At 32.7% G+C, this 62,865-nt stretch overlaps 1 protein-coding gene and 1 long non-coding RNA gene across 2 annotated transcripts; both read right to left on the bottom strand.

Moving 5' to 3' along the window:
* Positions 1-3,868: 3,868 nt before the first annotated feature.
* On the bottom strand, positions 3,869-61,232 carry LOC134724459 (multiple epidermal growth factor-like domains protein 10). Its single transcript, XM_063587479.1, has 14 exons — positions 61,161-61,232; positions 59,364-59,472; positions 57,443-57,655; positions 15,872-16,087; positions 14,069-14,269; positions 13,312-13,485; positions 12,620-12,817; positions 11,034-11,168; positions 10,140-10,277; positions 9,626-9,769; positions 8,353-8,490; positions 7,613-7,753; positions 6,200-6,230; positions 3,869-4,970 (listed from the first exon to the last, which is right to left on the bottom strand). The coding sequence occupies exons 2-14, from the start codon at positions 59,416-59,418 to the stop codon at positions 4,841-4,843; spliced, it is 1,914 nt and encodes a 637-aa protein (XP_063443549.1). The 5' UTR covers positions 59,419-59,472; positions 61,161-61,232; the 3' UTR covers positions 3,869-4,840.
* Positions 37,381-46,143, bottom strand: LOC134724467 (uncharacterized). Its single transcript, XR_010108431.1, has 2 exons — positions 45,967-46,143; positions 37,381-37,584 (listed from the first exon to the last, which is right to left on the bottom strand). It is a non-coding gene; the product is annotated as an uncharacterized LOC134724467 (long non-coding RNA).
* Positions 61,233-62,865: the final 1,633 nt, after the last annotated feature.

Genomic DNA, 62,865 nt, shown 5'->3' with positions numbered 1-62,865 from the left:
ATTGAGTTCAATAGATATATTAAAGTGTGTCTTGCTGTGTTGTGATGTTACACACTTATTTCATGAAATGATACAGGTTGTCGCCTGTTAAAACGCTTAAACACGCTACAATTATTTGCACCTGTTTTAAGTCAAAACATGTTGTTTGGTGGTTGTCGTTTGTTGATGAGGTTTATTTATGTTTCTAGTTTGTTTATCGTTTATTATAAAAATTAGACTGTTGTTTTCCTTTTTATTTATACTGGTCATTTTTCAGTTCTCTATAGGTTCATTCGGTGTGAGCAACGGCTCCGTTGTGAAGGCCGTATACGTACGTTGACATTGAATGGTTAACCTTTGCATACTGTTACTTGGATTGAGAAATGTCGCATAGGCCCTCACACCACATCTTCTTATATCTATATATCTAGGAATAGGTCATGTTTGGTGTTTACTAGACAGACTACGTAGATAGTAAACCACAATTTAAGATGTGGTAAAAATGTTGTTAGTTAGTTATACATAGATAGAGCGTATAAATCTACCCATTCTTGATGGTCTCAAAAAAATTTACGAAATGATATTTTTATCGTTCCTCTCAATAACTCTGTTGAAGCAGTTTCTGCGCAAAAAACTCATTCCGTATATATAGTCCGTATAGCATGTATAGTGTGCACATGAACATATCAATAAATGCAAAGGGTTATTAAGAGGGTATGTTACTATTGAGAAATCGAAAAATTGAAAATTGAGAAATTTAAATCATCCTGTTTGTTATAGATTTAACTGCGAAATGTTCAATAGTTATCAAAGGTACACGGATTAAAATTAAGTACGTAAGACGCGCTTTTCGTCTACATATTGTAGAAATATCAAGGTGTTAAGCATGTTTGAATAACAAAATAACTGCAGATGTCGTTTGTGTGTTACGCATTTTTTGTGGTTTGACAAGGTGTCATTTTATGTTAGACTTATGATTTTGAATTTTCCTTTGCCTGTCTTTCGCCTGTCTTTCTTAATATATTAACATTAATAACCTATATTTTTTTTCTTTAGAAATATGATTTGTTCAACAAATCTCCCAGGTAAAAACATCCGTAGTATTGTATGTATGTTCCAGACCATACGAGTATTTGGACCGTACGCGTACAGTCCAGACCGTATACGTATACTCGTACGGTCCGACCATACGCGTACGGTCGGACCGTATGAATATACGCGTACGGTCCAGTACGAGCAGACCATACATGTTCAACTTCTTGGATCATATGGGCTAAATTTAAACAAACCTTTATCGCAATCTTCATTTTTAGTTTTAGTCCTCCCACATTATGCTTACTTCCGATATCTTCAAATTGTCAGTGATCATAATTCAATTAATGTATTACTGATCAACATGCTAAATACAAGAGATTAACATATTCAATTAGCATGACTTTTTGGAATAGGTAATTGTTTATTCTTTAGTTTTCTATGATGTGTCATGTGTACTATTGTTTTTCTATTTGTCTTTTTCATTTTTAGCCATGGCGTTGTCAGTTTGTTTTAGATTTACGAGTTTGACTGTCCCTTTGGTATCTTTCGTCCCTCTTTTAAAATGTAAAGTTTTTATTTCAATTACAATTGAACTTTTTATATTAATTTGAGAGTTAAGTTATATTGATCTGTTATACGCATTTGTATCTAATAAACTTAAACAACTTTTTTTTCTTTAAGTCAGACCGTACGCGTACGGTCCGACCGTATGAGTATTTTGACAAAGTACGCATACGGTCCAGACCGTACGCGTACGGTTCAAATACTGATACGGTCTGGAACATGTATACACCTTCACCTACTATCTGATTAGGTACTTAATGTCGTACCATAATTTGAAAGACTGGTTTACATACACTACAAACCATTCAAGTCTGAAATGGCCTATATCTGTACTCGACTGTACTGATTTTTACTCGACCAGTCTGAATTGGTCTTACTTTTACTTGACATTACTCGACCCCAGTCTGAACCATGCTTGACTGTACTGAATTGTACTTGACCAATAACTTTGCCGTTGAAAATAGTCTGACCTATTACTCGACCAGTCTGAAACAGTCTTAACCCATTCTTGACATGTACTCGACCTTTTTTTCCAGTCTAAACCATACTTAACCAAAGGACTGAACAGTACTCGACCAGTCTGAACCATATTAGACCAAAAAACCTCTACTTTTTTACTGTTAAAATAAATTTCTTTTTAACTGACAGCCAACGATTTTTTTTAACCTTATATTAAAAATATATCTTTGATTATATTAAGGATGAACAAAAATATATTATATATAACTTATATCAAAATGGGATGAAATTAAAAAAATAAATAAATTTTTTTTCTGATTAGTGGTGAAATAATAAGTATAACCTCTGCTTGGGGGCAAACTCATAAATAAGACCACACCTGGTCAGAGGTATTCAATTCTTAATAACATAGATTCAAAATTGCAACATCCTGTTTCAGTTAAATAACAATGCCTTTCAAATTTCATGTATGTACTAGATAAGTAATACACGAATTTAAGAAAATAGGGCTTTCTTTTTACCTGTAAAACACACATGTACTGAGGTAATGAGAACATATTAAAAGTGATTTATGTATGCCATGTTTACTTGACAAAAATTACTTAAATTAATTGAAATAAATGTTTACTGTTACTTTGGAATACATTTCCTTTTTTAAAAAGGTTATCAAGGATTACTATGGAAATTCTATTATCATGATTACATTAAATTCTTGGTTAAATAAAACAAATCTATTAAGCTCATATTTTCTTCAATTTATTAAGTGTTTTTAAATACTACTTTATATATATATTAATTAAAAACAAAAATTTACTGCATTATTAATTAAACTCAACTAAATCTATACTAGTCTTAAGTTAATGGTGAAAATAGTCCAGTTACCATAAAATAATTCCGAAACATTCATAAAATTTTGAATAAATATTGGAAATATTAGTCATTTGTTTGTCACAATTCATATATTTAGATTAGTTGATCAGGTTTTTTATTTATATTCTAATAGTTATCAAAAGTACCAGTATTATAATTGTATACGCCAGACACACGTTTCGTCTACATAAGACTCATCAGTGACGCTCAGATCATAACAGTTAAAAAGCCAAACAAATACAAAGTTGAAGAGAAATAAGTTGTGCCAAATACGGCTAATGTACACTTTATAAAAATGACCATATAATTGATATGCATGTTAACACCGAAGTGCTGACTACTGGGCTGGTGATACCCTCGGGAACGAAACGTCCACCAGCAGTGGCATCGACCCAGTGGTGTAAATAGTTATCAAAAGTACCAGGATTATAATTTTATACGCCAGACGCGCGTTTCATCAGTGACGCTCAGATCAAAACAGTTAAAAAGCCAAACAAATACAAATTTGAAAAGCATTGAGGACCCAAAATTTCAAAACGTTGAGCCAAATATCGCTTAAAGTTGATATATATCATTACGTAAGTGATGATTAATATTGTGTTGAAGTTACATTATGATTGATTATTGTGAATTTTAATTTCTACACTGTATTGAATACATTTATAATTTAAAGTTGTTGTTCAAATTTCATTTTTATTAATAAAAATCCTAAATTGATAAAATTCAGTTTGTAGATGTAAAGGTTATGTCTAGGTTTGTTAAGACTTGGTCGAGTATGGTTCAGACTAGGTCAAATATTGTTCAGACTAGATCAAGTACGGTTCAGACTAGGTCGCGTACACATTCAGACTGTTAAGTATGGTTCAGACTACAGTCAAGTATTATCAAGTAAATCTTAGACGAATTCAGACAGGTCGAGTAAACATCAGTCCAGTCGAGTACAGATATAGGCCATTTCAGACTTTCAGTGGTTTGAAGTGATATCGAAGCATCAAGGAAAAGCACTTTAAAAATATTTTTCCCTTTCGGAGCATCTAAAATCTTTCCAATTTTTTTGGAGGATTTTATGTTCCCCAGTTTTTTGTCTTCTATGTAATGTGTTGTGTTTTTCATTTGTCGGGTTTTTTTCCTTGACTCTATCATTTTACTATTGACTTTGTCTCGAGTTTGAATGTGCCTTTATTATCTTCCACCTCACGTTTACCTTAATTAGCCTCCCCTCTTTTTATATATGTTTGTCAAATATATCATGCTGATTTAAAAAGTGATTTATAACAATTAGGGACAAAAAAATGGTCCAGCAAAAAGGAAACACATATATTTGAATCGAAATAGTTAGGAATAATATAATTCTAAAACTTATACGACATATTTAACAAGTTCCTTACATAACTTAGAAAACACAAACGAGGTTTGAAAGCAAAATAAAATGTAGAATTCAGACACTTTCATCAACACACATCTATACTTACACACATATATATACATAGTATTTATCAAATGTCTGCAAAAATAGTCAGTAATAGTTGTTACGGAACGATGCATCATATAACAATGATACACAACACTACAAAATATTATATAAAATAAGCAAGTCTTGATAGTTATCAAATGTACCAGTCTTATTATTTACGATGCCAGACGCGCGTTTCGTCTACATAAGACTCAAAAGTGACGCTACGATCAAAATTGTTATCAAGCTAAACACAAAGACAAAGTTGAATAGCAATGAGAGATACAATATCACAAAAATGTTTTTTTTTGTGATGTTATATTCTTTTATACTTTCTCCATATGTCTATCAATACACCAATCATTATCCCATTGATGATTCAATCTCATACATCACATCGTGTAGATCACTAACTGTACTGAACATGCTCAATATCCATTAGTTTTCCCCCTGTTAGATGACGTTATATCAGTTTATGTCTCAGTGATTGTCATATGCTGTGTTTATCTGGCATATCTGGTCATATTCATTTGCTCCCGTCTCCATTCTGAGATCCTGATAAGTAGATACATTTTCCATTCTAACATCGTCATAATGTTGTGGATCTTTACTAAAAAATAAAGCTCAAAAGTTTTTTTAAAGTCTTCATATTGTAAAAAATATTGAATAATAGTTATCAAAGGTACCAGGATTTTAATTTAGTTTCGTCTAAATAGTAGATATCGGAAGATGTGATATGAGTGACAATGAGACAACTCCTCATCAGTTACGCTAATATCAAAATAGTTATGAAGCCAAACAAGTACAAAGTTGAAGAGCAATGATGATCCGAAATTCCAAAAAGTTGTGCCAAATACGACTAAGTAATACATGAAACGCATTTAAACTATTGATATATGCGTTATTCAATAAACTTATACACAAAAACGTATGGAACGCAATAGCTTGAAAAGCAAACATAATTTGTTATCGAAACTAAATTTTGATTATTTTTCGCAGGCTTCCCATTTATTGATTTTGAATTTTGTCATTTAATTAGATGTAGATAGAACAAACCAGCTATGTCATTTGCCGATTAAGCATTTCATAAAACAAGGTTTAAATTCGAAACAACATACACATTGATGAAATATACTTTTATTCTGTACATCTATGTTCTAATGTTTTTATTAACTGATTAATTTGATAAGAGGTTTTTTTCCAAACTTACACTAGAATTTGAGTATTATTACGGGGCACACCAGTCAGATTACAAATCAAATATCTACTGATTATATAGCAATGGCCTAAAAGTTTAGAAAATAACAATGACTACTGTATGTTGCCTTATAGTTTAAAAATGCATCTAACTATTACGAAATGTAACAGTTGAAAGCATATGAAGCGACACAAAATAAGATCATGCTGAAGTTAAGAGACAATCCGTTTTCACCTGAATTGTATCTTTCTTGTTTCAGACATTTTATCATTCAGAGAATAAACAAAACATATGTTATTAAGTTATTAATAACAAACATACCTCTGTGTTTTATTAAGTTATTAATAACAAACATACCTCTGTGTTTTATTAAGTTATTAATAACAAACCTCTGTGTTTTATTAAGTTATTAATAACAAACATACCTCTGTGTTTTATTAAGTTATTAATAACAAACATACCTCTGTGTTTTATTAAATTATTAATAACAAACAAACCTCTGTGTTTTCTTTGACACATTATTAAGTTATTAATAACAAACATACCTCTGTGTTTTCTTTGACACATTATTAAGTTATTAATAACAAACATACCTCTGTGTTTTCTTTTACACATTATTAAGTTATTAATAACAAACATACCTCTGTGTTTTCTTTGACACATTATCTTTGCCTGTCAACATAGAAGATAAAATTGTACTATTTGTAAGCATGTATAGTAGTATGTTAAACAGTATGAAATGCAAAACATGTATATACTTCAAAGAACGGAAGAGCAAAATAGAGCTTAGATTTAGTCAATCTGAGCTTTCTGTTTAACATTCCTTCCTCTATCCAAATGGACAAAATATTGGACTTAGTCTAATGGTTTATGATGATTATCAAACATTGAAATAGACCAAATTGTCACTGTCCCAAAGAAGAAGAACTTCTGGTTTACAGTAGAGTCAGAAATTAATAATGTATTGGTGTCATTCGGATCGAATGTAATATATTTCTGAACAAATAACGAGGATTTATGGTTTATGTATACGGTTAGTGATATTAACACATGTAAAAGCTAAATAACACAAGAACCAGGCTAACACTCAAGCAATACAAGTGCTCGCATTTTCTCGATATAAGACTCATTGATGACACTTGAATCAACACGTTTCAAGACCCTCAATAACGAAGTAATGCTATATTACAGTCTTAATGTCTACCGATATATATAAATTGGTCGTTTCAATGGTATTACTGCATTTGTCATTTCGGGGCGACTCCTTTTTTTGCTATGCAGTATAGGTTTGCAGATGATTCGTCATTGGAATAATCTTAAATCTTTGCATTCTTATATTGACAGAGGAATTATTCAGCAACCGAAAGTAAACTTTTGTGTTGTTTATTCTTTAGTTTCTATGTTGTGTCGTGTGTACTATTGTTTTTCTGTTCGTCGTTTTCATTTTTAGCCATGGCGTTGTCAGTTTGTTTTAGATTTATGAGTTCGACCATCCCTTTAATATCTTTGGTCCCTCTGTTTTTCCAACTATATAAAGTATTAACGATTCACATGACAACTTAATTATGTTTCTGCCTCATTGACTAAATTGCTTCATTCCAGCAGCGCCTGCATACGGAGTATATATATCTCAATTGATGTGATATTTTCGGGCTTGTGTTTCCTATCATGATTTCTTTTATAAAGGATTGCTACTCACAAGGAAGCTATGAAATCTACAGTTCCAACTGGTGAACTTGAAATCATCCTTTCGTTAATTTTACGGACGCCATCCCGAGTTGGTTGACCAACACAGATGATATGGGATATGATCCTTATGTTGTAACTACAATACCCTTTCCCTTTTCACGAATGTGACCTACCGAATTAGACTATCAGATCACCCCAAGTTATTGGTTGGGTTCGTGTAGCTTAGTCTTTAGTTTTCTATGTTGTGTCTTTTATACTATTTTTTGACTGTTTTTATTTTTAGCCATGGCGTTGTCAGTTTATGTTATCTATGAATTTGACTCTCCCTCTGTTATCTTTCGTCCCTTTTTTGCAACATTGCTTACCTTGCCTTTTCTTTGATTGTCGTTTTTTCCTAATTACAAAACACACCGCAACTGTTATGAGTATTCCTAAAAGAACACCTCCAATAAAAAGTCCAATCCGGAGAGCGACGTCAATAACCCTTTCTGCTGTTTTTACAGAAACTGCAATAAAAAGGATAAAATACATAAGTTCATTTATTATGATTATTTTATACTAAAAAAAAGTATGAACAAATTGTTTTACATTTTCACAGATCACAGTAAACGAAAAGTTCACAACCATGTTCATTTCATGATTTTATTAAGCTTGATCATGACTTCATTTATATATTTGTAATCGTTTTATAAATTTTTAACAACATTTAATTTATGTTGTATATATTTCACTGTGTATCAAAAGGGGACGAATATACCAAAGGGACAGTCAAACTCATAAATCTAAAACAAACTGACAACGCCAAGGCTAAAAATGAAAAACAATTGTACAAATGTCAACATAAATATTAGCAACGTGAAATCATTTTTAAGTTTTGTGTTAACTTCAGACGAGTGGCTCCTTAATGTCTTTTAGTTTTTGGTTTTCGCTTTGCTAAATAAATATTCCTCGGAGTTCGGTACTTTTATTACTTTGCATTTCTCTTGTGTAACGATTAATCATATGAAAAAAAACTTCTTCCGCAGTCGCCAATGCTCAGTTGTAGTTATATGGTTACTAATATTTCACATTAAAACACACATGGAACGTTTAAACAAAATCTAACCTTGCATACAATTAGTTCCATGCACTCCACGAATACATCCATCTATGCAATATCCTGTTCTATGATCACAAGGTGCATGTAAGCAAAATGATGAGCATATTTGAAGACAGTTACTACCATATAAACCATCCCTGCATGCTGTTCAAAAAGGTGTTTATTAAAGAAGAACATGTCATACAAACATTTATTTATAAAATATGAAGAAAATTCAATTTTAAACCAAAAAAAAATTCTGAAATTATCTAATGATTATGAATCTAATTTATCCCTTGTGTTCTTCAAAGATATATTCAATAGACATTTTGAGCAAAACATTGTCGACATTTTTTTTTCAACATGCTTTTTGACATGTTGATATTTTTAAGAGTTCATCGTACTTAATCATTTATAATGTAACACAATAAAGTTAAAAATCTAAAGTATGAAAACGAACTGTGTTCCGAAACTTTTAACTACAATTGAATTGTTCAAATATCTCAATTGCAAGCAATTCACCACATTAAACATTCAACATGTCGGAATCAATATATGTATAAATATATATATAAATATTAAATTATTTCAGCTTTGACAATAATTTTTGACAATATTGGCCATGAATGCAACACCTTAAACATGTTACATTCAGCAGTAAACGACGCATATTGACAACATTGATTAATATTTCATTGGTGATATTGAAAGCAACTTTTTGTACTCTCGTCTCTATTGTAGTCAGTATGTATTAGAGGAACTTGGTATAACCAAAGATAACCTCCGACATTCAGCAGGAAAACATATACAATCCTAGTTGATTAATATTGAACCAAAATTAATTTTGCGAAGAGCTAGAATTTTCATGCAATTGGTAAACTTTAAAATAAATAATCTGTCGATCTGTAATTTATTTATAAGTCAAATTCCAGATTGTAAAGTTTAGAGTAGGAATTCGGATAACAGATAAGGTTTGCATGCCAGAAAATGCTATCTCTGCCAAAGCGCCTTGTTTTTCTCCATATAGATTTCATCCATATCCATGAGTTGTTTAATGTGCTACCAAAACTTATCTTCATTCTCAATTTCAGCGATAAGATTATCAGTGGGAACTATTGTTGCTTTATTGTTAAAGTACAGACTATTTGTCGGAACCTGGATGTTTTGGAGAATCACTGTATTTTAGCTGAATTGAACACATTAATTATTACTTATTTTAGATTTAGTGTTGATTTTATACTTGTTAATTATCACATCTGAACCTTTCATATGTATATTCTTTATAAAACACTTTACGTACTTGTATTACAGTACTTATCGTACACATATCCAGGTTTACATGCAGTTGAGTTATCACATATACCATTAACATAATCACACATATGTGATATACATCCTTCACAAAACTCTGAACAGTTTTTCCCAAATTTACCTAACGGACATTCTGAAAAAAATAAAATTGAACACGTCTTTGAAATAAGGTAAAAGGTAATGAACAATATTACTGTACTATATCTTTAATATCAGTTCATATTTTGTCATCTTATTTGAAAGAAAAGGTACATAGTTTGTTTTAAATACTAAAACAGTTTTAGGAAGAAACAGACATATTATCTGACTAACATTTTCACTAACTGCATTCTTTTACCCACTCAATCCATCAGTTACAAATACAAAAACGATTTACGTCTTTCCTTTCAATGATTTCTTTAAATTGCTTTATGTATACCTATGATATTATAACTTTGCAACTTAAATCATTTATACAGTACGTCAATGGTAAATATGTAAAAAGGAACAGGAAAATAACTAACTTTGTGTACAATTAGAATCCAGCCAACCATCATTGCATCCTCCCATGCATTCTCCGGTCATTTTGTTACATTGAGGATTTACACAGTTTGCTGAACATGTCTCAAGACAATTTTTACCATATTTACCATTCTGACATGCTATAAAAAAAAGAAATATGACTGTTTCATCAGATTGATTCAATAGTTCTAACAGAAACAAATAACCCAACAGTTCACACGATTTTCTAATAATTGCACACATTAACTTCGTTAGACTTTAAAGTTTAAGTGATCAGTGAGAATCAAAAAAGTATCGATTGAAGTGCAAATATTACATTTTTCTAATCTGCATTTTTTTCAAGAAGACTTAAAAATGAAAGAGGACACTTCGACGACGACGACAATGAGGACGTTTACGTTGTGGATGATGATGAAGATCAATTATTGCGTGACTAAAACTGTAACTCAACATATTAGTTTTCTCGTTTGAATTGTTTTACATTATCTTATCGGGGCCTTTTATAGCTGACTATGCAGTATGAGCTTTGCTCATTGTTGAAAGCCGTTTACCTATAGTTGTTAATGTTTGTGTCTTTGGGGATAGTTGTATCATTAGCAATAGTACCACATCTTATTTTTATATTTATATTATGCATATAAGAACATGACACTCCAATTCGACTAGCACTTACTCTTACTCATAAATACTGCGTCTAACGAACTGAAGCATCTATTAACATTTTTTTTCAAGTTTCTGTTTCACCAGGCTGGGATTAATTTCATGACCCGTGCATGCTTTTGCAAGACTGATGGAGAGTTTTAAAAAAAATAAGCATCATCCGACTGATCAACAATTTATGACAAAGCAGATAAGAACAATGTCTCTTGCATATTAATTGTTTTGAACGTTTATACCTTGGTCACAATTATTACCAATCCATCCGTTTAGACAACCAAATATACAGTTACCAGCTTCAAGTTCACAAGGTCCGTAACAGTTAGTCGGACACAGTTTACTACATACAGGACCATAATACGAAGGAGGACAACCTAAAACAGAGGGATTGATGGTTAAAATAATATCGCTTTGTTCCTGAATAAATGAACTCATCAACTGCCAACAAAAAATGCTAAAAGAAACCATTCAAACTTGTCGAACATGGTTAGTTAATACAATACATGCAAAAATGACTGCCCGAACTTTCCCCCTAACGTGTTTGAAAATTGTCGAAAAAGTAGAAACATCAACTGCGAAAATAACGCTTTATAAGAAACACAATATGTAGAGATCTTAGTCTACAAAGGGGGGATTCGGCGAAGTTTAAAGTTGATATATCGATTAGTTTAATATTATTCATGTGCGATTCTAATAGGAAATATGTGTAACATTTTAATATAGTGGTTCTGGTGTGTCGTGGTTCTCCTCTTATATTTGATGTGTTCACCTCAGTTTTTGTTTGTAACCCCAATTTGTTTTTTCTCAATCGATTTATGAAAATTCGAACAGCAGTACACTACTGTTGGCATTATCTATAAAGTAAAATAAATTATTTTCAAGACAATAAGTAATTTTTTAGGAATGTGAATTCACTGTTAAACATCACGTCTATAAAAAGTACAGAATAGTTTATGAATTACAATCAATGTTTTCCTGATGGCAAACACAAAAAACGTTTGCATATCTGTATAATTTAGAAAAGAATCATTTATCGGTGTTTAATACGAGGTTCGTCGGTAATGGTTTGTTCATAATTTGTTACCAGACTTGTTACTAAGCATGCTATACGCATAAAGGTCTAATGGGCCTTGATACCGAGTGGTTTAAATATTGTCGTATCAAACCACTGGGATAGAGAGTTGGGTTCCTGCATGTTTGAGATGTAGTGGACTTCAGTTCTAAATGAATATGAATATCAGTTTTCCTATCGAAAGCAGATGTTTCTCTTTGGATATTTCCCGCATCATCCGACAATAAACAAACTGATTACCACAAAATAGGACAATAGTGCTTAAGGTGATTGTCACAAAAATCAATCAATCAGTTCATCATTATTTTGTATATTTCTAACTACCAATGACGCTCTAATAGAATTAATTAAAGGGCAATTTTTGATTTCATTAATCTTAAAGCATTGTGACAACATTTTGGTCCAATTCTATTCCATTTTAACGCTTTTCGTTTTATTCTGTACTGTTTGCTCTTTACAGCTATAAGAGTGTTACATGAACTACAGCCCTTGTTATCATTCTATTTGTTAGAATGTGTTCCTGAAGATATAAAGGTTTCATTTTCATCATAGTTTGAAAGTATTATCCAAACATTAATCAAATAGCTATATGCTGTTTATATTTACCTTTTTGTACATTAAGCCACTTTGTTATATATTTGATAACGCAAATACTTACATTCTTTCCTAGAGGTCATTAGCATAAAACGCTTCACCTTTTACATATAATGATTTATATTCTTGTTTGTCTTTTGATTTAAATAAAACACTCACCAATAACTCCAATTTCACAAACGTCAAGTTCTGAAGATGTACCCTGAACTGGAGGTACATAAGTCAAGTATCTGAAAACGGCACTAACATTGATTCTTGTAGGCAAAACTATTTCTTCGTATAAAACAGTACCAGTTTTCCAAGAATTGCTTGTATTTGAAGCATAAACAATATGACTTCCGACCTTCGAAGTATTTTCTGAAATTGATAACATCAAACAGTGGAAACTATCAAAAACGTTGATTCTGGAAAAATGTGTGCCCGTAAATATTGGATTTAGTGGTTTCACAAACTGAAAGTCAGCATACACGTTTATAGAATATGTTTACTTAGCTGAAGATTGGAACTTGGGGTTTTTATATGTATATTGATTTTAAATCTATATTCTCTACAAATCCATAGTATGTATGCGTTTTAATGTGTATGTTCATTTTTATGAGTTCAAATGAAGCTTCCATACTATTGTTTCTGATTATCTTAATCTGTACCACACAATGTTTAATTATTAAAAAGGTATTTGATGTTTCATTAGTACATAGTAGTAATATGGGTAAGACTAAACCAAGAAATGATTAAATATTTAACTCCAATTGTAGCCATTCACCATCAAATATATAAACTAAAATCTTAGATTTTAAATATGTATAGACAACTCATTAGTGAAATTAAATATATACAGTTAACTTACTTACCACCAAACCATATATGCACACCTGTTACAATGCTTTCGTATTTGAGGTCAACTTGAAATGTTATGGTAGGACCTTTTGTTTTTGCACATGAGATTTTACTTCCATCTTTTGCAAGACTACCTGGGTATCTACTATTTGGATTTATAAGGACTGAACTGTCATATGCCAGGTTATCTGCAATAAAAAAAACATGTTCCTAATGATTATTCATAGTATATGCATATGAAAGTTTTAATATTTTCCGACATGTGGATGAGAACGTTTGCACGGTCGACAGATACTCGCTTAATACGAGTCGTGAAAAAGGCTAAACTGAAGGTGACTTGAAGGGGCAAAGGGATAATAAGGCATAATCATTTTCAATTTCGAAGCAGGAATTCCATCACATAAATGTTTAATCAACTTACACTTTCCGCGGTCTATATTAAGATATAAGTCGGATATAGTTCTAAATAGTAGGATCCGTAAATTTAGTGAGGATTTCATATTTTCTTTCATGTCATTTTCCGAGGTCAAAACTGTCCTCAAGTGTGAAGGGTTCAAAGCATGATAAACTAATATACTATCCATTTGTCTTGCTTCTCAATCTCTTTCATTTTTTTCTTATGGAAGTATAATACTAATTCAACCATCCCAACTAAAATACAGTACATGTATCGCCATACCAAATATGGTTGACTTTGTTTCGGGAGGTAACCAATTATCTCAGTCAGAAGTGTTATGGAATTTCCCAATACTTATAATAACATTTTCTTACACTTGTTACAGTAGTCTCCTGTCCGTCTTTCCTTGCAACCATCGGTACAAACTCCGGTAAATTTATGAAAAATATCGTTCAAACAGTTTTCAGTTTTACATCCAAAAATGCAAGACCCATTTCCAGGGTAGCAATGATTTTCTATGCAATATTCGGAACACACTTTCTCGCAGTTACTTCCCCAAAAACCCTTTCGGCAACCTGAAAAACAAAGGTTTCCATGATTAACATGTATGGGTGACAACAGTGCAACACTTATATATTTGATAATCTTATATAGACGCTTGTAATAACAACATCGAACAAAGAAAATTAATGTGTAAAGTAAAATTTAATACGTCTTGTACGATATTTCAGAGCTTGCATTTGCTATCACCAATTCCGGTCAAACTATTGAGGTAACACTCCACAGTTAGGTGTGTATTTTTGGCATTTTGGCCCCTTTGGTTTTTTCAAATATAAGAGCTAGCGTGCAATAAAATTATTTTTTGGATAGCTGAGTATTCAAATAGCCTAAGTATTGGGTTCATATGAACATCAAGATCATATACTATATGTAATATAAGCTGTTTTCTGTATGACAGTCCATATTTGTATGACCATTCTATTCATTTGTCGGGCAATTATTGTAATGTTTTTTCCAATTTTTGTCGTACAAACTTTGTGATTAGATTTTACAAAAGAATGAGGCGAAAGACACCCATTTTTTATTTCATCATTAGGAAAATTAATGACAACAGTTTCTGAAAAGATATCACTCAAAGGCATTTAAATTCTAGTTTAATTCAATTTTTTGGGGGGATTGTTACATGTTTATCCCCCTTTTTGCAATATTTTATGCCAAATAAATGCAGAATGTTGCCATGGATACACATAAAAGGATTTTTTTGTCACCCTTTTAACTTTTGAAAATCAAATCCATGGAAGATACTGATTGCATACATATGCACATGTATAACACAAACATAAAGGTTAATGTATTAGAAATCCAGGAATAGGAGATGATAAAACATTTTGTGGTTCATTTTTAATTTTATTTTCTAATACTGGAGTGCTTCCTGAAGCTATTTCATCATGTGCTGAGGTTTTAGTCATTTACTCGAAATATTTACTTACGCCATCATGTATTGGTTTCCAATTATAATCTTCCCCAGTTTTGGGTAGGGTTCGTACCGCTAAGTCTTTAGTTTTCTTTGTTGTATCGTGTACTATTATTTGTCTGTTTGGGATTTTCGTTTTTCACCATGGCCTTCTAAGTTTAATTGCGATTTATGAGTTTGACTGTTCCTCTGATAAAAGATGACGTTTTCGTTTCAATAGTCGGCCAACAAATTTGGTCCTTATTTCTATGAATGTGACAAAACCCCATATTGTTGATGTGTGTCCCTAGGTTTTAGTTTGTAACCCTGATTTGCTTCGCTTAATCTATTTCAGACTTTTGAACACCGGTATACTACTATTGCCAACAATCAAATCAAAACCGCTAAAGAATCGAGATAAGAAATTATTGATAACATTAAGTTTATGTTAGATTAATTGATGTGTATATTTCTATTATAATTTTGTTCGATTGTGATTGTTTAAAGAAATTTCGAAACATATTCTCCAACGATTTGAAAATAGAACCCATGTCGTTACAGTATTTGATGCAATATAGTTTGAATGATTAAATACTGATCATAGTATATGTATTCGAAACCTTATGCTATAATTCCAATGCAACAAAGATACTTGAATAATTTAGCTATACACGTACGATATTTTGCCATGTAGAAAATTAAAAAAGCATAATAATTTAATCACCATTAATAGCAACATAACAAAGTTCAATTATAGGCCCATAAGTACTCTCTCCTTTTGCATCATAATATATGATATACTGTCCGACTTGGTTACAAGGAATAGTTTGTGTGATGTTTGGCAAACCAGGATCAGGATCTTCATAGCAAAGATAACCGACAGGTGGAATGGTTGATGTATTGGTCACATATAGCTTAAACCCATCCATACGATACGCATCTGTAACAAAAATACACTCTTCTGTTTGTTTTGAAAAATAAAATATTCAAAGATTTAAAAAAAATTTCCTGAAATTTGAAAAAAAGAAAACTAATTTAAGCTTTCAGAATTATGTGATTTCTCTTATTTTCCAGATTAATATAATTCATTGCGGAAGGGTTATGTGGATGCTATGTCAACATGAGGCAGTTGATATGATTGACAAGTTTGACCAAAAAGTGAAATCTTAATCTAGTAAGTGTTTTGATATAATAAATGGCAGAAAGGACATTTAGGCGAGTGTAATATTTGAAAAAGACGTCTAGTTAAGGACTTTAATGCACTCACCTTCTATACGGCTTATTTCTTTTCTAAATGAAAGAATTATGATCTACCTTTGTTTTTGCCCGGTCGTCAGAAAATCGTACGGTGATTTTTTTTTTGTAAAATTGTCGTTTATTTCAGAGATTACTTGAAAATTATAAAATTACAACATTTTTTTTCAGCAAAGGAAATTAGTCGTATCTATTCTTTTAGACAGAATAATTAAGTGAATTGAGTTCTTAAAATATTGAAAAACAATATTTACAACTGTACAGTAATGTAACTCCGCATGCTTTTGAATTCCTTCTAAATATTTGACATTTTATACGTCAATTTTCATAATCCTGACCTTTTGGGATCTACAATTTAATTTTTTTTTAAATGTATTTTGAACTCTACATGTATCTGTTTAAGAATACACCAAATTGGTAAAAATTACTAAAGATTCCGGAATCCCTTATCTACTTCGTTTTCAGTTTTACTTAATATATTAGTCGATTTCCGTGCACTTAACAGTGCTATTAGAGTACGTTAAAAATCATATTTAAACGCTTATATATCTATCTTTAACTTCAATGTAGCTTGAATAGATATGAAATCGTCTGAAATTAAGATAAAATCGAAGTAAAACATAGTTTTTGAGTTCTGTAGAATTAACCCCTTTCGAAATAAGTAATCGTATCGGAAAATTGTAGAAAATCTTCCGAGTCGTGTCGAATTTTTACTCTGCAGTTAAAACGAAACCCTTCCTATGCTAAAAGGCAAAAACTATCCATTGATTGACATAGATGCATAGTCTGTCAGGTATTTACTAGATAGAAACAATATACACTACCAACAATTTGACTAGCGTTTACATGTACATTAAATGCCGCTATATAAACAGTACTTTTAGGAAACATCACTAATCAGTACATTAAATGCCACTATATAAACAGTACTTTCGGAAAATATCACTAATCAGTACATTATTTGCCGCTAATTAAACAGTACTTTAAGGAAACATTACTAATCAGTACATTAAATGCCGCTATATAAACAGTACTTTTAGGAAACAACACTATTCAGAACATTAATTTTTATATCATTTTAAGTAATGAAGAGAAAAAGTTGTTTACAGTACTGAAAATTTCAGTTATTTTTCAGTACTGAAAATTTAAGTCATTTACCAGTATTGAAAATTTCAGCCATTTTACAGTACTGAAAATTTCAGCCATTTTTCAGTACTGAAAATTTCAGCCATTTTTCAGTATTGAATAAAAAAAGGCAACAGTAGTATACCGCTGTTCAAAACTCATAAATCCATGGACAAAAAACAAAATCGGTGTAACAAACTAAAACCGATGGAAACGCATTAAATATAAGAGAACAACGACACAACACCGAAACGCAACACACACAGTAACGGACCAAGCAACAGACAAAATATCACGAGAATAACAAATATAACATCAAAACCAAATACATGAATTTGGGATAGACAAGTACCGTGCCACGTCTTTTCTCAATACCTCAAAAATAAGAGAAAACACAAACGACTCAACGTTAAAATGCTACACACACAGAAACGAACAATATTATAACAATGGCCATCTTCCTGACTTGGTACAGGACACTTTTAAAGGGGAATAAATGTGGTGGGTTGAACCTGGTTTTATGGCATGCCAAACCTCGCACGTTAATGGCAAAGTTAAATATAACATTGAAATGACAACATAATATTACAGGACTACAATACAAATAAAAAGGAGAACATATTAGACAAAGAAAAGCATGATTAATAGATAACAAAAAACATCAGGTTTAAAATTCAATACGCCAAAAACTCGTCTTGTCCACACAAGACTCACCAGTGACGCCCAGACATAAAAGCTCGAAAGTGAAAAAAGTACAAAGTTGTACAGCAGTGAAGATCAAAAGTTGAAAAGGTTTTGCCAAATACGGCATTGTTTTTATGCCCGGGATAAGAACATTCTTATTATATAGAACGATTCATATTATTGCAAACAGTAAATTTTAACAAATGAATGTGAAAGATATATTCATAATGAAACTAAAGTATTAACTTATTACAGAAAACTATACCCGAGTACATGATGCCAAGTTCAATACAGCATAGACACACCAGAATCAGTCCAGGCGTCAACGCAATTAAAAAAAATGACGTCACGTACGATGGCGAAAAGGCAAACGTTATGTCACATTTGAATTTATGAAATTTAGAAACAGCATGACGTCACGCATGAAAAACTATAATTTAAAAGTGAGCTAGAATTAGGATTGGTTTAAGATTATATTAGAACTAAAAACTGATAATTCATTAAAACAAAATGCATATTGCAATACTTATTAATAGCAATTAACTGTAATATATATATGTCCAGATTGTTATGAATCCAACTTCAAAATTTAATCGTACAAAATTAAATATGATTAATAAAGGCGTTGATTAATTTTTCTATCCGTAACACCTAAATATAATAAAAAGACGTCAACACATTTGACAAAATGAGAAGATGAGAATTACAAATATAACATTAAACCTATGAACTAAATACATGAATTTTAATCATTTTCGGTACCTTTTTCATCTTTAAGTACTTCTACACATACAATATAATGTCAATGTCAGAAAAATATAAAATGTGTTTTATATTGCAACAAGTTGTGTTTATTTCATATAAAATAGTGTAACAAAGCTATATTGTGTACGATGTCAATTTCATCATGGCACACTTTCTCCACAATCAGGGGTCCATTAAGGGATGATAATAAGTCTCGTTTGTGTTACGATTTGAATAGCTATCAATTTATTAATTTATGTTGCAGTATAGAAACAATATAAGGTCATTTTCAGAAAATTATAAACTTTTTTGTACTCGGTGCAAAACTGGGGAAGGGCTCGGTAGAACCTCGTCCTTCCCCAGTTTCTTAGCCTCATACAAAAAATAAGTATGAGACTGCTAAACTGGGGAAGGGCGAGATTTTACTGCGCCCTTCCTTTACCCAGTTTTATTCAGAATACTAAAAAGTTTATATCTTTATGACATTGACCTAATATTGTTTTTTTTTTACTGTTACCTAAATTAAAATTGATTTTCAAATCGTAATTGTTTTATATTATTAGCATAAATATCAAACTTTTTGTATCCCTTAATGAACCTCTGATTGTGAAGAAAGTATTCCATGATGAAATTGACATTACATAAACTATAGAAATCAACGACAACGGAAGCCCGCAATGAACGGTGTTTAAACCTTTTGCTGACGACAACTTCCAAATCTACTCAGGACTAGGATTCGTTAAGGTAAAAAGTTACAAAATATATCAAAGTAGTTCACATTTCATTTGGTTAGTATTGTGATCACGAAATCAAATAAGGTGTTCAAACTTAGGACATTTTAGTTTGTTGCAGAACATGTCCGTCCTGTGACAACTCGGACCGTCTAAAAAAGACAGCTCGGACAATCTATAATGACAACTCAGACAAAGTTGAAGTAAAACATTAGACTTTGAAATAAATAAATAAATGATTTAAGGAAAAATAACGAGTCTGATGAGAAATATCTAAATTGATACTTCTTTTTTATTTCAATTTTGAGTATATATATATATATAATTATAACGTAAGCATTGAATTTGCCTCAAGTAGTTACTGTCCTGTATAAATAAAAGTGAGGTATTCGTTTTTGACACAATATAGCTCAAGTTTAATGAAACCCTTTTTCAGACATTTCAAGTATATTTAAATAATATTTATAATTTTATTAGGCCCTATATGAAGTTTTCGGAAGTGTTTCACGAGTTTTTTTGGGGGGAAAATGAATTTTATGAAGAATCTGTTGCCATCTAATAATTTCGAATAGATCTGCAGAGTTATTTATTTTCAATACATTGTAAGTCAGGTTATGTATTTTGAAACTACCACAGAACAAACCATTTATTTTTGTGATTATCAAGGCTGAGGTTTATTTTCAAAATCCTCCCCCCCCCAGAATATTTTAAATAGTTGCCCCCTTAGTAGGACACTATATGGACAACTATCTGGATGAATAATAAAACACACGGACAATAACAGTAAGGGTACGATCTATTGTTATTCTAAGGATGGGAATGGGGCAGGACGATTTTTTGCGGATTTTTTTATTATTTTTAAAAGTTTTATCTTGTCGCTAAGGCAGAAACCATTTGATTTTCGGTGGGGGGGGGGGGGGGGGGGGGCTATTGATTTTTTTTGGAAACAAAAGTTTGTTTGCAGTTTTTGGAGAAAAAATAATTTGTTTTCAACCCTGAGAAAAAAAATGTTTGTTTCACCCTCAGCTGCCACTATATGTTATGCTATATTTGAGGGAAAAAGAATTATTTTCGACTTGTCCCCCAAAAAATAGACTATCGCCGAAAGAACAGAAGAAAATCCAAACCCCCCCCCCCCCCCCCCCCCCCCAGATGGTTGCTGCCTAAGCATGCCTATTGTTGCCAGCTCTTACCAGGCCACCATATTTATATTCAAAGACCTCCTGCCACCTCCTCCTTTTAACCCAAACAATCAAATGATTTTCTACTTATTGAACACGAGTTTAAATTGATTGATTTAAAGTCATGTACGAAAAATGTAAACAGTATCAAAACAAGTAAGGAGCTGTGATATCACTGCCAATTTGGCAACTATCAACTGGAGTTCAATGAAGAAATATTGTCAACTACATGTATAACCAACCGTGCAGCCTTTAAAAATGACAAAAACTTTATAATACCTTTCAAGATAATAACCGTAAACGGACAAAATGTCCTTAAAAATTACCAATTCAGGGACAGCTACCCAACAACCTTTTGTCCGATTCATCTAAAAAATTTCCGGGCAGATAGATCTTGACCTTGTTTGGCGGCTCACCGGGCACAATTTTGAAACTAGATACACCAATGATGATTGTGGCCAAGTTTGGTTAAATTTGGCCCAGTAGTTTCAGAGAAAATTTGTTTAAAAGTTAACGACGACGGAAGTCGATAAACGACGGGCGACGGACGCCAAGTGATGAGAAAAGCTGGGGGGCAGGTGATCTAAAAAAATTTAATTTACATAGTTTTTTCACTGTCGTCCCTAACGGTATACAACAAACCCATTCTAAAAACATCAAATATGAGTCGACAAATATGAACAAAATTAGTAATTACCACTCAACTACATGTACAAGCGCATGAGAATGTGGCAGGATTCAACATGTGTGTGAGCGTTCAACCCCTGAAACTTAGACAGTCAGTGTTGTAATAGTATAACTTAAAAACAATGTTTAAAAGTCTGTTGCAATTTGATTAACCCAAAAGATCGGTAGGAGACACAAAAAACAACTAACATTTACTAAAGATTATAAACTTGAAGCACCAAAATAAGAGTATTTGTGGTAACTGAAAACTATACTTGTAGTAAAAGCACAATTAAAACCAGCATATAAATCATGCTCTTCCAGACTAAAGTATCGACCACTGTCGGCTCAAGAAATGTTCATAAGGGGCCGGGGTTTTGGCAAGAGGATACTCGCTCTAATCATGCTTCAGTATATTTTCAACCCCGCCCCCTAAATCTCCCTCTGTCAATCATTACACAAAATACGGATTTACTCATAAACAGTCTACAAGACCGCTTGTTTATCTTAAATAAGTTAGGAAAGCATACAAACAAAATACCACGTACACAATAATTTCTTCCAACCATTGTGTTGTCTTACAGTAGATCCCGTATTGACAGTTTGCTGACAATTTGCATTTAGCCTATTTTTTGGCGTGATTAAATTAAATACGTAATAAAAAATATACCTGCATGTGCTACTTTTTTAGTAAAATATATAAAGGTCGAAATTTTATATATTTGCTCAAACTTCGGATTTGTGGACGGTTTTTTCCTGTCGACAGGAATACATAACTTTTGTGTATTGCTGTATGTTTAATTATTTGTAAATTCTGTTTGATATTTAAAATGTAGTTTAAATGTGTGCAATTTTTTTTTTCTTCAAATAATCCATATTATTTTAACGAAAGTTTACTGTTGAACACTATTTTTATTATTGTTTTTTTAAACTGAAAAAAGTTTTAAATGTCTAAATATCTGTATTATTTCTTTTTCATGATTAGACATAATTTGGCTAATTTGTAAACTCTGCACTTTCCCTCTTTTTTGCCAAATTAAGTCCTGCTACCAAGGAAACGGTAAACATATGGGGCTAAGGGTAGAAATATTTTTTGTTAAGCTCATGTGACTCTATTGAACTAATAAAATTTAATTCCGCAGTCACACTATAGGCCACAATCGCACTACAATCTGTAAAAAAATGCGAATGTTGACGATCATAGTGCGATCTTGTTGATCACAGTAAGGTCTATCACGGTCGTGGTGAGGTCTTCACGTTCGTGATGAGCGTACTGTACAATTTTTATAATGTTCAAAACAGTCGTGGTGGAATCAGGTAGAAGTGAGTTCGCACTATGGTCGTGGTAAGATCGCAAAGGTCGCTGTATCATTATAGCGAGAGCGTAGCGAAAGTGTGATTCTATTCGGAGAGACCACTACCATAGTGTGGAAACAGAACTGTACGGTTTTCTAATAATCTGGTCATTCGGGAGACTGTCGAAAGGGGCCCCGACATTTGCAAAATAACAAGTTGCTTGATGGAAACTTTGATGAACTCTTATGTTACTATGTAACGTTTCTGCTTCAATTTTTGGTAGCTAAAATATTCTTAATGTAAATAAGAACCAATAAAATAATAAGAAAGCTAAATGCATCCAAACGTAGAATGATGAAGCTCCGTGTAAAACGATCAAAATTGTCACACAACAGCGATCAAAAATGTTTTAAAAACATCGAAAAATCAATGTTTGCTTCCTGAATTTCCACATATACATTTTCTTATATAAAGTCGTACCTGTCTAAAAGTTTCAAAGTCATTGTTTCAGTAGAAATCCAAATATATTCATTTTCTCCATGTCGGATATTTTTATTTACTGTACAATCGCTTGCAAGTTTAATGTACAATCACTCTGAGCCTTCCTGTACAATCCTTGAGGCGTTTCTTTTCATCGTTTGGCCAACTAGACTTCTCCAAAAGAAGGATAGTCTACTTTACCTTGGTATGACTTCACGGTCCAGCTAGCAATTAAGCTAGTTAGTCAAAGGTAATTACCTTTACCTACACACTCATTGCATTTTGCTGTAATAGTTTCTAGTGGCATATTACTAATTATAACTCTTAACTAGATAATGCTTCCTTCTAAAATTGAGAATGGAAATTGGGAATGTTTCAAAGAGACAACAACTTGACCATAGAAAAAACAGCAGAAAGTCACCAACTGGTCTTCAATGTAGCAAGAAATTCCCGCACCCGGAGGCGTCCTTTAGCTGGCCCTTAAACAAATATATACTAGTGCAGTGATAATGAACGCCATACTAATTTCCCAATTGTACACACGAAACTAAAATTAGAATAATATAATACTAACAAAGAGACTCCAGACTTGGGACAGGCGCAAAAATGCGGCGGGGTTAAACATGTTGATGAGATCTCAACCCTCCCCCTATACCTCTAGCCAATGTAGAAAAGTAAACGCATAACAATACGCACATTAAAATTCATTTCAAGAGAAGTTCGAGTCTGATGTCAGAAGATGTAACCAAAGAAAACAAACAAATTGACAATAATGCATAAATAACAACAGACTACTAGAAGTTAACTGACATGCCAGCTCCAGACTTCAATTAAACTGATAGAAAAATTATGATTTCATCATATGAATATCAGGCACAATCCTTCCCGTTAGGGGTTTAGTATCATACTATCATAATATATAGACAATAATAGTGCATTGACTTGACCAATCAACGATATAAGGATGAGTCTTAGAAACGGGGAAATGCGAGGCTGTGCCGAGCATTTTTCCTGTTTCGGGCCGAATCCTTATATCGTTGATATATGTCAAGTCAATGCACTATTATTGTCTTTATACATCAATATAAAAAACATTTTGTAATGTTGCTTAGTGTGTTTATATTATTTATTTGATTTAAATATTGAGAAAAATCACCTTTAAAAATGCCTCATATCACACAGGCGGAGAAATATACAACACGATGAAATGTACAGTGTATGATTTCCATGATACTTCTGTCATATAAATATTTATTAAATGATATGAGCAAATAAGCCCTAATACTGATAAATCAGCATGTGCAATACTAAAAATGTTCCACTGTCGATATAAATCAAGATTTAATTTTGCTCTTCGAACAGGGCCAATACGGAAAAAACACGGCCAATCCAGACCTGATATCACTTTTCCTTATGGATATTTGAATAGAAATTGATAAAATTATATAATAATTATGCATACGACCTCTTCAACCTGTTCTTGTTTCCAATATAAACAACGATGCGTTTAACGACTCAAACTTGTTTCTTTTACAATTTTTGGTAAAACATATTTCACTTATTAATATTTTTTGTTTGTAACCTATAAATCATTTTGTTTTATGTTTATTGTTGATATTTTAGTCTGTAAACAAACGAATTCGTTCACCATTGATTGCGGTTTTCAAGGTAATGATGTACATTTCATCGTGCTGTATATTTCTCCGCCTGTGTGATATGAGGCCTTTTACAAGGGGGATTTTCCCCAATATTTATACCAAATAAATAACATTAACACACTAAACCACAATAGAAAATGTTTCGTTTAGATTGCAGTATAAAGACAATAATAGTGCATTGACTTTACATATCAACGATATAAGGATTCGGCCCGAAACGGGGAAAATGCTCGGCACAGCATCGCATTTCCCCGTTTCTAAGCCTCATCCTTATATCGTTGATATGTCAAGTCAATGCACTATTATTGTCTATATATATGGTATTTGAAATGAAAATATGCACAAAACCAGTCATTTCAACAATTAAGATTCTATCAAGGTACCCTTTTGAGGTGACTATATAAGAGCCAAAAACAAAATGTGTACAATAGATATAAAAAAAGAAGATGTGGTATGATTGCCAAAGCGACAACTCTCCACAAGAGACCAAAATGACAGAAATTACCAACTATAGGTCACAGAATGGACGTCAACAATGAGCAAAGCCCATACCGCATAGTCAGCTATAAAACTTAAAAGGCCCCGAAATCGCAATGTAAAACGAGAAAACTAACGGCTTATTTATATACAAAAAATGAACGAAAAACAAATTGAACACATAAACAAACAACTGAATAAGTATACAAGTCAAAAAGAAAATGACAGTACAAAATAGGTTAATCTAGAAACTAATCTAAAATAAAAATGAAAATAATCTTCGTACAATATAAATATTTATATATAGAAAAGGTGACTATATATAAATGCTCTGCAAGGGTAATTAGCATATATATTTCGAATTTTACTTAATATGTTATTTACCAGCAATTTAAAAAAAAAAAAACATATTTAAACAATAAAAGTTAACAAAGAATTTTTCATCATAGGACCGGGATATTGTACTTTGATAAAGGAATTCGAATGTGAAATAGTGGTAGCTAACCACGGATCCAAGAAAAGACACGTATTATATATGTCAATAAACTCGATATTAAAATAAGAAGATGTGTTATAATTTCCAATGAGATTTCTGTTTACTACAAGCTATAGCTACTGGAAGAAAAATCCAGTAAAATTAAATTTTATCAAGGATTGAAGAGGATTTTTTTATCTGAAAGACAGAGAAAACAACATGATTTTTTTTTATATCAGGAACTTTTCAATATTCCCAACTATAGAATCCGACAAACCAACGAAAAAGTATTTTTTTTTAGTGAGGGCGACATTTTATCAAACCACATTTATATCTTCAATATAAAAATAAGGAGATGTGATATATGATTTTCAAAGTTAAAAAAAATATATTGATTGAAGCAATTATAGTCGGCTATAACAGGTTCCGACATGAAAAATAAGAATTAATACACAAACTGACGGCCTTATTCATAATAAAACAATTTACGAAAAACATATATGACATACACGAACCAACGACAAACACTGAACTACGGGCTCTTGACTTAAAACAGGTACATAACGAATTTGGTGGGGTTAAAAATGTCTGTGTGCGCTTATTTCTCCCCAAAACTATCACAACACAAGACCAATCTGTAAAAAAAAAATCAGTTAAATGATCGAATCATCAATTAATACTATCAATGACGATATCAGATCAGGTGCGGGATCCAAACCATGGAACACCCTGAAACTCTACAAAATAAAAAAAAAATCGAAAACCTTGAAAGGGGTTTCAATCACCAAAACTCCCTCTCCCGTCATTCCGGATCCGCTAATGCAGACTCAACTTTTGAGTGTGTAATTTAGGTTTTAAAAAAATTGATAACAATACAAAATAACTAACTGATATCAAATTGTAACTTAAAAAGTAGAGAAAAATCATTCCAGACATATGTTGCATTGGATTACAGTAGTTTTAATAATATAGTGTTATTAACTGGCTGTTTCTGTATTGGCACTGGTATAGATTCAAGGGCCAATACAGCTGACCGAGAATCTATACCAGTGCCAATACAGAAACAGCCAGTTAATAACACTTTTATTAAATGATTATAAGAGAAATAAAAACCGGAAGTGAACGTCCCGTATTAACCCATGGGCCAATACAGCTTTTCCCGCTTTTTTCTGTATTGGCCCTGTTTTTTCCGTTTAAAAACTTTAAGACGTTACAAAACATTGCACATCATTTAACCTGTTTATTTTAAGACTTTGATTCAAAAAATATTATACAACTGTTTTATGCATAACGATACTTCCAAAGTTAAGTAATGTCGTAAGAAAATTGAAAACCGGAAGTGAACGTCCTGTATTAGCCCTAGGGCTAATACGGCTTTTTTCCCGTTTTTTTCTGTATTGGCCGTGTTTTTTCCGTTTTGGCCCTGTTCGAAGAGGAATATTAAATCTTGATTTATATCGACAGTGGAACATTTTTAGTATTGCACATGCTAATTTATCCGTATTAGGGCTTATTTGCTAATATCATTTAATAAAAGGATATATACTGCAGCTGTGCTATTTGAGCAGTCAAATTGCATTGACCGTATATTCATATGTGATATACAGTCGCTGACCGTATATCACCTTGTTTGTGACGTTGACAATGTGTTTCCGTAGAGTTTTATTTATGACGTCAATAAAACATACAGGTTCGCGGAAATTTAACGTCGTCCGCTTCAAATTAAGAAATTATGTTTTTTACCCAAAATACTTCATTTAGAACAGTTATAAGAGTTGCAGTATATAAAGAATAACCAAACATTGTCTCGAAATATCAATTTGTTATTTGTACTCGGCTCGAAACAGGTAGAAATGCTCGGCACAGCCTTGCTTTCTACCTGTTTCTAAGCCTTGTACAAATAACATTGATATTTCGAGACAATGTATGGTTATTCTATATATACTTCTTTGAGTCGATATATCCTGTATTGACCAAATACAAAGGCGATATTTGTTAGTATTATTTAAAATTTCAGACCATTATGCTTATTTGTATCAAAATCGTCGTTTGATATTGTTTGAAATTTATACATCATATTGTCTCCTTGACAATAACAACATATTAGTTGTTATTTAATTATTTTGTTTGTTTGTTTGACATCTTAGGTATTTGAAGATTTTTTTCGTCAAATAATCGATCACAGATATCATTTGCAACGTTTAACGATATCGTGAAATTCATTACATGACGTCACAAAGTAAATCGGTTTTTAATATTCTAAAAATAACCGTGCAATATGCTCTGTGCAATATGCTTTTTGCTATCAGCCGTTTTCTCTCTACCTTCGAAAATATAGTTTAACATGTGACTATCCCTAAACGAATCAAATTTGTTAAAATATATGAATTAATAATATAAATGAATATAATAGGACAGACAAGGAATATGGAACGCCATAGCTGTCCTCCGTTGTCCATATTTAGTATATGCTGTGATCATTTAATTATTTTCAGCGGTTTTTTTTTTCGATTATGAGTGCCCTTTTCGTATGTTCAGTAGTATAACAATTATGTTGAGCAATAACATCATAATGATCAGTAGAATAATCATTATATTGTGCAGATCTGGTATTATATTCAGAACTTTAATCAATATACTTTTGTCTTTATATTCAGTAATTTTGAAAATATCTTCTGTCAACATATTTTTATATTATGTAGATTTCTCATTATGTTGATGTATAGAGAAACCGAAATATTCTTTGGTCAAACACACTTGATTATTAGTACTGTTATCATGTTGACTGAGTGAATTAAATATTATCTTCTGTAGACTAATTATTATGTTCAGAGAAAAAAAAATATTATGTTCAGTACACACAATTTTATGATCGGTGGTTAAAATGTTTACTAGAACACACCCGCGAAATCGCGGGCATTCAGAGCGTAGTTTAAAGTATGTAAAGTGTTGTTGGAAGAATTTTGTAAAATATTGAATGACTGGAGAATTTCAGCAAAAGTATCACAAGTCATTGGTTATTGGGGACAGGAAAAATGTTTGTTTTTCGTTCATTTATTTTTTGGTACATAAATAAAGCCGCAAGTTTTCTGGTTTGAATTGTTTCACTTTGTCAGTTCGGGGCCTTTTTAAGCTGAGTATGCGGTATGGGCTTTGCTCGTTGTTAAAGGTCGTACGCTAACCTACAGTTGTTTATGTCTGTGTCATATTGGTCTCTTGTGGAGAGTTGTCTCAACATGGAAATCATACAACATCTTCTTTTTTTTGTAATCAATGAATTTTGTAAAGAATTTAATGACTGGAGATTTCAGAAAAGTATCAAAAGTTCACATGAAGATTTTTAGCGCTTATCTGTATATTATGAACCTTCATTACTATATAAATATAGTGTATTGACTTTCAATTCTAATTTTACCCTAGGCGGATCCAGGGGTGAAGAGGGGGGGCTGGCCCCCCTTTCGTGGAATTTTTTTTGTTGATTATAAAGGGAATCATTGAAGCATGACCGGAGTGGGCCCCCTTAGGTCGGTCAACGTAGGAAAAGTTCGGGATCTGCCACTGTTTACTAATCGATCAATGGTGGTTATTGATATAGTATACAGACCGTCTCTATTTAATAAACTCTGTGAAAGCAGTGGATAGTAAACTTGAAAATGATAGCCAATAGAATTCTGAAAATACACTTAATTATTTGTATATGTATGTTCAAAGTATACAGAAAAACGCAAACCGGAAGTCTAATCTCACTTAAAATGTCGTCCAATGACGGGACAATATCCGGATGCCCTTTTTCTCGTTTTTCTCAAACAATAACTCAATCTGAACAATCATATAAATGGATGACAAATGGCACTATGCACTGTACCTATAGGACACAGTGGCGTGTTGATTAATTTATTGTGGAAAGAAGAGAAGCGACACCCAAAATGAGGTCTTCTCGTTTAATAGTATAGATGTTTGGTTAAAAAAAAATTATACTAGGTGGTTAATCAATTACATTCAGTGTTTTTTTTTTTCATTATGTGGCGGTAGACTTCCGAAAATAACCGAAAACATACGAAGCCGGATATTTTTTTCGGGTTTATTTTCATACTGTCAACATGTCGTCTGCTATACAACGTGCTCTTGCAGAACTTAATTGGCAAATCTTTCAAATTGAAAAGTTTAAAGATGAGAGGATAGAGGATGACACTTTTAAGCACCTTACTGATCAAGACTTGATCAGACTAATCAGACTGAGTGCTGAATTATACACCTAATCGCTATTTATTCCATTCCGGATAAGTTCTTAAATTACACAACTTTTTCATCCAGTTGAGGCTATCTGGGACCCTGTTTAAACAATTCACCATGCATGATACTTTTTAATGTGACCTATTTAAACTACCGTAAATACTTCAAACAAAATATTTTTTAACTTTAATTTTAATTTCGAAAAAAGTGGATCATACTATATCAAAGTTTCTTAATGATCACTTTCTAAATTTTTTTCTCCCTCAGCTCACACTGATGACCTCCATTATTCGGCCGGTGACTCAAACAGGAAGTTGTATAAATGGGGTTACACTAATGACTAGACAGAATGACAGGACCGAATGACAGGACCAAATGAAAAATGCTCATAACTTTTTCATTTCTCAAGGGATTGATCTCAAATTTGAAAAATGATAAGATTTCATCATTTGATAAAAATATTTAAGAAAAAAATTTGTAATAAACTTTAGAAAACGTGACATGACCAACTCTGATAATGACAGGACCAACATCGAGAATGACAGCACCAAATACAAATGCTAATAACTTCTTTTTTTTCGAAAGAATTACATCAGATTTGAAATATAAAATGATATGTCATTTTGAAACCAAAATGTTATAAAAAATAAAGATTTATTTTCAAAAACTTAAGAAAACGTGACATGACCATCGCTGACTGACATGACCTACCTCGACAATGACAGGACCAGAAGAAATTGCTAATTTCTTTTTTATTTCTCATAATATTTTTCTGAAATTTGAAATATATAATAAGATTTCATCATATGATAAATACTTTTAAGAATTTTTTTTTTTTTAAATTGTACAAAACTTTAGAAAACGTGACATGACCAACTCTGATAATGACAGGACCAACATCGAGAATGACAGGAATCAAATAAAAATGCTAATAACTTTTTTTATTTTTCAAAGCAATTATCTCAGATTTGAAATATAAAATGATATGTCATATTTTGAAACCCAACTGTTATAAAAAATATAGATTTATTTTCAAAAACTTTCGAAAACGTGACATGACCATCGCTGACTGACATGACTTATGAGATCGCACGGTATTTTTGGTTTTTATTGTTCATAGTAAAATTAAGGGTTTTTTAATTCATTATTTGAAAAATTCTGATGTTTTCAAATACATGTAATGAGATACAAAACATTAGTTTTTACTATGAACAATAAAAAAATACCAATTGTGCGATCTCATAAGCATATAGAAATAATATAGAAAAAAATATTAAAAGCTTGCTGTAATATTATGTGACCTAGAGCTTGAGAAACTTTGTAGATTTATTAAATTTATTTCTGTGAAAGTCTATCCTCCAAGTTAGTAGAACTATATGTTTCATGATTATTCTTTGGTGTAAATATTTATCATATTAATTGATATTTCACACATGCTATATCTTATATATGTTATATACATCATTGTAATATCTTCTCTGTAAAAATGTACTTGGTTTAGGAGAATAAAGATCATTCATTCAGAATATTTTGTATATTAATTAATGGTCATAATCTGACACGTCTGAAAACAATCATAAGGTAACAAACAAAAGGTGTGACATAAGCCATAAATAAGTTGATAAATCCAATAAAGATTGTGATGACAGTAATTGAAATCACATAATAGTTCATGTCGTTGATTTATTAACAGTTTCAGAACCGTAAATAATTATTTCCATGTATGCTTGAGTATATGCAGGGTATATCTTGATAGTTCCCCTCAAAATAAACATATAAACATTTCTTGAAGTTTGCCCGACCCTTGCATGCATGATTTCTTGGTAGTTTAAATATTTTCATAAAATATACTGAATCAAACATTTTTACGGACTACTTTAAAATGTTTGATACCTTTTCAAAGCGGCTTAAATCGGGCTTCATGATGTCAAGAATTATGATGATAATTCAATAAATCTTAATTTATCTATAGTTTATTATGAACTATCTCTTTTAAACTATAAAATGATTATATGTAATAGCATATATAAATATTTCAAGATCTCTTTCTTAAATATACTGATCATTCGTGTTTTTTTGTCCGCCAACATTTTTAACCACCATAAAATATAATTTGCTGAATTTATAAGAATTATCTTACTAATTATATGGATCAGAATTGAACAATTTTAGTAAAATAAGTCGGAAAGAAATTATGATTTTTCATCGGCCAGATCATAGCCAATGTTGGTCAGGTCACACAACCGCAAGCTTTCAATAAGTTTTTTCTATATTTTGAATCTATATTTTTCTTATTTGATGTGCGAAATGGTCTAAATTGTCATTAATATTTGAAATTTGAGAGGAATATTCTGACAAATGTCATGCATAATTAGCATTTTTATTTGGTCCTGTCATTAATTGTCTAGGATTGTGCTGTCATTGACAACATTACAGCAGGCTTTTCATGCCGTTTTTTTTATATTTATGTATAAAATGGAATTATATTCACATATTTTAGATTTCAGAGAAATATTTTGTTAAATATAAGAGTAATTATTAGCAATTTCATTTGTTCCGGTCATTGTCGAGGTTGGTCCACGTGGGTTGGTCATGTCACTCAGCAATGGTATGTCACGTTTTCGAAAGTTTTTGAAAAAATCAATATTTTTCATAACATTAAGGTTTCAAAACATGACATATCTTTTTATGTTTCAAATCAGAGATAATTCTTCCGAAAAATAAAAAAGTTATTAGCATTTGTATTTGGTCCTGTCATTGAGGTAGGTCATGTCAGTCAGCGATGGTCATGTCACGTTTTCTTAAGTTTTTGAAAATAAATCTTTATTTTTTATAACATTTTGGTTTTAAAATATGACATATCATTTTATATTTCAAATCTGAAGTAATTCTTTTGAAAATTAAAAAAGTTATTAGCATTTGTATTTGGTCCTGTCATTCTCGATGTTGGTCCTGTCATTATCAGAGTTGGTCATGTCGCGTTTTCTTAAGTTCCTTACAAATTATTTTAATTTTTGTTCTTAAATATATTTATCAAATGATAAAATCTTATCATATTTCAAATTTCAGAAAAATATTACAAGAAATAAAAGAGAAATTAGCAATTTCAGCTGGTCCTGTTATTGTCGAGGTATATCATGTCATGCAGCGATGGTCATGTCACGTTTTCGAAAAATTTTGAAAATAAATCTATATTTTTTATAACATTTTGTTTTCAAAATATGACATTTTATTTATCAAATCTGAGGTTATTCTTTTGAAAACTAAAATAGTTATTAGCATTTGTATTTGGTCCTGTCATTTTCGATGTTGGTCCTGTCATTATCCGAGTTGGTCATGTCACGTTTTCTTATGGTTCTCACATTTTTTTTTATTTTTTTTTTCTTAAATCTATTTATCAAATGATGAAATCTTATTATATTTCAAATTTGAGATCAATCCCTTGAGAAATGAAAAAAGTTATTAGCATTTTTCAGTTGGTCCTGTCATTCGGTCCTGTCATTCTGTCCAGTCATTAGTGTAACCCGTATAAATGACTGGTTTTTTTTTCGGAATGTACTCAAATAGCAATAAGGTGTACTGGTGATAGAATAAGGTTAAGGGAAGCGATGAGGATGACTCTGTGACTATATGACACAAAAATTAACAACTATAGGTCATCATAATGCTCCCAATAATTAGAAAAAGCCCCCACATAGTCAGCTATAAAAGAGGGAGGAAAGATACCAGAGGGAGAGTCCCCGAAAGCTGCGTGGCAGACAGTGTTATTAATTGATTATTAGCTTCCTTAGTAAAACTCCAAACATAATTAATGTATTTCATTGTTAAATAGTTTACTTAAAGCTTAATAAGTAAATATTTGTTAATTGAATAGCTTTTGCTATTCGAATTCGTTGGTGAAAGATATTTATTCATATTGTAAAGTTTAATATTTGCATCGTCGCAAAAGCTTTGGTTACCCTCTTTGTATACATTCCGTGAGAAACTTTTGTATTTTTTAGATCTTTCAATTAACTACATTGTAACCTGCCGCAGAAGAGCTCATCAACGAGAGATCAAAGATAGTAGACATAAAGTTTTAAGTATTTCTAGCAACTTTATAATTAGAAAGTATTTAGGCATTGTGTTTGGTACTTAAAATGGAATGAAAAGTCACAAACAACAAGTGTGGTTCGTGTTGTTTATTCTTTAGTTTGCTACGTTGTGTCATGTGTACTATTGTTTTTCTGTTTGTCGTTTTCATTTTTAGCCATGGCGTTGTCAGTTTGTTTTAGATTTACGAGTTTGACTGTCCCTTTGGTATCTTTCGTCCCTATTAGTTTATAAGAGTAAACACTAGGGATTATATTCGTGAACAACGAAGCAAGCGAACAACGAAGCGAAGAAGAACAGACAAGTGTGGTCTCGGTCGTATATTGGTATGACGTTGGCGTTGTAGTCGTTGTCGTCGTCGTTCGAAGACATTTGGTGTTTTTCGCACTTTAACTTAAGTATAAGTGAATAAAAACCTATGATATTTAAACACAAGGTTTATGACTATAAAAGGAAGGTTGTGATTGATTTTGGGAGTTCTGGTCCCAACAGTTTAGGAATTGGGGACCAAAAAGGGCCCAAAATAGCATTTACTTGGTTTTCCCACAATAACTTTCAGTAAACAGATATCTATGAAATTTTAACACAAGGTTTATGACGACAAAAGGAAGATTGATTTTAGGAGTTTTTGTCCCAACAGTTTAGGAATAAGAGGCCAAAAGGGTCCAACATTAAACTTAGATTTTGGATATAAATGTCCAATTTAAAATCTTTAAAAAGTTTTTAAGTTAAAGTTCTTAGACCACATTCATTCTGTGTCAGAAACCTATGTTGTGTCAACTATTTAATGACACTCCAAAATCAAAGCTGTATCAAGCTCAAATGTTATGTCCATACTTGTGTCCAACTGTTCAGGATTCGACCTCTGCGGTCGTATAAAGCTGCGCACTGTGGATCATCTGGTTCTTTTAGTGGTCCAAAAGTGTGGAATTCATTATCCAGTAATAACTTGTATATAAGTATTTCATTTGCTCTGAAAATGTATCACAATGTTTAAAACTACAAGTAGAAGGTTTTGATTCGTTTATGGGGTTATGGGTCCAAAGTTTAGGAACAAAGGGCCAAAGAGGGGCCAAAAGCAAGCATTTTTTTCTAGTTTCAAGACAATAACTTGTGTGTAATTGTATGGACCTCTCTAAAATTGTACCACAATGTTCCATATAACAAAAGGGAGGCTATGATTAAGTTTTGGAATAATTGCCCAAAATATGTAGGAATTAGTTGCCAAAAAAGGGCAAAAAAGAAGCATGTTTCTAGTTTCCAAACAAAAACTTGTTTAGGTGAATGAATCCCTGAAATTGTAATACAAGGTTCCATACTACAAAGAAAATGATGGGATTGAGTTTAAGGGCTATTGCTCAAAGGGGGGTTTCGATAAGATTGTTTTTTTCTTTCTTTTTTTTTGGGGGGGGGGGGGGGTTACAATTTTTTAAGGGATTTCTAGTTTTTTCAAATTTTTTTCGAAATTCGAATTTTGAAAAGTTTCAAGAAGAAGCCTTCAATTGCACAGTATTGTACAGTAGAATTGTTCGATCTCTTTCCACATTTATTTTGTGACCAAAACCTTTATTATGTCAAAAATTCAGCAAGTATCAAGCTTGAATAGTGTGACCAAATTTGCCCCAACCGTTCAGGGTTGGACCACTGCGGTCGTATAAAGATCACCAGGTTGTTGTAATTATAGTTTGTGTATTTAGATCTATTGTTTACATTTGTATATTATCAGATTAATAATTATTATGTTTCATTTAATATGTAGTTGATATTGTATGTAGATAGCTTTATTGAAAATTAGTTTAATACTAATGAGTTATTATTATTATTATTATAACTCGCAACTCCACTTTTGAAACTCGCAACTCCACTTTTGTAACTCGCAACTCGACTTTTGAAACTCGCAACTCGACTTTCGTTACTCACAACTCGATACTCGCAACTCGACTTTCTTAACTCGCAACTCGATACTCGATAATAACTGAATCTCTTGCGAATTGCCGAAATGATGTCAGATGCGGATTTAGAGGGGTTCCAGCCCCCTTTTTTTTTTTAAATTGCTTGCTTATATAGGGAATCACTGAAGCTTGACTGGAGCGGGGCCCTCTTATATAGGCAGTCAGCGGATCCCCACTTATGAAAATGTCTGGATCCGCCACTGGATGTTGCCATCAAAACTGTGTCACTTAATTATTTGCCTCCGGGTCAATTGTTATGCAATCTGTACCTTAGTAGTAATATACCAACTTCACCTGCATATGGAATATACATTTCCCAACTTATTAGGTATTCAAGAGCTTGCAGCTCCTATTCAGACTTTGTACAACGTCACCAGTGTCTGAGCAGAAAGTTGATGAACCAGGGGTATGTCAAAGAACGTCTCGTCCTTTTTCTAAAAAAGTTCATCGGAAGATACCCAGAACTTGTTGATAAATATTCCGTATCAACTTCACAAATAATACAAGATGGTCTTGAAGTATAGATTTTGCGTACTGACGTTGGTTATCATCTTAATAACGCGTTATAGTGTTATTTTATTAGTCTTTATTAATATTGCTTGTACATTTTTGAGATATTCTTTTGAATTGACTCTATGGTTATATAAAAACATCATGCTTTGAACGACAAAATTATTTCATTTACTTAAATTACTCTTACTTATGGATTTTTACATACTATGAATGATAAAATTATTCATTAAAATACTTTAAACTTCTGTTAAGTCTGTTTTTTATTTTATACATTTGACGTGATACTGTACGTATGTATCCCATCATACTTTGAACCACATCTTATTTATTTATTTTTATTACATTTACTGTTGAGTCTGTTGTTTGTTATATCAACTTGACTATGCATGTATGTATACCTTCATACTTTGAACGACAAATTTATTTTTATGTCTACCAGTGCGAATTTCAAACGCGCAATTTTAAACCAGCAATGAAAACCTTCTATTCTTTCCGGGTAGACTTTATATAGATAAATTAAGTGGTATAAGAAAAGCAAAATGAGTATATTAAATTTGGTGTATGCCTTTTTGTGCTTCTTCGTTACATTTGTTGTTTTTATAGTGATGCAAGTATGTTTGTTTTGTTCAAACGTTTATAGTATTTGCAACTAGACTGATATAATAAGTAAGGTTACCTTGAGTTATCCAAGTACGTGTATGGCAAATGGCAGATACGAGTTGAGGGTTAGACGTCTGTCTTCATCAAGCTCTCTGGTTATTCTGCAATGATCAAAGTACTCACCACAGGAAGTTGACAGTCGCACTATAAGTTAATGTCCGGTTTCGGTGATATCAGATCCGGACAAGTCGATTACAACATTCTTCCCCCTTCTCTCTGAAAAGATTGTTGGTATAATATAAATTCATATAAAGAATGATTAGTGATAGTTCTCTATTCTGAAGTCCTTTTTGTCCCACTATGATTTCCTTAAACGGTGAATGAAGTTACTGTCATTTAATCATGTCAGAAATTGTCCCGCAGATATCATGATATCTCCATTGATTTACTTATAACTTGAGGTGTTACTGTCATTTAACCATGTCAGTAATAACCCCCTTTGTCCTAATATTTCCAGTGGTCCTTTGAAACGAAAGTCATTCAATAGAATGGCACAATATTTACAGTTACACATCAAACACACATAGTTCACATAACAGTTTTACAACACAGTACAATTGTTACTGTTCCACATGATACACATACGCATATAGTTATTTACAGTTAAAAATATATATACACACAAAGATACGCTATTCAAACTTATATAGCTGCTGAGCATTTCGGGTGGTGATGTCAGCAATTTCCCTTCCTGGAATATTAAACATGATAGACAATTTCTGTATAATAGATCTAATCAATATTGGAGAACTGTCCTCATAGTTCTTGGGGTGGAGGTATGGTGCATCACTTTCCAGAATGATGTCCTCTAGGCTCATCTCGCAAACCTATGAGCGGAGTTGTGGATAGGTATCCTCCATTAACAGTAATGGAGAAATACCAAATTTTGTATTAGGAAAACACCGCTTTATATTTTCATATGTTGTCTTGTCCTGGGAGAAACAGTGCCAGTGGACACCATGATCCCTGTCCAGTATCTCTGACATGATATCTAAGCACCTGGCAGTTATGTTTTTACCTCTGCAGTGAATTACGACAGGTAACTTGTAATCTCTGGCCAACTCTAATTGTACTCGTAGTACCTTAACTTGCTCTCTTATATCTTTCTCCCCCTGACTTACGTCCAATCCACATTCCCCTATTGCTAAAAAATTACCTGGGATTCTTCTTTTCAACTCATTAAAGTTCCGACCCACCTGGTTCCCTGCTACCTTCGGATGGATTCCAATAGTGTGGAGAATTCTCTTATCCTCCCTTAACAAATCCCCATCTGGGCAAGCTGTCCATCGACTTGGAAAAACAAAATTTGATATTAATTTTCTAATCTGAAATTTTTCATTATCTTGTTCTTCCCAAATGTATGAAGGCAAGCCAGAAAATCTGGCTTGTAGGAAGAATTTGTCCCAATGAAAATGTGTGTCAATAACTGTGTGTATCGGATGTGAAGTAATTTTACATAGAGACAATTTACAATTATATGAAAGTAAATTTTCGGAATCCTCGGATGATTTAATTAATAAAGCTAAGACTTTCCAGTGTAAGAGAGAATGTATGTTTGATGGTGGAAAGACCGTGTAAGCTGATGATGAGTGAAAATGGTTTATCCTGTTGAAATTTAGCAGAAACGGCAGGTCTGTTTGATGAAAGGTTGCTTTGTCACACTGTTCTAGAGTGGACATCTCCCTGGCGAATGTTACCAATTTGTCCAGTGTGGAAACCGCGAACTGACGATAAAGTTCTATGAGTAAGCCATTCATCAATTCAACCCAGTCAACCAAAAATTCCTCTTTATACCCATGTGTCTGCTCTGAGTTGTGATAGTCGTTGCAATGTATAGTAAATGCACCCTGTTGGCCAAATTGAAGTTGACAGGTCCAACATGCCAACAGAGGTGCAGTATACCAGGGTACATGAGCCCGAAGTACATGTCTTCTTACATTCACAAACCTACCAGAGCATATACAGCATGGTCTTGATCTTTTTTTATTATTACTGCTACCTTTAATTCTTTGTTCTTTCAGCAAACACCCTTCATTTTCTATCTGTTCTTTCAGCACACCCACTTCCTCTTCTTCTGGCTCATAGTCTAGCTCTTCCTCTTCCATTCTTTAAAAATAAGATAAAGAAAAAACAAATTAAACATTTAACCTATATACACTATTTATACACAAACTGCATCATCATTAGTCCATTACAAAATCTCTAAAGTGGGCAGGGGCCTTCCTGTCCCTCCCTCTGCTCCTATCAGACAGTTTAACTTGTGCTTCCACAGTATCGGCTACATTATAGATTATTGTCTGATCCCCAAAATTATCATCAAGGTTCATTAGGGTTTCCCAATCCTGTAGTGTAAACTGATCAGCTTCTTGTGAACTCCTTTTATTAGTCAGAAAATCTGACTGCCCAATTCCAGTATTGCCTCCACCAGTCAGAGAGTCTGACTGTGCAAGGCCACTGTCCATCATGTTCCACAACATTGGCTCATTATTACTGAAAAGCCAATCTAGCCCTAAGTCACAGTGTTCTTCCTTGTCAGTTAAATCTTCCAACATTTTCCTCTCCACCTGTTCTAGTATTCTTTTCTTAAGCCTTTGTGTCCAGACAGGTAAGTCACGAATTTGACTGAGTTTGAGCCTATCATGATGAACAACTTCAGATGTTTTTTTGTTCCTAATTTTGTATAGGACCGGTGATTTAACCTCAGCTACCACAAAGGGCCCTTTCCATGGTGCCTTCAGTTTTGGACATACCCCAACTTTCCTGGCTGAATCTATCTTAAAAACAATATCTCCTACCTTATATACCTTACAATTGACATTCAGGTCATAATCTCTCTTCTGTCTCCACTGAGCCATTTTAATGTTTTCCCTGGCAAGGACATGTACCTCTGTCAGCGTCTCTCTAAGAATCTTGATATAATCTGTTAGCTCTTTTTGTTCTTTAGTCCTGTTAGGTGCATCAAAACCCAAAACTAGGTCAATAGGTTGACTATTTTCCTTGCCAAAAACCATGAAATTTGGTGTGAACCCAGTTTGTCTGTTTTCTGTAGCTCTAATGGCACCAGTAAGTTGCTGTAGGTGTACATCCCAGCTATCTTGTCGTCTCTTAGTGAAACACCTTATCATCTGCGCAAGAGTGCGATTATAACGTTCAACTTGACCGTTTGAAGCTGGATGATATGCTGTCGTCCTTGTTTTCGTTATCTCTAAGAGTTCACAGAGCTGTCGTATCACGTTGCCATCAACATTTTTCCCCTGATCTGTATGAATCTCCAAGGGACACCCAAATCTTGATATTGTACTGTCCATAAAAGCTTTGGCAATTGTTTCTGCATGTTGGTTCGGCAAAGCACAACACTCAATCCATTTGGTAAATTGATCAAGGATCACAAGAATATATTTATTACCCATTTTAGTTACAGGTAGAGGGCCTAAAATGTCCATGGGTATCCTTTCAAAAGGAACCCCAGAGTGATATTGCCCCAGATCTGCTCTTGCTTTCCTGCATGCCTTATTCTGCCTATTACAAACATGACATGAACTTACATAGATTTTGCAATCTGTTGACATCTTGTACCAGTATGCCGTCTTCCTTAGTTTTGAAAGTGTCTTGTCCTGCCCTAAATGTCCAGAAGATCTTAGATCATGACAACACCTGAGCAATTCATCTTTCAGACTGTCTGGAGTCACAAAAAGAATCCTAGAACCAATAGGGTCCACCCAGATATAAGACAGTATACGGTCTTGATATCTAAGTTGTGACTTACATTGCCAAAGATGTCTAACTCCTGGACTCTGCATCTGTAATTCCTGCTTAGAGGGAGTATGATTCAGTGTTAACCATGCAATAATAGTACTTAGATGTTTATCCTGACTTTGCAATTGCCCCAAATCATCATTTGAATAACTGGTAGGCATTCCCATTATACCTATATTATTGTCTGATGTTACATTCCTTATTGACCTTATGGTTAATCCTATGATGCCAACTGGTGAAGTACAGCTGACAGATCTCGCTGTCAAAGGTACCACAAAGTCTACATCTTCTTCAAATGTTTGCCACTGGCTCCTTGCTCGAGTGCAGTACTTACAACCTCCACAAGGAAGCAAATTAAGGGGTATCTCCGAGCTGTAGTGTGAGCAAAGATCTTGGTGATTAGGTATCCTGGAAAGCCCATCTGCATTTGAATGTTTCTTACCTGGTCTATGTTGAATGTTCAGGTTATATTGTGATAACTCTTCTAGCCAGCGAGCTAACTGTCCCTCTATATTTTTGAAGTTCATGAGCCACTTCAAACTGTTATGGTCTGTGCGTATAGTGAACTGGTTACCAAGAAGATAATGACGGTATTGTCTGGTAAAGGCTACTATTGCTAGAAGTTCCTTCCGTGTAGTGCAATATTTTCTCTGAGCTGGTGTCAATACCCTACTTGCATAGCTTACCGTAACACACTTGCCGTTTTGAATTTGACTCAATTCTGCTCCGATAGTATTTTCAGAGGCATCAGTATCCAAAATGAATGGAAAGTTCGGATCAGGATATCCCAATACAGGTGGTGTAGTTAAAGCCTTCTTAATACTATTAAATGCATCTTGATGTTCTGATTCCCATTTAAACTCCTTTCCTCCTGTAAGGACATGTAAAGGTGCGGCCAGAGCAGCGTAGTGAGACACATGCTCCCTGTGGTAATTAGCAAATCCCAAAAATGATTCTAGCTCTTTCTTACTTTTTGGAACTGGCCATTTCTGTACAGTATCAATGTTCTTACGATCTATTGAGATCCCATCCTTGCTGACAATCTTGCCTAAAAATTTTACCTCTTGTTGGAACAGATTGCATTTTGATGGTTTCAACTTGAGATTATACTGCTGAAATCGCTCTAATACATGTCTCAGCTTCTGTAGGTGGTCCTCAAAACTATAACCCAAAATGATGACATCATCCAGATATGCTAAACACTCCTCCCAAGTTAAACCCTGCAATACTAACTGAACAACTCTACTAAAAGTAGCTGGCGAGTTACAGAGACCAAATGGCAGTCTGACGTGCTCGAACAAACCATACTTAGTCACAAAAGCGGTCTTATAGCGGTCTCTCTCGTCTATTTCCAACTGCCAATATCCCGCAGCCATATCCACCGTACTCATGTACTGGCTTCCACGCAAAGTATCTAGACAGGTTTCTATTTTCGCTATCGGAAATAAATCTTTTGTTGTAGCTGAGTTGAGCCCCCTATAGTCTAGACAGTACCTGATAGAGCCATCCTTTTTCCGTACTAGAACCGGACACGCCGCCCAATCAGATATTGACGGCTGAATAACCCCTTTATCCAACATATCCTGTAAATGTGTTTGTTCCTCACCTTCAAACTTTAATGGAGTCCGCCTCAGACGATGTTTTACTGGAGTAGCATCTCCAGTGTGGATACGGTGTTTAATTTCCCCTTTAAATAAACCCAGATCCATATCCCCTTTCGCAAACACATCTTGAAGTTGAATCAATAATTCTGCTATGTCCTTACATTCTGACAGTGCCATACCTTTAATGGTCCTTGAATACAGATCTTGTATATGTTTTGGAATAAGTTCATCTATATCTTTAATTGAATGAACTTGCTTGACAGAGACCCTGTCAGGCATGTTTTTATCAAAATCTTGTGAACTTACCTCTGCATGAGAGTGGTTCTGGTCAGCTTTAATGGATAAAATTGTATGTGCTTGTGATCCCATATTTGAGTTTTCATTCGACTCTGACCCAGTTGTCAGGCTATCAGATATTCTGTCAGCCTGGGCAACTTGATGTGTTACAAAATCATTAACTGACTTGTCAGAAAACCTGTCAAGTTCATCTACATCTGTCAAGGATATTGCACATTCTATTTCTGTGCCAATTCCAAATTTCAACCCTCCTTTCAAAGTGACAAACTTATTGGAGCCATTGCGTACTACTATTGAGACCTCCTGACCTATTTTCAGCACGACATTCGGTGTAAGTAAACCTTTGAGTTCATAGTTTGGTTGTATAATAATATCAGAGTTAGGTGTCCTATCAATCTCAATTTTCAATACCTTCATTGACTGCGGTGGAACAACTGTTTTCCTCCCTACCGTTACTCTGTAAACATGTGAAATTTTACCCTCCTTATCACCTAAACAAATGGCGGGTATGAGATCTTGATTTATCTGAACAGTATAATTGCCTAGATCAATTATAGCCTTGAAATGTTCCAAAAAATCAATACCTAATATTACCTTATCTGTAATCTCTGCAGCCACAAACCTCCATTTGACTTTGAGTTTACCAACTGTCAAGTCAAGGTCATCTGTGTATCTGGCTTCCATTTCAGACCCTTTTCCAGCTCCTTTCAATATTATGTGCTGCTTCATCTTTACTCTTGGCCCCAACTGTTTAAGGAGTGATGTACTGATCACGGAAACCTGAGCTGCACTATCTACAACAGCTAAAACTTTTTGCCCATTAAGAGTTAAGTTTATGTACAATGTTTTTGAATCTGAATTATGTTTATACAAAAATAGTTCCTGAATTTTTGCTGTATTGTCAATGTCTTTTATTTGTAAATTGTTTACATCTGTACATATTTGGCCACCATGTTCCGAGCTGATCAAGAATTGGCCGTCTTTCTTGATCCCTGGTAGTTTAAAAGTGTTGTGACTTGGTGATGGAGACCTACTTCGCCTGGGCGACCCATTTCGATACATTATCCTACTCGGACAATCCCTGGCAAAATGTCCTTCTTTTCCACACTGAAAACATCCAGTTCCCCTATATGGGCTTGTTGATCTTTCTGGTGTAGGAGACCTATATGTACTCCTTGACCTCTGATTTTGACCCTGATTTTGGTTAAGTATATTGAGAATCTTTTTCACAATAATTTTTGTCTCTGCAAGATCATCTTCTGTTTTCTTAATTCTTTTCTCAATACTAGCACTTACCCCTCTTTTATCATCATCTTTCTCAACAACCCTTACAGCAAATGTTTCTTCTTCCTGCTCTTGGACATCTTCTGTATCTGAAAATGTAACTCTCTTCACTTCAGACTTCTTACCACCCATGATAACTTTTTGGTTAGCTGCTGCGCTACGTACAAATTGGACTGCTTGATCCAAGGATTCTGGGTTCTTGTCCATGGCAACCAAAGCAGCTCTTTTATCTAGACAACCTCTCAAAAATGCATCAGTAGCAAGCGTCTCAGCAAACTTCTCTGGAGTGTCAGGGTAACCATCAACCGCCAACTCCTGTGCCCTCTCTGCAAAATCTCTCAAATTCTCTTCATTTTCTTGTCTCAAATCCTGTAATAATCTACGTAAAATATGGGGTAACTCCTTTTTCCCAAATTTCTCATTAAATTTCTGACAAAACAGTTTATAATTGGCCTGTAATGATTTAACCCTGTTACTGTAGTACTTTAAAGCCCTATCTCTTAAAAGTTCTATTAATTTGAACAATCTTTGCTCATCACTCCATTTATATCTATCAGCTATGGTAGAGAACTGTAAAAAGTATGGTCGCCAGTCACTTTTGCCATCAAAAATAGCCAGTTTTGGAGCAGATGGACCATATTTGTCGGGAGTTGAAGGAGGTTTATAACTTACTCCTGATTTAGATTCCCTGTCAGTTATTACCTTTTGGATTCTAGCAAGAGACTCTTGCTGATCTATTTGAGATTGCATTCTCTCTGTTTTTTCATGATACCGATCTAATTCCCTATCTTTAGTTTCTACCTTTTCTCTAAATTGATTTATCTCTAGTTTTACCTTTTGTATGTATTCATCTCGCTCTTGCTCATACTGCAACCTTTGTTGTTCCAATATGGCCAGGTTCTTCTCTCTCATCTGGTCGGCCTGTAACTGAAAACTAATTACCATTTCAGAGCGATCCTTTTCAATACTAGATATTTTATCCCTTAGTAATGCTACCTTTGATGCAAGATCTTCCCCCGGTGGCTTTACTTCTTTAAAAGTTATTAAATTATCTTTTAATAAAGATGTCCAAAGAGTACTAGAAATTTCTGTAATATCAAAGATGTTGTCTTCAGTAAGAGTACCTTTTTCTTCCCTTGCCCTTAGTATGGCATTTGCTTTAGCCTCCCCTATGCCTTTTAATGACTTCAGTTGTAAAAATGTAGCTGTGTTAATATTCAGTGGTTCTGTCATGATTGAATAAATCTATTTCTTAAAAAATGATAATACACAATGTCTTGCTATATAATTAATCAGTAACACTGACTAAATTGTTAATAGGATAAGTTTCAGTAACACTGACACTTGCCTACAGGTATCTCTTTGTCGTTGACAATGACAAAGAAAAAATAATCGATCAAACTTCAGTTTCTAAAATGATTAAATAATTGTCAAATAAATAATCAGTGAAACTGACAAAGGATTATTGACAATTGTTTTAAACACTTAGAAAATTCTCCGTATATTTCGTCAATTTCGAATCTTTTCTCGTTTCAAAATTCGAAAAGAAAAATTTTGCCGCTACAAAATCATTTCCGGTATTCTCCAGGTGAGTTGAAACAAACTTCTGACACCAATATAGTATTTGCAACTAGACTGATATAATAAGTAAGGTTACCTTGAGTTATCCAAGTACGTGTATGGCAAATGGCAGATACGAGTTGAGGGTTAGACGTCTGTCTTCATCAAGCTCTCTGGTTATTCTGCAATGATCAAAGTACTCACCACAGGAAGTTGACAGTCGCACTATAAGTCAATGTCCGGTTTCGGTGATATCAGATCCGGACAAGTCGATTACAACACGTTTAACGACAAAATTATTTTTATGTCTACCTGTACGAATTTCAAACGCGCATTTTTACACCAGCAATGAAAACCTTCTTTCCTTTACGGGTAGACTTTATATACATAAATTAAGTGGTACAAGAAAAGCAAAATGAGTATGGTAAATTTGATGTATGCCTTTTTGTGATTCTTCGTTACATTTGTTGTTTTTATAGTGATGCAAGTATGTTTGTTTTGTTCATACTTTTAACGACAAAATTATTTTTATGTCTACCTGTACGAATTTCAAACGCGCATTTTTACACCAGCAATGACAACCTTCTTTCCTTGACGGGTAGACTTTATATACATAAATTAAGTGGTACAAGAAAACCAAATGAGTATGTTAATTTTGATGTATGCCTTTTTGTGATTCTTCGTTACATTTGTTGTTTTTATAGTGATATTAAGATGATAACACAATAGATTGCTGTACACCTATTTTTGACATTTTTACTCTTTGAGTATGTTTGTTTTGTTCATACATCGTTGACAATGTAATGGAATTTGATGCGACTGTCATACAAGTGAGAGGTTTAGCTAGCTATAAAACCAGGTTCAATCCACCATTTTCTACATTAGAAAATGCCTGTACCAAGTCAGGAATATGACAGTTGTTATCCATTCGTTTGATGTGTTTGGACTTTTGATTTTGCCTTGTGATTTTGGATTTTCCTTTTGAATTTTCCTCGGAGTTCGGTATTTTTGTGTTTTTACCTTTTAACTACAATGGTTCTTGTATAGTTGCCGTCTTCATGGTTGTTTTATTTTAAGGGGACAATCAGTTGATGGTATTATTTTTTGGAGGGGGGGTGACGGAATATATCTAATCATTTTGATAGGTTGCTACGCAAGTTTATATTTTACTGCAGCAAAGCTTCATTTTTACTTTTTTTTTAATTTGTACACAATTAAGTTCCTACATTTTAGTTTAAACAATATTTTATTCCTGCATTTTAAGTTGCAGAGAATTATTTTTCCTCATGCTCTGGGCATGATGGGCACAATAATTTCTTTCAAGTCTTATCAGCCTACAGAAAAGTTTCAAAAATCCATTTAAAAAAAATTGGTTGTTATATTTTTTTTAGCCCACTTTGCTATATTCATAAATTTTTATCCGTTATCATTGTCCGTTAACTTATCTAAAATGGTAAAAACTGTTTTCCGCTGCATACTAATTAGCTTATTTTACCAAACTAGGGAACAAGAATTCTTCATAGGGATATATAGATTGAACGTTTTTAAATGGATCAACAGAACTCTGTGTCTCACCTGTTGTTGCTGCTGTTAGTGTAAAAGTGTGATGTTGACTTTAAAAGTGAGTATATTTATCAGTAAAATACAGAATTTAAAATAAAAATTATATGTGTATAATACTCCATCCATAAACTATGGATAATTACCACAATGTTGTAGCAATAACTAAAAAATATTCATAGATCTAATTTTAAGGGTAAAATTGGTTAACTTATTATAGCTCTTCATTTTTTATATATGCTTTGGATTTTAAATATTTTGGCCACGAGCATCACTGAAGAGACATGTATTGTCGAAATGCGCATTTGGTGTAGAAACATTGGTACCGTTAATGTTATTATTAGAAATTTTATCTTGTTCTAGTTTATCATGGAGACTGCAATGATAAATTATAAATCACAAAAAATCCTTAATCTCACCATTGCACATGTCAGAAATGCATAACATGTGGACTCATCTTTAAATTCCTTAATAATAACCCTGATTGGTAAGGTTACGTTGATGATTATTTTACGAAAATTGTACCCTGAATTTTATTTTTAGATTTCAGCAACAGAATGAAGAATTCCAAGAGTCTAATAGGATTTATTTAACAGGATTTTATCATTGAATCAACATCCTACAAGAATATAACATACAAATAAATGAAAGAATCCATGGGTACTAATAGTAATTATGTGCAGGGGAGAACATTTAAACAATACTGTAGGAGACATACAGTGGTGTATTTTTAAAGAGACCGAAAGAACTTGTGAAAACTTGCCATGAGTGTATATTTTTCAAACCAGAAGCTCGTCCATAATAATATACAATGTAAATTAAAATTATTGTATGAACATTACAGATAAAGTCTCAAAAGAGAAAATTTAGTTTTAAATGAAACATTAAAGTACAAAACATTGAAATAGTCCTTTCCATGTTGTGGGACACGTAGAAAGTTTATGTTTTCACCATTCATGTAGCTCCATATAGATGACTGGGTCCCTGTCCCTCCCCCCCCCCCAAAAAAAAAAAAACGCATTCGAATCCGACAGCAATCAATCGATAAAAAACGCCAAACAAAAATCGAAAGGGAAACATACCGTTCGTACACTTGATACATGTAGCATGCTCTGCATTTTGAATGAAAACTAAATCAACAAACTTAAGATTTTTTTAAAGTTTTTTTGACATGAGACACGCAATGAGAAGGTTCATACCTTGGTACAGGCGTTTGAATAAAATTATTTTTAGAATATTATGTTGATAAATAGATTAGAAAAAAATGATAAAAAAAAGAACATCTTTCGTTCTGTCTTTTCCCTGAGTAATTTGTTTCAAAGTTGATCGACAAAAATCCAGGATGCGAGTCATCTACTTACATGACATTGCTTGTCTTCTTGCTTTATTGTCGTGTCTGTGACATGCGAAAGATACAGATAACAATCTTACGGCGTTAGCGTTTTGCATTGAGCTTGATATTTTATATTGTAATTGACTTGAACTGGAGGCTTCATACCTTGTGGCTTATACATGTATAACGAAAGTCTGTATTATGTCTGTTGACCTCATTTTCATTGTCAAGCAACTGCTTGAAAACATATTTCTATTTTTATTATGTTAATTTCCCACTTACCTATTAGTGAATGGACTATTTGCCGGGTTTGTAATAACATGAGCAACATGATGGGTGCTACATTTATATGTGGACCAAGATCAGCATACCCTTCAGAAGCACCCGGGATCATACCCATGGTTAGGTTCGTTTTGATTAGTCATTATTTTTATATGTGTCTTGTGTAAAATTATTTGTCTTATTTGCACAGGTCATTGGTCAATGTTAAATTTTGTTTTTGTCTATTTCTATTAGCAATACTAGTAGAGAAAACTAGATATAGTGTGTGAAAGGATTTTATGATTTAAATGTCTTGTCTAGCAGGGTTCATCTGAAGAGTCACCTTGACTTTATTTTTTCATGGTTCATTGGTCAATATGTAATTTTCATGGTTTTGGCTGTTTCTTGTATGAGATAAGCAATAGCAAAACTATATTACGTGTGTATAATGATTATCAGCTATACATGTCTTTCTGACTTAAATTGGTTTATCTCACATTGACTTCATTTGCATGGATCTTTGACAATGTGTGATGTATATGACACCTAAAACTCTTTCATTGGTCTATCAGCAGAAAATAATTCGTGAATAGAAAAGCAGGCGAGACGTTTTAGCTTGAGCAGTCTTGTTGCATCTTACAAGTTGTATTTGAGACATTATTGGTTAGAGCTTACAGGACAAAGAAATTTGAACAAGAAAGAAATAAAGAAAGGTTGTATAAAACATGCTCACGACCAAAAAAAGTCATATTTACTTTCTATAATATTATCTAAAATATGTTCAGTTACTGTTAAATTCTTGTGAAGACTCGATTCGTGTTCATTTCCCATTAAAATAAATCATGTGATAGCTCGATTCACTTTGATTTCATGGGTAGAAAATGTGTTTGTAGTTTAGATTTTTCTTTTACACTAATCGTGATTTTGATAGGTCAAGGACAAAAACATGCATTTTTTTGGCAATTGAACACTCTTTTACTTGTAACGTAAAAGATGAAGAAACCCAAATAAGACTCCGATTAGTAATAGACTGAAATTTTGGTAGAAGTGTTACTGTTTTGTGGAGATTTAACTAACATTTCTTTTCATATTTAGAATATGTATTTTAATTGGATTCTGCCTTACTACCCTAAAGTCCAGTTTTTCATTCAAAATCTACTGCTTTCAAAATTCTTATGCTATATTAAAACCACACAAAGAACAATAAGAAGCAAAGTTCTATTTTCGTATTTTCTAGATAATGAATGTGATTATAATTTTCAATGATACATCTATAATAATTCACCAAAATTTAAGGTAGATATACGAATTGTAGTCGACGGAACGGTCTCGATAGAGTGAGTAAAAAGGTTTAAACATGTGGAATATGAATATGAAACAATTCAAATCAGAATATTAACTGCCTAATGTATAACAAAACAATTTACAAACAACAAATATGACCGAAATGAACCAACCACAACCACTAGACTACAGGTTCCTGATTTGATCCGAGGTTAATGTTATAAAAATATCTTGAATTGTTTGCTTATTCTTTTAAATGACTTTGAAATTATTACTGATAACAAACTATCATGGTATCAGTAGAATCGTTTCTATATATAGGAGAAACGTAAACTATATTAAAGACTTCATTGCATTTCAGGTGCTACAAGAAAGTATGAAAGAGCAACATTTTTAATATAGACGACTGCATATATAATCTAAATATTTAGTTCTATTAATAAAACAAGGAGATGTGGTATGCTTCCCAACTAACAACAACATAACAAGGATACTATATATATATATACATAAAGTACGTCTGAGTCAGTGACAACCCTACAACAGATGTATCCATCGGATCGCCATCAATGATGGTGATACATGGCTGTGTACATAATGTATATACAACTCGTCTAAACATCAACCCAACAATGTTAGATCTGTAAATTTGCTTTCGCAAATTTTTGGTTCTTCCCTCGCCGGGATTCGAACCCATGCTACTGTGTATACATTATGTACACAGCCATGTATCACCATCATTGATGGCGATCCGATGGATATATCTGTTGTAGGGTTGTCACTGACTCAGACGTACTTATGCATATAATTATTTTCTGTGACTGTATCTTACATTAATTTGTAGGATCCTTTACTATAGATAATTTAGCTGATCTGTAACAATAACATCTTCATGCCTTATATATCATGTACTGTAGTACGCCGCTAGATTAAAACTGACGTGGAAAGGTAACATATAGCCACCGAAAGCTCTTTTTTTTTTGAGAGCCCAGGTGGTCGTGTGGTCTAGCGGGACGGCTGCAGTGCAGGCGATTTGGTGTCACGATATCACAGTAGCATGGGATCGAATCCCGGCGAGGGAAGAACCAAAAATTTGCGAAAGCAAATTTACAGATCTAACATTGTTGGGTTGATGTTTAGACGAGTTGTATATATACATAAAATATATACCAAACTATACTCCTCTACAGAAGAACCGATATTGATGTACGGAAGCGGTATTTGGGGCACAAAGGAGTTCAGTTGTATCACTGCCGTCCAAAATAGAGCTTGTAAATACTTTCTTTCTGTCGGAAGGCATACATCAAATATTGCAACAAGAGGTGATATGGGATGGACATCGCGTTGGACTAAACAACGCATAAACTTTTGTCGACCTCTGTGCAGACTTTCACGTACTAATGAAACAAGAAAATCATATAAAATCTTCAAGTGGATTTCACGTCGAAAAAAAGGATGGACTTTCGAAGTTGAAAAGACCATTAATCGGTTGTATGTTAAAGATACGGTTAATGACTTATCTATATCAACAAAATGTGCCAATTTGGTTAGTGATAAACTTGTCGACCTTGACAATACAGAATGGTACACAGAACTTTTTAATGACAGATACAACACGCGAAATGGGAACAAACTTCGGACATTTCGTATGTACAAAAACTCTGTGATCACTGTAACATACGTTAAATTAAACATTTCTAGAATGGAGAGACGAACTATAGCCCTCTTCCGCTCAGGCTCTCTTCCTCTCGCAATTGAAGTAGGGAGATACTCCAGGCCGCCTATTCCTACAGAGGAACGATTATGTGTATTGTGTGATGCTAGAGCAATTGAAGATGAAAAACATTTCCTACTGGAATGTCCTTTGTATAGTGACCTAAGATATGACTTATTTTACGAATGTTGTAAACACATTACGAATTTTGACAATCTGAACATTAATGACAAATTTTTAAGTATTATGAATGGCACTGAAATCCAGCATTATTTTTGTACGTCTTTTTTTTATGCCTAATTTAGACAAATTAAGGGGTTTTATTTATTTTATAAGTTTATATTCTATAAATAGTTAAATTTTTATTTCCTTTATTAGACAATATGATTCATGAACTGATATTAAGTTATATGGAAATCTTTGAGAATTTTTATCATTTTTGTGACATAAGTATATGTTTTATATAAAACTAATTATTAGAGTTTTAAGCTGAGGATTATTTACGCTATTTTAATTTGTAAATATGTATTTGGTATAACAGTGTCTCGTAAGTCAGTTTTTGGCTGGATATTGGTTGTTTTATTATGTATGTATATTGTGTATGAATTATTTTATTGCAATCAATATGTGACACTTTAATAAACAAATTATTTATTTAATTATTTATATATATCCATAATGTTCAACGTCAGACCTCGACAAAATCGGTTTAACCCGCCAAATTCATATGCACCTCTGTCCCAAGTCGGACAAAGTCATGTTATAGATATGTCTTTGTGTAGCTACTAGTATACATTTAGTTTGATGAACGATATTCTGACATTGTGCTTTTCATCTCTTTTTTTGTCGGAGCTATTCAGAACTTCTTGTATGGTGTTGACTGCTTAATATTGTAAAGTGATTGCTCACCTCTGTCTGATGGTTTTGTATTTGTTGCTTATGTGATTGAATTTGACTGTCTTTATGACAGCTCCTTTTCCGCCTTTCACAAAAATCAACAGTGAAAACATCGTTGCGCATGGAAAGCTGTAAAATTCTTCTTAATAACTAGTGAAACTGATCGTCAGGGAAAAAAAACGTACTGTTCTACACCAAAAAAAATGAATAACACAAATTATGACATACAACAAATAACAACAATCAAAAATGAGAAGTCGTGGCTTAAAACAGGCACATAAAGAATGTGGTCATAAGTTCATCAAAAGAATCCTCTTTAATGTATTAATGTGTTGAAATGAGAGAATACATATAGCCATGGAGTTTTAAAATAAAATTCTTGTTTTTTATCCTAAACCAACTTATGATATTAGGTGATGATTCATTTTTATTGATTGTTGATTGCTTTATGTCCAGTAGCAAATATTTCACGATTGTTCAGGACGAGAACAAGTTAACAATAAATACAACAGGAACTAGTAGGTCTTGTAATAATATAAGCCCATCGGGATGATGATCAGGAGGATTTTCGACTTCCACTCGAAAATAAAGGTATATAATTAGTTATCAAAAGTACCAGGATTATAATTTTATACGCCAGACGCGCGTTTCGTCTACATAAGACTCATCAGTGACGCTCAGATCGAAATAGTTAAAAAGCCAAATAAATACAAAGTTGAAGAGCATTGAGTGACCATATAATTGATATTCATGTCAACACCGAAGTGCTGACTACTGGGCTGGTGATACCCTCGGGAACGAAACGTCCACCAGCAGTGGCATCGACCCAGTGGTGTAAATAGTTATCAAAAGTACCAGGATTATAATTTTATACGCCAGACGTATAAGTAAGGGACACAAATTTTGCCATGCAACAGGAAGAGTTGTTGCAAGGATTCTTAACGTGCAAAGATCTTGTCACTCTCTTTACACGAGGCATTGTATTTAACCTCGATATATGCATTATGACCGGACGTATCTGCAAACTTGATACATCTTTCACAGCCAGACGGACGCCCCACTTTGGTAAGCTTTTTACTGCCGGTCGGAATAGGACCAAGTGAGCATATTTCTATTCCGATCTCACCCTTGGGGCTTATGATATTTGTGATAGCATAACCGAGGTTTTTTTTATTAGGTCTTGAATTTGATTACAACTTTCTGTACTTAAAAACGATTGAATTTCAAGTACTGTAAAATGACTGAAATTTTCTGTACTGAAAAATGACTGAAATTTTCAGTACTGAAAAATGGCTGAAATTTTCAGTTTTGAAAAATGGCTGAAATTTTCAGTACTGAAAAATGGCTGAAATTTTCAGTACTGAAAAATGACTGAAATTTTCAGTACGGTAAACAACTTTTTCTCAACATTACTTAAAATGATATAAAAATTAATGTACTGAATAGTGTTGTTTCCCCAAAAGTACTGTTTATATAGCGGCATTTAATGTACTGATTAGTAATGTTTCCTAAAAGTACTGTTTATATAGCGGCATTTAATATACTGATTAGTAATGTTTCCTAAAAGTACTGTTTATATAGCGGTATTTAATGTACTGATTAGTGATGTTTCCTAAAAGTAATGTTTATATAGCGGCATTTAATGTACATCTTAACGCTAGTCAAATTGTTGGAAGTGTAGTTCAACACTTAAATGAAGATACAGTTGTATTGCCGCAGTGGGAGAACGAAAAGATAAAGTTTACAGAAGACTGGTCGGTGAACATTTAAAAAATGAAAACATCCTTTTTGAAAATACAAAATATCATAAGAGTTGCTATATATATTTTAAAAGTAAGCACAACTTATTATCTTCAATTTTGTCTGTACAAAGACTTTGTACTACAAGTAACAATTCTAAAGAGCCAGTCTCTTCTCATAAATCAACGAGGGCAGTAGATCTAGAACTCATTCTGATTTGTCTGTTGGTATATTTTGCAAATGTATAAAACCTAAAAGCAAGTTACACAACTCCATAATGTATCCTCTGAGGAGCAAACTCAAGCTGTATTGAGTGTTTCTACATAATATCTCCTACAATGATCTGATTTACAAGAGAACTCATGATAATTTTACTATTAATGCTTTTGACCATCGAGCTTGCATCGCTAAATATTTGCTACAATATTTTAAATCAGAAAGTGAAGAGCTATTAATTCCGACCATAAAACAGCTTTGGAAGTATTCTTGTTAACAACTCTACTTGATCAATTAACCGGACTTAATTTTTGCCAGAGGATTGCTGCCGAGAAAACTACACAACATATATCAGCTTCAGCCACAATTAGTGTAATTTGGTAAATTTATATTTACATCTATACAGCCTCAAAAAGGCCAAGATATATCCAAAATGTTTACAGTAGCTTTATAAAGTTGTCTGATGCCGTAATGACGGAAAATTACTTGTTTAAAATGGCTGGGATATACAGTTTGTCAAAATTAAAAATTAGAGACGTGACTGCGAAACTGGTTGCATTTTCTTTATGCAGCTACAAGTATTTTACGGAAGCAGATATGCAAAGTTGTAATCCAATCAGATGAAGATCCATTATCTTTTATATGAGCTTAATCATAATGTTGACCAGCTTGTGCAGATTTGCAATCGGGGTATGGCATTTTCAATATAGCTGCAGTTACTATGGAAACGGAACAAATGTGAAAAAATACAGTTTTTCGTTTTGGTGAACTGTTTGGATATGCTTTAAATCAGAATCATTATATGTAGGTGCCCACTATATACAGATTTTGGATAATTTTGGCATTCAATGGAACTACTATATTGCCATGGAAACTACAACTTACAGAAGTTTCAAAAAAATCAAAATGCTCCAAACGTAATGAAACTTCATAGTAACGATGAGCAGCATTGGAAGTTGTGGCATTTGGAGTTGGAATTTCCAAAATAGCTGTTGTCACCATGAAAAATGCAAAAAGGTCAAAATTTCCAAAAAAAATTAAATTGCTGCAAACTGGCTGAAACTTTTCAGAAATGGTAATTGGCATAGGCAGAGTTGCATTTTGAAGTTGGAATTTTCAAAATGGCTGCTCTAACCATGGAAACAACAAAAATGTCCAAAATTTTGAAACGCTCCAAACTAAATAAAACTTTCCAAAAATGATAATTTGCATGTGTAGATGCAGTCTTTGACTTTGGAATTTTCAAAATGGCAGCAGCTCGCCTGGCAATGGGGGAAGGATGTCATCCGTTATTGCTAGCAATTAAAAATCTAGTTATTATTGTTATTGGGTATAATAAGAAATATGTCAATTTTTCCAACAACAAATTGAAGATGAAAGGAAATGATACGTCGGCTAAAAGGCAAGATTAAAGGAAAATGTTGGTACGACAACATTCAGTATGTTACTGGTTTCCATATATCCTTCCTCATCCGTCTAATTTATGCGAATCTTTATTTGAATCTTAATAATGATTACACCAATATAAAACGAACGAATGGATGTACAAAGTGTCATTCCGTCTTAACTTTGACATAACTAAAACTGTGGTATGTGCGTAAAATAAATGAAAGGTTTGATCATAACTATGTGATCTGTACAGAAATTATAGTTGTCATTTTTAATTAATCGTGTATTTGTCAAATATAATCCCTATATATCTAGATCTACGCGTATCCTTACATGTACCTCTTCAGTAAATATTTTGACCTCAAATTCAATTTCAACTTGGGATTATTCGGAAATTCAGAAAGAAAAGTCTAGTTTGAAGTTTCAAATATTTTCTGTCGAATATTCTGCACTTTTACGATAATTTTGTTGTTGCATTTAATCCAGGACTGGTCAGTAGTTTTTTTCTACAGTGTGCATGTCAAAGAGAAGTTAACGATACCAAAGGGACAATCATAAAAATATGTAAAACATAACACCGCAATGCGAACAAAAACATGTGCACCTGGCATGTTTTATGAAAGTACACATTTTTTTTAATAGTTTTATATTCAATTCTCATTTATTTCCATATTTAGCTGGCAGTTTTATTGTTTTTTATTAATTTGCCACTGAAAAGTCATTTAATGACGCATGATCCTTGGTCTATGCTATTGCAAGCTTATTTCCGATTTGAAAACATTTATATTTTGCATTAAGTAGGGATTAAGATTTATTTCCGTCCTGCCATAAGATAATATTTGTTGTCTCTGAACTGGCCATGACATGTATTGTCATACCCTTTTTATCGTCATCTTATAGAAACTCAAATGGCTGTTTACTAATCACAAGAACTACTCATTACAAAAGCTAGTTTATATATTCATTTGGAGACTTGTTGCACATGTTGCAATAGATGTGCTTTTTATCACGTTTTTCAATTAAATATATATAACATTGTTACAAGTAGATGATTGTATTACAATTTGAACACCAGCCAATGTTTGGTTATATTCCTTACAAAAGAAACTCAAATGAAAAATATATATTATATCAAAACTATTTTAAATCAAATCGAATGGATGTCATGCATATACTTACATAGTTCTCGGTAGTAAATTGTTATATCTGTGATGTAAGCAAATTCGAATGAGAATTGAAACATCCACCAAGCTGGTGTTCTGCTGACAATGCCTGTGTGTGAACAAGTATCAAAGGAAAACGCGTTTGATACAGGTGGTTTAATAGCATTTTGAGGAAATCCAATCGAATACGTAGAAATTTGAGTAGCTGTGCCAAACGGCGTTAGGTTATCTGTAACGTACAAAGTGAATGAAAATAAAAGCTTATCATATTGCTGTTAATTATATAAAAAAAAAATATATAATTAATAAAGGAAGCAGTAGTGTACTGCTGTTCAAAAGTCAATTTTTTTTCAAATTTGATGTATTTTATAACAATTACAAGGATATAAATGTACAATTGTTTAGAAAATTAGATAGTTATTTGTATTATCTATATATATATATAAGCTAGCTATGTCGATATTTCTTCTGAATCAAACTTAAATAAGAGGTTATATATAAAATTTCACGAATAGATAGGAAACGGGAGAAGCGGTATGATTTTGAATGAGACGACAACTATACACCTAATTTCAAATTAAGTGCATGCAAACAATTATTAGTAACAGTCTTAACAAACAATGAGAAAAAAACAGACATCTTTGTGCGGTTTATAACTTTTTTTTTATTGTTTTTCGTTTTTATATAGATTAGACCGTTGGTTTTGCCATTTGAATGATTTTACACTAGTATTTGTAAAGCTCTTTATAGCTGAATGTTCGGTGTGAGTCAAAGCTCCGTGTTGAAGGCCGTACTATAATGATTTACTTTTATAAAATGTGACTTAGATGGAGAATTGTCTCATTGTCACTCATACCACATCATCTTATATCTATGATCAAACAATATATATATACATTGTGTATAGATAGGTTTCATAATCAATCAAAAACTGTATTTTTTTTTGGTGGTTTTATTAACGTTGAGACGTTTGTGTTTTCTCTTATTTTTGAGATATTGAGATAAGACGTGGCACGGTACTTGTCTATCCCAAATTCATGTATTTGTTTTTCATGTTACATTTGTTATTCTCGTGGTGTTTTGTCTGATGATTGGTCTGTTTCTGTGTGTGTTGCGTTTCGGTGTTGTGTCGTTGTTCTCCTCTTATATTTAATGCGTTTCGCTCGGTTTTGGTTTGTTACCCCGATTTTGTTTTTTGTCCATGGATTTATGAGTTTTGAACAGCGGTATACTACTATTGCCTTTATTTATTAAACAAAAATGGGGCTAGTGGTAATTTGTGGAACAATTTGTAAACTAATTGATGAATACAGTTTTTTTGTAGGCAAATATAAGAATTACTTAAAACTAATCTAACAAAATGCGCATATTTGGTTTCATAGCAAAAAAAAATCTTTCGGAATAGTTTACGACGAACATTAAAAATCCCATGTGTTGATAGTTGGCTTGGTCTATTAGCCTTTTTATGCACCTTTGAAAAGTTTTGTTTGGTTTTATAGTGTTTAAGATTTTAACATAATGTAGACTGCTGTTCCCCTTTTTTGACATTTGTACCTATTATCATGATTATGTCTGTTTGTTTGTTCACCCATCGTTGTCTATATAATGAAGTTTAATGCGACTCTCATACAAGTGAGAGTTTCAGCGAACTATAAGACCCCTTGTTTTTCGTTATTTTATAAATAAGAAAATGTCTGTACCAAGTTAGGAATATGACAGTAACTATTTATTGGTTTGATGTGTTTGAGCTTTTATTTTTTTCCATTTGATGAGGGACTTTCCGTTTTGATGTTTCCTCCAAGTTCAGAACTTTTGTGATTTTATTTGTTGGTAATGGTTAACATAAACCATTATTTCAAGTTAATATGCAGTGGAACTTGGAATGAACAAACATTGAACATGTTGAATGTCTTAATTCATTATCGAAGTATACATACGTTGAGCTGAAACTCTTAATAAAACAACTGTGTGACTGAGTAAAAGTAATAACATATCAGCTGTAGTTCAAGAGGGCAATTAAAAATTACCATAACAGCTACCGATTTGCTAAAATGAATTAAAAACGAATATGTTATATTTTAGTTATTATTCTAATATAGGACATACTTTCACCTTGAAGTCATGAATTTTGTACAACCTGAAACAAATTGGCGAAGTGTTAATATATTGTGTTGTCTGTTTTATAGATAATCTACGAGTTGGGTATCGTATTTCAATTGCTACTTATTACAACTTCTTTCCTTTTTGTCTTTTGCGTATTACTAATAAACTCATCGTAGATACCAGAACTTAATTTTGTGTATACGCCAGACGTGCGTTTGGTCTTCAAAAGACTCATCAGTTACGCTCGAATAAAAAGGGCCAAATAAAGTAGGAAGTTGCTAATGTTATTTCAACTGATGGGGCGGACCTTACGTTTTAATTTGCATTAGAACAATCTATTTGAAAATGTGTGTCATAAGAATGAATGTCGTTATAATTATAACTGATTTTTAATCACGAATCAGTGTCATCAAAGGAATTTACAAAAAAAGAATGACTGGACACTTCATTGGTGGGTTTAATCTAAAACACATATCTATAGATGGACTGGTTTATTATGAGCGAACCGGTTAAACTCCAGCCAGCCAAGTAAAATAATTGAGTAATACCCCCATATTATTCCAATCACTTAGATTGGAGAACGCATATGTATATATATCTAAAACGAAATTTACACAAAAATACATGTACATTAAATGCAAAAACAGATACGTTTGACATATTTAAATGTAACAAAATAAATAAATAGTTCAATTAAATTTATGACGCGTACGCAGCTACTTTTGCATAAGTACTTATTCTGTACTTGAAAACTACTTATAATATTAAGTACTTATTTGTCACTTTAAAATTATTGTAATATTTATACTTAATTTGTACTTGAAATTTAGGTACTACAGATGTTTGGTTACTACTGTTACATTTTCTGCATTTTGAAAGTTTTTTTATTTCAAATCTCTTAAATCTATGATTTTCACACATTGAATATTGTATTATTTCTGTACCAAAATAGTAAGTACAAATCAAGTACTGTAGAATACAAGTGCCTAAATATTACAATAATTTTAAAATAAAGAAATAGTACTTAATATTAAAAGTAAAATTTCCAGTTCTACATATTTTAAGTACAGAAATAGTACCTATGCAAAAGAAGCTGTGTATAGAAACTAAACTATTAGAACATTCACAAAATAAATTAAGATAAAATATCTACTGCTACGACAAATGCACATTTACTACATATCCTTCCGCTTATCTTTTCGCAGTCTGGAATGTTTTATCAAATCTTGCATAAGATAGGCTTTGTTCATTCTACATTAGCCTTAGTTATAAAGGTTGAGATCTCCAAAAACATGTCAAATCGTATGTTTGCGCTTATCATTAGACCGGAACCTGCAACCATGATCTTTTAATGTCGATCCATTTATATGTTTCGGAATTGAACAAGTACACATTGTTGTTTTGGTGGCAGCATAGAAAACATCATATGTAAATTGATATTTGCCAATACCTTTATGGATATATTTGGAAATCTTATGTTACTTGATATGATTAATAGTAAACTCGCAGCTGTCGGAAAGCTGTGAAAAAACGCGAATTAAAACCTTTATGTACGAACATTGAATAAGAAAAGCATATCTTAACAAATTTACTTCATGATATTTCACAAAATAAGTTAAAGAAAGGCATACCTTCAATCAGGACAACCACCATCTTTAATACAAATTAAACAGGATGTAAGATATGCATTCTGTCTAAAAATATAACATAAGTTTAAATATCCGGTGGTTGGTTATACGTAAAGCGTTTTATTTGTACTTTTGTTAAATGTGTAGGTTTTGTTATAGCTGTAACCTTACAATTCATATTTTAAAGGTAAACATTATAATAGTCATATTTTTTGTTTTTAAAAATTTAGCAGCGTAACAAAATCTAAGTACCCCTTCCTTTTTCGAACAATAACAAATAAATTGCAACCCCAAAAAAATGCAAAGTACAAAACTATACTCATAACAGTTTTGATTTTTTTAACACGCCTAGAATAATACATAATGTTATATGTGGCTTAAGGGCTTAACAGAAGAGCTTGTTGAACAATACAAAAGATTTTGTATAGATAATATTCAACACAGTTCAATGACATTTTAGAATAAGTATATTATGAATATTAAGTATTCAAAACAGTGTATTTACATTAACATTTTTACTTGATAAGTAATTTCTTTTACTATTAGGTAGTTATATTTAAGCTGATAGAGTGTAATAATAAAACAGAGCAAAGTGGCGGAAACAGTTTTGAGTATATCATGTACATATCCATTATATTTGGGTTATGGGGTTTTGATTGGAAATTACGTTTTTCCATTTACAAATAATATCAAGGAAAGAATAAATCTGCTTCCCCCTTTTTGTCACGAAAATGTTAACATTTATAAGTTTGAACAGCTTTTTGCTTCCAACAATGTAATTGTATTGGAAAAACTATGTAAATTTATAAAGAACGTCCAAGAGAAGGTCGTTCCTCCAGGTTAGAACTGCTTAGTATAACTTTATATATATGAATATGTAATTCACACATGCTATATAAGTTTGTATATTATTAATATGTATATGTTCTCTGTAACAATTGTTTTAAGAGAATAAAGTATTCAATAAAAAACTGTGAAGTGACTAAACTGCCATGTTCGGTTTGTATATTTGTTATATGTTTTTTTTTATTCCTTTGATCTGATAAAGTTTAAACTCTGTTTCTAACTATCGTTTGTTCATATGTTTACTCTTACACCATTGTCCCGTGTATAAGGAGGTTTTGTGCTGCAACTATATTTAATCCATCCACATTATTAATGTACTTATTATACATCAGGAGTCTGTACTTAAGTAGTTGTCTGTGAGTTATGACTGATATAATTGTTTTTTTGTTTTTTGTTATGTTATCCATAAGTCGATCCAATGAACCCTTGTCAACTGATTTCAATAATGTTGTAATGGTGTACTGTATGTAACATTATGTCCATTACCTTCACCATCATGATCATAAATACCAGAAATTTACATTTTTAACACCAGATGGGTGTTTTATCTACAATTTACTCATCAGTCACGCTCGAATATAAACAGTTTCGGGAGGATTGCAGCATTCAAATATGTTATACCACGCACTATAATGTATGTGCCGGTCCCCAGTCAGGAACCTATAGTTAAGGGGTTGTTGTTAGTTTGTGCTAGTCATAATTGTGCTCCTGAATTGTTTGGTAATAGATAAGGTCGTAATTTTCTCAATTGAGTTGTTTCACATTTTTCATGGCAAGGCCTTTAATATCCGACTACAAATACTGAAAATTTGTTTCTAGATGTTGGATGTCGTTCTGTTGCATTTAATTGCTCCCTCTTTGG

The sequence above is a fragment of the Mytilus trossulus genome, chromosome 7 (assembly GCF_036588685.1).
Source record: "Mytilus trossulus isolate FHL-02 chromosome 7, PNRI_Mtr1.1.1.hap1, whole genome shotgun sequence".
Taxonomy (NCBI): domain Eukaryota; kingdom Metazoa; phylum Mollusca; class Bivalvia; order Mytilida; family Mytilidae; genus Mytilus; species Mytilus trossulus.
Note: the sequence above shows the minus strand (reverse complement) of the source record. Positions and strands in the feature narration are given on the sequence as shown.

What these genes read in the sequence shown, in the direction of transcription:
- LOC134724459 (XM_063587479.1), bottom strand. Translation starts at nt 59,418, where the DNA reads ATGTTATTACTTTTACTCAGTCACACAGTTGTTTTATTAAGAGTTTCA. An exon ending in TTGTGAAATTGGAGTTATTG is followed by an intron (nt 11,169 to 12,619) that starts GTGAGTGTTTTA and finishes CCTCTGTTTTAG; the next exon opens with GTTGTCCTCCTTCGTATTAT. An exon ending in CGATAAGTACTGTAATACAA is followed by an intron (nt 8,491 to 9,625) that starts GTACGTAAAGTG and finishes CTTTTTGAACAG; the next exon opens with CATGCAGGGATGGTTTATAT.